Source organism: Anopheles cruzii, chromosome 2 (genome assembly GCF_943734635.1).
Source record: "Anopheles cruzii chromosome 2, idAnoCruzAS_RS32_06, whole genome shotgun sequence".
Classification (NCBI taxonomy): Eukaryota; Metazoa; Arthropoda; class Insecta; order Diptera; family Culicidae; genus Anopheles; species Anopheles cruzii.
Genome location: NC_069144.1, coordinates 55,743,724 through 55,815,707, shown reverse-complemented (window position 1 = coordinate 55,815,707; position 71,984 = coordinate 55,743,724). Strand labels below are relative to the sequence as shown.

The following is a 71,984-nucleotide window of genomic DNA, read 5'->3' as shown; positions in this document are numbered from 1 at the left end:
TAGCAGAAATTGATAAATGATTGGACTCAGCTCAATTCTTTTTCAGTTTGTGGCACTCACACGTTGCGTTGAACTTGTGGTCGTTTGTGAGATTTATGCGTGCTTATGTTCCCTTGTTACTTATACAATTTGCTGATTTTTGAGGAAATTCTCGATTTAGTCACAGCAAAAATCAGCAAAAAACAACCTTTCAATTACCAGCGGGCACTCCAACTCCGCGGTCCGTAGCTCGATGTCGATGACGCGAGGTTGACACCAATCGGGCAACATGCAACACGTCGCCTGTTACACGCGCCGCACCATGACGGGCAGGGTGCGATGCGTTTGGGTGCGGTTTGTGAGGCGTTCACCCGCACACGCTGCCGCTCATCAACACATTCGCGAATGAAGTTGGCGGCACCGAGGGCTACCGCAATTTAAAAACTGTCACTGCCCCGTCGGTTGACGGACACGAACTGTCAACCGTTTGTCACGCTGACCGACGGGCCCGTGTTCCGTGTCCCGTGACGGTTCCGTGGTTGGAAATCCGGTCCGATTGGTCTCCGCACGGGCAGCCAGGCAGGAAACCGATATGATGTATGTAAATTCAATTTAAACGCCCCCGGACCCATCTGTCGGCGGACGCGCTGACAACGGAGCGTTGCGATCGGGCATTTTTCAGCCAACCGGCAGGTCCTCGGGTGGCCCCTCGAGTGTCTCTGTGATTGTACGCTCCCGTTCGTCGGACGCCACAGCCAGAGGATGCGTTTTACTGTCACACTCAATGGACCCCGTGGCGTTCTGTCTTCCTACGGCGCGATTGGTATTCATATCGAATGGCTAGTTCCGGCTACCCTTCTGCGGATCGCGCGGTTTTTGTGAATCTCGGTCCGAGCGCGATACGACATTGTACCAGAGACACGGCGCTGGGTGACATTCGTAGAACTGGGGAGGTTTTTCTAGCTCAGCGTAGCACCGTTGCCTGTCAAAATTGGGCCCCAAACAAAGCGATCCTGGTGTGTGTGTGTGTGTGGTTACTGTTAAATATGCGTTTGATTGAGCGAGAGTCAAACACGTCCGGAGCGCCATCGACCGACCGTGCCGGAGACTTCATCAATGCTGCCACCCCTAGACACTCGGCCACTGTTGGCACTTTTTTCGTGCATTTTATTGGCACCAGTTGCTCGTGTGAGGCACGCCATTCACGGGGAAGGTATCGGCGATATTGAATTGGTCGGCAGCCGAATATTTTGTGGCCCCCCGCGGAAGGACGAAGAACAATGCAGTCGGCCCCGGGCGTGGCGGAATACAACCTCCGCACGCAATATGGCCACTCGGCAGGGCTCCACTCCTCACACTTGATTGCTATGATTATTGTGGGTTGAAGCTGTGAAGGAAAGGCCACCTCTGGGTCGGTTCGCCGCATTGCTGGCGCTGAGTGAGACTTCAGAGCACTTGAGCGACACCCCTGGCGTTTGGCACCTTCCAGCCGGGGTTTCGATTTCTATTGATGCGCTCGCCTCGTAAGGCGCCCTTCCCGAACGAAGTAACCATGACAATGAACTTGTTATTCCTCGCTACATGAATAAACCCCCATAGCAAACCATAACCTCATTACATTCTTAAACCCAACCGAATGGCATTAAAAGCTGCTTTGGAAAGCAACAAAACCTCTTATTGCTGGTGTGACTTCCGTTATAGTTCCCGGCGTGGTTTCTGTCGAAACCCGGCAAGGGGCAAAAAACCTGCCCAAACCCCACCCGGAACTCCCGACGGTCACCCAAGAACGAAGTGCATCTGAGACGACCGAGACCGAGTTGTTTTGCCAGTCTCTCGCCCGGCCGGGCCAGTTTGTGAGCATTGTTTTCACTTCTGGCCCTGTCCCGAAAGAAGCAGAACTCTTCATTTATGCAAAAGCATCCGACCATATCAACAGCTTAAAAACACAGCAGCACCGAATTCGGCGCGCTGTCAGCGTGCGTCCCGTGGAGGATATAGTCGTTGGCTTTCATAACGCCTGTCTGCCGGCATTTTTTTTGTTCCGAGAAACCGGTTCTTTGTTTTCGCATCCGAAACACGAATGTTTTCCCAATTGTTTTCTTGTCTGACGGCACACGGTTTTTCTTTAGTCCGTGGCACACTTTTTTTCTTCGTATCTTCTCGTAGGTTCTGTGCGTGGCTGTAGACACATGAGTGTGCATGTGCGAAGGGGCTTCGTTTGTTTCCTTTGGCGTAGCGAATTGAAGCACTTAATCTTGGGTTTTTGCAAGTGACACGGAAATCGGTAGTTTGAAGTATTTCTACCAGATGAAGTTAAGGTGGTTGCGAGCAGCAAAGCGTTGATAAAAGGAATAACGGTCTCAATGGCTGTGTTATGAATTGAGTTTATCATTCCGACTCGGATGATTACTGATAACTTTACGTTATGAGATGTTTGTCCTTTCTTATGTAAAAACAATTGATAAATTTAAACACTTTGCTATACACGCGCTTTGTGATTCGATCGAATGGCTTTGTCCTTTGCCACGAATCATATTCCGCGTTTGTCAACGACGTCAGTTTGAATTATGACAATGCTTAAAAAAAGTAAATTAAAAAATCCACCATAAAACGAAGCTCAACAACTGAAACACAACGGGCATACCGCGCTGCCCACCCAAGACACAAGCGAATCCGAGCGCTGCGAACCACGTCAGCTGATTTCCCGACCCTTTTCGTGTGTGGCCAGCCGCGGTTCGTGGGGAAAAATCCCGTTTTTAACGATCACACATTAGAACGACGTCCGACGATGGACAGAACCGCGTTCGCTTACCGTTAAGTGGCCGCTACCCATATTGCGACGGCTGCGTAGGATGACGGATGTGGCGGTCCGCGACAAGCGCGTCGCATCGCAGAGGTGTGTTTCTGGGAAAATTAAGATCTTGAAACGAAGACAGGAGACGAAACGAAACTGCCAGCATGAATCATCGCAGCGCAGGAAAACTGTTCTATTTCGGTAACGATATATTGAGTGTGGTCGTAGTAACAGTAACTAATGAGATCATAAGTTAGATTGTTCCCTGAAAGTGGTTTATGCTATTGCCGGCTACTAAATTAAATTGAGCTTATTGCCCTAAGGACAGCATTATGCTTATGGCACAAAAATTTATCCCACCACCATCCCGCCGAGAAAAATATGACAACCGCTTAAAAGTATTTTCCTGCTTCGTTTTTTAATCGTCCAAACCGAGTTGTACCTAAGTATTCAAAACAATTTGCCTTTATTCGACGTCCGACCAGAATATCGCATTAATTAACGCACACTTTATCGGCGGTCTTAGGAGACGATTCACTTATCGTGGTAATGCACGTAAGCGTCTAAGTGGGTCTGTGGCACTTACAAACCAGAATTTACATAAATTGTCGTTTCGCTTGTTACTTCCGGAGCCACCATTATTCGGACCGTTTCTTTCGTCAGTTCTTTTTCGCCCACAAGGCGGTCCCGCTTTTCTTTCGTGTCGGAACGTGTCGCCGCTTTGTTGGGCGACTTGTCAGCGTCTCCGTTTTGTACTTCATTATGCATAATGTGTGAATAAATGAATTAATTAATCAACACATTACTGCCACCGTCGTCACGCTAGCGAAACGAATCTTGTGTTTTGATGGGCTTCGCAAACGCGCAAAGCAACACGGGAAGACGAATGGTTCCGGAGCCACCCGCTGGGTGTGTTTGATGTTTATCGCTATTATGTTGCAAGATTGTTCTGTGTGTTCGCTAATTGATGGCAATTTTATTTTATTCAACATTTATTTTTAAGAAGCATACTTCTTTTGCTTCAATTTTCAGTGGCCAAAAATATGTTGCGCCGTAAAGTGTGCCGTTCACAAGCTTCAATCAATATGCGCCGTAACGCTAACTATCATCGGTGGGATCGGGGAAATCTTTCACACTTCGATAATTAACTCCCACAAAGCCGCCAAACGACTGGCTTTTCCACCGTCAAGGGGGAATTTTGTCACGGGATTAAGGAAGCGTTGAAATGATTGCGGATCCCGTTCCGCCGAATTTCCATTCCAAGTGCGCCGCCGATGCACCGAGCAGCACCAGGCAGCTCCACCGATGTTTGTTTATGCGCTCGCCAAATGAATTGGTGCGCCGCGATACGCCAGCGCGCCCGCGCTAAATTTGTTGAGCCGAAGCCGAATTAAACGGTTCATGAAATCGGCTGAAAACCCCGAGCTATGGAAGAAAAATAAAATCCAGTGTGAAGAAGAAGGAGTAAAACATAAACCATCAATCCCATGCTCGGTCGATGATTGCCGACTGAACGGTGCCGAACGGTGCGGTGCGATTACGAAACGCACAACCCCGGCCAGGAAATGAGGCCCACGCGCCCGGCTGCACAATCTGGTGGGGTAGCACGTGGGTAGCGCTGTCGGTGTGCCCTGCCGGAAGTGGGCCGATGTTGGTGCTGCTGCTGCTGCTGCCGGCGAGCAGCAAAGTGCTTCCAGCCGCCAGCCGGGCAGCTGGCGGCTGGGAATCAATCAAGTTAATTGAATCGAATTAATCCCAGTTAAAATGGAAATTAAAATCGCCACCGAGGGGTGCGAAAATGGTGCGGAAAGTGGCCATAAAAAAAACGGGAACAGTCTGGGGTGTTACGACAAAACAAAAAAAACCACGCAGAGTGTGGCCGACCAGGGGGCAAAAAAGCAAAATACCGATCGTTACGACGGGACGGGCCCAAAACATGGTAGCGATGAAATTATCCGAACGGATGCGGAAATCATTCGTCCTGTCGTGGTACGCGTGCTCTCGGCAACTCGCGCCGTGTGTGTCGTGGGATGGAAAATGGAACAGGACTGCCAACAGCGAGTGGGCAGCGAGTGGCAACAACTGGTCAACAACAACGGAGTCGCGAGTTGAAAGTATACTCGCCCAGCGCCCAGCACCTCACCGGACTGGGAATGAGTGCCGTGGAAAACAAATACCCCGTGCAATATGGTGTCGGGACAAACAAATTTATAGACGCTTATACCGGCGTCATCTGTAACAAGATTAATAACACACGAATCGCCTGCTAAATTGTCTGTTAAGTACTCTGTAACGGAGACTGATCACGATACCGAAATGGTGCGATGGAGTTTCTTCGTGTTGGAGTTTCTTTACTCAGCATTGATTTGATAATCAACATTTTGTTTGCGAGCTGACGGTTACAAACCATTATCGCTCAACCTCAACAGTCGGGCAGCTTTAACGGCACAGTTGTGGCCAGCCACAACATTAGTCGTCGCACGAATCGCCGCAATTCGCGGTAGAGCTTTAAACGTCATTAGAGATTAGGGGTTCGCTTCAATAATCCTTGCCATCCCGTTTGCGTGTCTCTGCTCTGATTGCTGTAATCTCTCACTGCAGGTGCGTGGACGGGTAGCAATCCATCGGGTATTAAACCGTCATCTGTTACCGTGCGAGAACAGCTGTCGGAATCTGTGATATTTCTCGCCGAAAGCAGCATTGTTACGGCTTCCGGCACATTCGCTCGTGCTGCTGCTGCTGCTCATTTGGACGGAATCAAAATTGAGCCCGTCGGATTACGGAGCAACCCGTACCCGGTAATGTAATACTTCACGGCGTACGACGGCGGCTCCAGTACCGCGAGTAATGAAGTACATTTGAGACGCATCGAGTGCCTCAAGTGTTGCATCAACCAGCCGTGGCCAGTGGCAGCTATCGCCCGCAGTTACACTGTTACACAGTGCCACCGTCACTCGTGGCCGACTGTTTTGACAGCCAGACACGACGGTACAGGCACCATTGTTATCATTTGCGATTGTTATTATCGTTGAAATCATTATTGTAAACATTATGATCAGACACACATTTGCCCGGGGTGTGTGGCCCGGGCTCCCGGCCCGGCAGCAATCCGCCAGCCAGTCAGCCTTTGCAGCAGGGAGGGTTGAGCATAAAATTTCAATGCCGGCCGGTTCATAAATTCAAATTTTCTTTATTCAAATTTATATTTATTAGGCACCGCGTGGCATGCCTTTCGGTAGGCGGGTGACAACGAAACCTTCACACGCATCGCATTACAATGGCGCGGAGCGATTTATGCTACGGAGCGAGTGTTCATGCGTGTCATTATGCATTACATACTAGTGATTGAATTCGCAACGAACGTGTGCCGTTGTGTAGACTGCAGGCTTTACAAAAAGTTCATAAACATGATTTGTAATGCCGGTTGAAATTTTGCCTTGTAAATAACTGATTCACGAACATTCCTCTACATTCAATGGAGGCGCTCGGTGCGTTTCAGTTTCCGATGGAGGCGCATGGTGTCTTTCGTTGCTAACATAATTTGCTTTTTAATATTTCTTCTAACTACAATTTCAGTATGGTCAGCAGTTTGCAGTAAATAAAAGATGATTTATAATATTACAAAACGATTCGCTAGAGCATATCGATCGCTTTCGATTCGCCAACGCAAAGGGCCCACGTTATTGACCGGCATCGACCGGAATTTGGATCGAGGCCAATGCAATGCTATGATAATTATCGAAATAAACAGGCTGATCCATGTATCTGGCTCATTGCCGTCGGCAATGCAGCATTCAGTTGGGGTTGCTAGCGACCGTCGTTGCCGGAACCTTTCAATGAGGACCTTTTCGCGAGCGAGTGTGGAACACTTTAGGTTTAGTGTTTCACAAATTGTTATATGTTGATAGAATCTTTATCGAACAGGAATAGATTTTTATTTAAAAACCGGTTGCCAGTGCTTAATTTGGCACTGTCACTATACAAGGGGTGTAACCATTTCCATTGGGGTGTTGGAGTCCATTAAATGTACACTGCATATTTATGGAAGGTTTCAGGAACGCGGTACGATCGGGTGAAGTGCAAGTAAGGCTTTCACCGTGTGCAATGCATTCTCACTTTCTGCACTCCACTCCGCACATTGCACGGTATCTGGTGTGAAAATCAACGCCACCAGCAGCTGTCAAGTCTGGCCGGGGTCTGGCCGGACGTCAGTCGACCGAAGAAAATAATCAAAGTGCATTCCCATTTTAATTTGCACCGTAGTTTTGTTCCATTTTTACAATTCATTCGGCTGCCTTCGGCTGTGGAATGCCACCAGGGGCAGGCCCGTACGATCTAGGCCCGATAGAGCATAAGCGTCACCGCACTGTGGACCTGGTGTCCGCACGGAATGAGCATTCCGTGGGCGTCTTCCCGACACGCCTTCCTTCACTTCCACCACGCGCGTTCGCACACTTTTGATTGTTCATTTCCGGCCATAGAAAATCGACCCGGGCTTTCGCTGTCCTGCTGTGACCACCACCGTCGTCCATTGCATCCGTTTTGCCCGCTCGAGAGGGACACTCAACTTTTCTAGATGCCCGCGCTGCAACAGTGCCCATTTCCCACTTCACGGCGTCCTTTCTACGGTGCCATGGAGAAAAATAATGGCACTGTGGTGCTTCGCCTGATCCGCATCAACCGGTTGCCGTGGTTTTCGGGCAGCAAAGGATGAAGGAGAAGAAAAAGTAGAAAGAGAACTCCATCCAAACAACTGGACAAATTAAAAGTGGAGCGAAGTGAATCTCGAACACGGCGAACAGTTTATCGGCATTTAAGAAGGGATAGGGCAAACCAGCACAGTAAAGGGAAGAATTGTCCTAGCTCTATCGGCGAGAGTATCCGTCGTCGCCCTGTCGAACAGCTTGCAGGATCACCTTGAACTAGGGCAGACGGCAGCCGCCATTGCGTCACGAGTGCCACGACGACGCCCACTGATGCAAGATCCCTGTTCAAAGTCGGGCGCATAGCGCTTAGGCAGGCTTAGGCCCGATCGCCAGGCAGGGACGGGGTGAACTTTGAAGTGCGCCCATGTCCTCACCGTGGGTCGGGTTGATAAGGAGGAAAAGAAATGAAAAGACAATCTATTAAATGGCTTCCCTTGCAACGCGCTCCCGGTGCTTGCAGATACGAAAGGGATTAGCGTGATTCTGCATCCTCGCCGGCTGATGGCTGACGGGGAACTTTTTCTGCCGGACTTCTGCCGGATGCGTCGCCGCACGGGCTGCTGCACAGTGTGTAACGCAAGGAACGCCACAGGAGCCACGTGGGAACATTGAAAGTAACAGAAGAACATACCGAGCTGGAATGGGCATGTAACAGCGATTGCATAATTTCGGGCGTTTTGCGGTCGTGTGCTTGGAATGACTCCCAAAGCATCGGCTTGCTGTCCACGACCATGTGATTGTACACCGTAATTAAAAGCTTTCCGCGATGAACTGGTTACGCACTGTGCCACGAGAAGCTGGCGACTGGAGCGAACCTCCAGAAGAGAGGAGCAGCAAAAAGCGTCTTCCCAGCGAAACGTCGCAACATTGTGTAACCACAGGGCGTCATGAATACTGAGCAGGGAGCTCGACATCGGCATCGGTCGAGCCACGTGGGCCACGGTACCGTTCTTCGCCATCGTACCGTGCCGTCCGTAGATCGTTATCCTGCTCATCCTCAGCCGCAGGTCGGGCGACTATTGATGCCATTGATCGCTGGTGTAGATGAGGATTTTTTTTCTGCCTGCCCTTTCGTGCGGCCATGGGCATCGCCTTCCGCAAAACCGACGACGGAGCGCAGGACGAAGCGATAATGTTCGAATCGACGCGCAACGACGACGGTGGGAGCCACACTAAAAAAATCAGCGAAATCAGTTCCTCGGAGTTGGAAGTAAAAAAAAAATCCGACGAATCCCGATAACTTTCCACACTCCGTCCCGGGGAATCATCGCAGCTTGTGCTTCAGCGGGCCTTTCGGCGAGCTCACCGGGTAATAAAACTCGGTGCTCTGCGGTAAATAAACTACACTTTCTTCAGGTCCTCGAGTGGCGACCAACCCGGAGGCGATTTTTGCCGGTGCCCATCCGACCAGCGATGGAGGAAGCCGCAAGATTTATGGCGCAAGGTGTACGTGGCGAAGGTGCGAAATTTATCTTCACCGTCACCGTGTGATCCACGGGAAAGAGCAAATCTTGCGAACGGACCTGGGCTCTTCGGGCTCAGCGCGGTCAACGCAAGGGCCGAGGAATTCAATTAAAAGAGGTGCAAATTTTATCCGCCCCAAACGAATTGAATGAATCGCTCCGGACTTAGGACTTCCCGTTGTGTGGGCCCTAAAAGGGCCGAAGAGCTTACCGCAGATTGTCTTCGCCGCCAGGCCGCGGCATCCTGTCGAAGTGACTGACATTAAGCCTCCTTCGGTTCGCGGCGAGTAATTTATCATTTCTTTCGAGAAACAAAATGCAAATCCTCTTACGAGCGATATGGCATTGTAATGCGATTGTTTTGCATGCGGCGCGGCGGAAACAAGTGTCTATTAGAGAGTGCTCGTCTTGTGGGGTTTCCGTTCTGAGGTTCTGTTAATGACGTGCCTGCACTCCGGGGCCTAGGGCCCATTATCGTTGTGTCTCTCGCGAAGTGATACTTCGTCTTGCGCAACAGTTCTCTCGCCGCTCTCGTGTGGTAATGGTGTCGGGTGCCGTTACAGGATGCGGCTCTATTGCATCCCTACGGGGGTGCATGTGTGCCGCATTACCCGGAACATTCCACCAAGTTGGGAGTGCACATCGTCCTTTTTTTGCTACATTAGTGCATCATCTTGTGCTTTGCATCAATGTCTCATTATGCTACACCCATTATCATTCGGTGGGCGTATAAGTGGGTTTTTCTCTCTCTCTGTCGCTTCTGTGTTCCGCTATCAATTATACGAAGGCGAGGCGAGTGAGAAGAAGAAACGATAGTTTCATCTTGCGCAGTCTGAAGTGTCGCCCACTCGAGGCAAGATGAGAGATAGCGTAATGAGGGGGAAATGCATAATACTTCATGTTTTGGTGACTTTAAAGGTACTTAGAGCGCCGCCGGCATGCATCGCGCGCTGCGCGACCGTAATTCGTCGCGAACGTGAAACATTATGTGTAATAACCCGCAACGGCCAGCTGGTGTGCGGTTCGATGTGGATGAATTTAATCTTGTCCAGCCCAACGGCAACCGTAGGCCGTGGCTCATTTATTAGGACCTTGGCGACAAATTATCACATCACACACGACGCACGGCTTCACCGCACGCCGAAGTGACTGGGTTACGGTTTGCTTACTAAGTGGGTTGCAGGCGGCAGGACCCCGGGTGAAAGGACACGTGGCGGCCGACCAAAATAGAATCTCTGCTCCTCGCACACCGGGTGGGGCGGAAAAAATCTCCCCCCGGTGCTTATTACCGCACACGATCAATTGGCGCGATGTGTCATAATGTTGGCTGAAATAAATGCACCGCGTTGATCGATTTAATTAGGACAAGCGATGCTTAATGCGAAACTCAATTATGACCCCCGCTTTCGGTAATGGCAAGCAAATATTTGAAAACACACACATTCATACGGGGTTGTGTTGTTTGAATATATTATCACTGCAGCCACCGGTCAAATGTTGGTCGGCCACCGGCACAGGGCGCCCGGTGAAAAGTATGTTATTTATGCTCTGCCTCCTTTCGAGAGTCGCCAACTGCATGCTTTAGTGCTGAAGATTCCGAATGGAACGAACATGTCGGCCGCCGGCCACCAAACAGCTGCTGCCTTTCGCGGTGCTAATCGCGGCGCGTACGATGTTCCTTCCTTCTTAATGATGCAATTTATAATGTGGCTATTTTGGTGCGCACGGCTGCCGGGGGGGCTGTCCCACATCCAACGGCCGACTTCCGACACTGACCTCGACGGCACCGTACGGTGTACGGCGTGAAGCCTGCCGGGTTGTCTCGTGGGCTTAAGATGCCGGCTGGCTTACCGGCAGGGCTTGACCGAAGCCGGGTGCGATGTATCAACCCTACGCCAACATACCGCATCGGCGTACGCTCGGCACCATAAATAAGCGGCCTGGGGTGGTGGTGTGGTGATTGCCCCGTGACACCGTGCCGCGGCCACGCATCGGAATGCGCTCGCCGGGCCGGAACCCCGACTCGACCATTGAGTGATATTGCAATTAATAAATCATAATTCCCGTGTGGCAGGATTTTATTAATAGGATTTTAAGCCCATTCACCAGGGTCCCTGCCACACGGCCATGATTCATTTTCGCGTGCCCTTTCTCCAGCCGGCCGGTTGTTAGTTTTTGTGTGGTCAACTTTTTCCCCAGCTCAGTCGTTCGGCAGTACGCAGACTTCTTGCACTTTGGTGTTGAGCTCACGCATTCACACGCGGGCATTGGTCGGCCCCGGACCAACTGGGACCCAGCCGGGAGGTCGCGCTCGGCCGGACAATTAATTACCACCACACACCGGCACGTAATCCATATCAATTTATCATGTTACGGGTGGAAGAAATCGGTAATCCGTGGGCGCGATATCCTTGCTGGCGGTTGGCGCCTTGGGGGAAGCTGGGGATAAAGAAACAAGAGCTACGAATCCGAGTCCCGAGCCCGCGAACAACTACATCCGGCCGGCAGGTCAGCCGAGAGATCGATCGCATGTAATTACAATGTTAAAATGTTGTTGCTGCCTGCGCCACGCGCCCGGCCATTCGGAGCGGTGATGGGGATCACATTTCTGTTATCCGCGTTGAGATTGGTGCTAAACAACACGCCCGAATGTGGCCGTGCTTGTTGGTGGTCAACTGCTCCCACCGGTGGCTGCATTTTAATGAGCTTTTCGTGGAGCTTTGAGGTTTCGGAAATTGAATTACAACAGGTTTGTGAAGCACCCGAAAAGCGTAATTTGTTCGTCAAATTTGAATCTGAAAGTTGATACTGTACATCATTGTAGTACTTCACAGAATTAATCATAGGGGAACATACGCACCAGAAGTTTGAAGAGCCCGGCGGTTCGCTCGTAATTTTTGGCGTATTGCTGTGCGAATGTTAAAAACGCCCGAAAGTATGCAATCGATGCAAATTTGTTATTTTCATTTTTACACCGCACGTTATCCATTATTTGAGTATAACAATTGTCTTCCTAGAAACAATGCAAAAACTGCTTGCTAACCAAACGGTGCAGTGTGCAGCAACATTTATTCACGTGCTCGAAGTGCAGTTGTAGCAGTCACCGGTGTTGCTGCCTCGTTAATCCGTGCACCAGATTTCCCGTTTGCTGTCAAACCCGGTACGGTTTCCGACATTTCCGACCCACTGCCGCCGCTCAAACAATTTCCCATTCCGGTTCGGAGCATAAAGAAAACATGGCCCCGCACACACTCAAACACACCTGCCTGGTGTGGAGTGGCGTCTTGAGCGTTCGAAATCGTCACCACCTCCGCCGCTCAGCTGTCAGCTGCCAGCGTGCCGAACATCGGGCCGTACAGGTGTCTCCGGTTAATTTCCAGCCAACTCCCGGAACTCCCTGCGTTGGCCGGTGGCGTGTGGAGCACGAAATGAGCCCGGCGATGGGGGTTTTGATTGTGATGCACTTCGCTGCCATCCTTTGAAACCGTTGCCTCGTGGATCAAGTCGCGCCTCTTACGGAAGGACGTGTGCCCGATGACTTTAACACGGAACACACACACGCTGGCCCGGCCCATAATGTGTTTGCCTTGCGATCCGTGCCGACGACGGGTCTGACGGGTAAATGAGAATTTACTACTCCGTGGGGATTTTATTAAATTTCTATAAAATTTATTTCTGTTTTAAATTAAATGGCGGTGGTTGCAGAAGATCTACTGCCGCCGCCGTCGCTGCCGGAATGCCAACCGGGAATCTGGGTGTGCCGGCGGAGATGGGTCATCCGGCAGCGTGAGTGACAGTGCGACGCCGACGATGAATAAATTTGCTGGCGGCTGGATTTCACGCCAAGGACATGGCTCTCGCCTCGCGCAAGACAATGCCAAAGTGGCACGCCCGGACGGGGACGCGCGAAGACGAATCTCGGACGGTTGCCCGTGGGCAACATTTTGTCGGACCGGAGCCGGCGATCCGATCCGGGCAGCTCCGGAAGCTGTCACTTCGCATCGATGGCGGAAATTTACAATCCATTCTGACACTGACGGCCGGATGCTGCTCTGTGGCTGCTGCAACATTGCAGTGGCCGGTCGGCTGGCGATGCTCTTCGGAGAGTTAAGTGATTTTGGATGGCGGCGTCGATTGGAGTTGGCAAGTGAGCAATCGATACTAATCCGTGACAGCGAATCATGTTTCCGGAACGTATCAGAATCGCTTTGGGCATTACACAGCACCCGATGGATGACTTTTTGTTGACTTCTGCCGGATATTATCGTTACTCTACTGGAAAAAAGCCTTGATTCAAGCTTCTCATTTCTTCTATCACGGCTCCACAACTTTCGGTAGACGCCACAAATCGCGACCTGCTTGAGGCCACAATGATCCTTAACTACGCCATCTTCTGACTTCAATCGGTTTACATTCGGGCCGAGTGGTCTTTGCGTGTGCGCTCCGAAAAATCTCAGGATCGTGATGGACGGTCGTAGCGCGAGAGCTCGAGCTGTAATGCGCCTCTACAAACCCGGACGGTGTGTGGTGTTGTCAGAAGGTAAACCGTACCGTTTGGTGTTCGCGAACCGGAATGGAAAGCCTTCACTGCGGCATAAGACGGCGGCCGGCGCTTGTGAGCAGACCAGTGTGTGCGGTTTGTCGCCGCCGCACTCGGGTGCCAAAAGTGGCAGAAAATTAAAATGCATCCGACCGCAGAAGTGGCCCACGGTGAAATGCAATGGGCCGGGCCCGGCATTGGTACAGCGAAAGCGTTTCAATTAGATTAGACGCGCCGCAAGCAGAGCGCACACGAGTCGAGTGTGGCCCTTCCGAGTGGCCGTACGTACTCCAGCCCGTCGCCCGAGGCCAAACATCGCTTGCCACTTCTCCATCAGCCGTAAATCAATGCAATTAAAATCGTTCAAAACGCTGCACTTTTTAGTGCATCCGGCACACGTGGGCCATCGCGAGAAAAAGCAAGGAACCGTTTTGAATGTTTTGTTTGTGTACAAAACTTAGATTCTATTTTTGTGTTCATCGAGCTCAATAGCCACCTTTTGCTTTGCCGACAATCAATGCTTTCATAAAACGACCCCAGATGCCGATACAACCTAGAAGTTGGTTCCAAACCCCGACGAACGGAAAGAAATTGTAACCAACGATGTGCCATCCAACAAACGGCGCTACGGGGGAAGCTACGGTACCGGTACATTGTGGTCGTAAACGTCGACGAGGCCCTCGATAAATGGAAATTTATCATCACTTGCACCACCCGGACCTGACCTGTCCGGCCCCCTGCAGGGGGCCCTGGAATCGCCGGCTCGAGGCATCGAGCTTCGATAGATGATTTACTCGCAGAGGGCGAACGTAAACATGACGGGCTACCGGCACACACGGGAGCACTACGCGGCAGCGGCAGGTCCATGTCCTCGTGCGCACTCCCTTTTTGCGGCCGGAACGACGGACCGGTCGCGCCCTATCCCGGTGGCGGCCCCGGGATGTTGCCGTCCGATGCACCGAACCAATCAATTAATGGAGAGTGGAAAATGTAATTGAAATAAACAATCACACCACACACACACACACACACACACACACACATACACACACACACACTCCGAAGGCGGGCTATGGTCCGATGGAGGCAAAGGAACACGCAAAACCACAACCACCAACACGCGTTCGGGTTGGTCAGGTTGTCGGTGAGGAAAAACTTACGGCCGCCCACAGAGGCCAGTCTGTTCTTTTCCGGTGCGACGTACGCAAAACCACAACCGTGGGCAGCGGTCCTTGATTCCAGGTTGACTCCGTACGGGCGAATCCGATCGGCCCACCACGTCGCACAACAAGATCCAAAATCTGGGAGTAAATATTTGACGCACAAATTATCCTAATACTCCCCGAAGTGGGCTGAAGTGTGTCTGGCCGGTTCGGGTGGTTTATGCAAATCTATTGTTTTGTTTGCAACTTATTTGGTGCGTTTTTCCTGTTTGTGAGTAATATCGCCACACTTTCGTTCCTGGCGGGAAAACAGGCGCGTCATTATCCGGGCCCCAGAAAACCCGGACTTCAGAAATGAGACGCCTAACGAGAAGCGAAGTTCGCCTCTGATCCGGAGTCGAAGAGCCGGGTGCGGATTAACACTTCGCTCCAATTTGCATCCCGGCAATCCCGCTTTAGGACATACTGTCTGCTTTACTTAATTAAACATGAATAGCTTCTGTTTGGCTCACTTCTGAGTTTCCACACCCGATCTCGGCGTGTTTGGCGGCAACTGGCACGGGAACTGGAACTTCAACCACAAATCAATTTAATCCTTCCCTTCGGTCGTGGAGGAAATCAAATCTCAACTCGCCGCAGCGCTTCCCGGTCGGATGCTGGGTGCTCCTCCACGTCACAATCGGCAGGAGCCGTGCCCCGGGCAAGAATGGCAGCTCCGGTTATTAGTGGCAAAGATGCCCTTCGGAATGGCTGTCCGCTCGGATCGGTGGCGTCGCTTGTTTTCCGACACAGGACGGAAGAGACCCGAATCCTCCATCTGCCTCGGAGAACGCCTCCCGTAGGCGTCCGGGACGAACGACGGAGGGCCACCAGACGGAGAATTATGCGAAGAATGTTCATCCTAAAATTAATAAAATTCCATCCTGATAACTCCCCACCCGAAAGCGGCCCCACAGCGGACGAGTAAACGAGGAATGTAATGCGGCGAGAAAAATGCGGTGGCGACCACAAAAAACGCACTCCAGGCAAGGCATCCCGATTCGGGATCTTCCACCGCCGGTTCCTCGAGGGCCGGCGGACTCACCATTAGCACTTCGCACTTCGCGAGTGACGAGGGGTTGATTTAAACGGGAAAGGGAACGCGGGAAGCAAAGTTTCCGGTTAACCCCAGAAAGCCCCCGTTCGTTGATGAGCGGAACTGTTGTTGGTCAACGGGAGAGGTGGCGGCGGCGGAGTACACAAGACGCGGGCGCCGTTGCGGTGCGTATTAATTTCAGCAATTTCACGCGTAATATCTTCAAGTGGTTTTAAATTTGATTTGTGCGCGGTTGGCGGGGGGCGCTGGGGGCGCCGTTGTCCGCGGGCATTGTGATTGGCCCGAAGTAACGGGTTCCTGTATCGCCCCGGCCACGGCTGCGGTGCGAGTGACACGCGTTGATGAAGGTAGCCATCGGGGGCCCTCCGCGAAAAAGGGTTAATGGTTGATTTAATTTTGGCCATGCTTCGTCGCGGAGAGCGGGGGGTTTGGAGAAACCGGTGCGGTTGATGAGTTGCCAAAGTGGCGGCTGGTGATAACCCGGAAAAAGAAAATGGCCTAATGAAGGGACCCTTCCGGATGACGCGAGCCGCGACGACGAACACCTTTTTTTTGCTGCCGCGCGACGATTGTTTGGATTTTCCGTATCTTTGGTAGCAATTTTGAAGGACTTCCCGGGGGCAAACTTTTTGATGAACCAATGAGCTCCGATCCCTGCGAGCTGACACAATGACCGAAGAATGCGCCAACGTAAGCGATTAAACGATTTTGTAATTGCTTTTTGATGAAGGTGCCCTCCGAAGAGGTTAGTTTTTGCAACGTTCGGTTAATCCAAGCGCAGCATTTTTTTGTTATATAAATATACGCAAACAGCCCATCGGATCGTTAATGGCTCGAAAAAGGGCCAATAATGCTTTTAGCTGTTTTAATTACATGTACCCATTTTTGTCATTTATTAATCATTCACAACGGCGTGTTAAGCGATATGAATCATACGACGATATCTTGGTTCAAACATTAAAAAACCCAAACTATTACTGCATTTACCAGGTCTAGAACTCGAAAATCGCGACACAAAAGACCTACCCAAACAATGTGCACGAATATTGATAAAATTGATCGAAACATGGTTTCTCAGAATTTCTTATTTCTATCGAACCTTTAACACTTCTAATGGTCTACATTTTCCAGCCCGTTTCAAAATTAATTGAAGCTACGGAAAAATCCATCAATTTACTATCAATCGAAGCACTTTACAAGGCAAACCCAACCTCAAATGCATCTCCGGATGCAACAAAGTGTTAAAACGGTCGGCAATTTAGTTTCACCTTCACGTGTTACTTCGGCGTCCGCTGAAAGTTGATACCTCTCCACGGTTGTGTTGCACCCGTCTTAAAGCTGACGACGCAAAAGAGAACCACCAGACAAACTGGACGTACCCGGGGATCCGTTTCCGTCTTACCATCGCTACCGACCGACTGTCGACCGACGTCGAGAGCATCCCGAGTCGGGATGATGAGAATTTTTCGCCCATCTTCGCCACCAGCAGACAGAGCCGGCTAGTCCACCATCATCAAGATCGCGTGGTCGCGTGAAGATGAAGATGGCACGCTCTGGATAGCTTGACAGACAGCGTTGACTGATGATGAGGTGTACGATGGCTGTGGCCGTGTCGAGCCGGAGAGTGGCGCAAAAAAAAGGATGATTGTGACAACAACTCCCGCACCTTTCAATGCCGCGATGAAGGTGAATCATAATTTATGTACTCCTATAAAAATTCCACACCTTTCAGCATTTTTGCGCAACCGAGTGGCGGTTTCGCTCGCTTCTTCGCTGCTCTCGTTAAAGTGTCATTTTTCCGGCACTGGGCCAATCTACCGCCGCAAATCGGTTGGGTGGTATTTTTCGGCCCGAGGTCGAGGAAAATTGGAACTCACCGTTGGAGCTAAATTTGCACGCAGGAAGCTAATTTTAGACCCAAACGATCGACGCGGAGGTGCGAGAACGTAGGACGCCCGGACACGGCCAACACAATGACGGAGGAAAATCCTCACGGGGTGCCGGGCTTGGCAAAATGTCCTCCACCCGCTCATGGCCGCACCCTCGTCGCTTCATTGGAATTGCGCTGAAAGATCGTGGCATCTTTCGACATCAAATGCAGCGGCGAAAATATCACTGGATGGTGCAGAGATAAAGGTGAAAAGAGGTGGCCCGTGTGTCGGGGAGGGGCCGGTGGAAAATTCTGCTTCGGGAAAAAGTGGCCATAATTCATTTGGTGGTTTGTAAACAGTGCCACGGCGCGCCGCAGCATGATGCAAACCGGCAGCCCGTGGACCGTTTCTGGTTTCTGCCAAAATTTATATAAATGCCACCGCGCGCACTCACGCCCTGATGGATGGCTGTTGGTGGTGGTGTTGTTGTTGTGTTGTGTACCCTCGTACACTCCGGGGATCATTCACGCCACGCCGGTCGCGCCCCCTAGCAAGCCTCAACCTGCTCTAGATGGAGCTATTTAAGCAAGACGAAGAATTTGGCTCCCAACGCGCGCCTGGCCGTGAAAAAAGGGTGGGCCGGAACCAATTTGCCATTTCCATATCTATCGCTCCTTTTCTCTCTGTCTCTCTCTGTCTTTCTCTCCTCGGTCGATGGCACTCGTTGTTTGTTTGGACATGGTTTAGTGGACGGCCTCCGCGTGGGGCGAGATGTTTGAGAATGTTTACTATCAAAAATGTTTTCGAAAACGTATCAAAGCAGCAGCAATGCCAGAGTGCCAGAGGGTCTTTCGAAACTCAGCGCCACCACAGGCAATCCGTCAGTCGTAGGCAGGATATGGCAAGCGATGGCTCAAGAAATTAAATATGACGCCGGTCGACGGAGGACTCCCGTCGGTCGGTCCCGGTGCGCAACCCACGTTGGTTTGCTTTTTCCGGTTCGAGACGTTTATTGATGTCCAAGTGCGGCTTGTGAAGTGTTGAAGAACGAAACAGACGAGTTTTTTAAGCCACAACCAGGGACCAAAGGCAATTCTTGGAAAACACAGATGAGCGATACAGAGTTTCGTTTTCATAACCTCGTTTCCTGAAGGACTCAAACATAAGTAGAGTTATGAAAACAATTCTTGAACACGATTGTGTTGGCAGTGTGCGGTCGACGCTGTTCCGTGAAGAATTCACTAGAATCGCCACCGCCAGACAGGTTTGGTTCCAATAATCTACCGTGTTACAATATATGTTGGCTCCAAGTTTTCGTTCGCTTGCCCGTTTTCCCAAAGGCATTAAGAATCTTGGACCCTTTTTATGCTTATGTCCGAGCCGAATGTTTACTTTCGTAATCTTCTGCTAGTCCGGACCTACTAAGCGAACTCGCCAGAACTTATAACCACACTTCGTCTGTTCTGAACTTCAACATGTCCTATTGTTACGATTCTTCTGTTTAGTATTCACCGTCGATTGGATGCCATCATATTTTTACGATTTACTTTAATTAATCCTAACGGTTTACATGAATATCCTTCACACTTGCTCACTTGGCGGCGATCAGCCTTTAATCTTTAACAATTACTTTAAACGTATTATTACAAACAAGTTTTATTAAAAAAAACTACCTTCCAATGGAGAGTAAAATTATTTTCCCACTGAGCCGGAAACAAGAAACGCTTTAAAGTGAAATCCAAAAAAAGAAAGGGCCAGAATTAGCCCACCATTGCGGTACGGAAAAGTTTGCCCAAATCTTTGCTTGTGGTCGGATGGCCCTAACCCTGCCCGCCAGGGATGCCTAGACTGCCGTTTATTCGATCGTAAATCGAGTAGAACAAGCGCGAGCGGTGGAAAAAACAACCTGCTACTATTCCCACGTGGTTATAAACCATTCGTCACGTCGCTCGTCGTCGCCGTCGTCTTCGTTGGTCGGAGTCGGCGTCTTCTTCAAGGAAGTTTCTTCCCGCTTTTTGCTCCTTCCCGGTTATGTGAAAATGTTACCGAAAGGGAGGCTGAAAAGAAAGTTCAACCAGAAAACGGTGCTCACTATAAAACGGAACGGTCGGGAAGGCGAAAGGCATAACCCTTCCGTTCCGTTCGCTGCCAGAAAGGTAGGGGAGTTCACACGGGACGCTTCGGGTGCCTGTCGAATCGTGTGCAGGACCGTCCGGAAGACTATTGACTGAAACCTGCCGCCTTTAACGCCTGCCACAGGACTCCACGGTGCGAGCTCACGGCTCAAGCGTGGCCGCGTTGTTCCGTTTCTCGGAAGGAGCGCATTTCGTTTTTCCGAAAATCCCCGTCGACGGGCAACGTCTCTTTCTGACGGGGCGGTGAAGGAATCCTCCTTTCCGTGGCCAAGATGTGGCTGCCTTTTGATTCGGTCTGCCGGCCGGGTGCCGTTCTGTCACGGTGTGTTGTGTGCTGGGAAAACAAAGTTTGATCATGCATGAACATTTCACGAAACATGAGCCAAGATAGCTTTGACGCTCCCCATTGTTGGCCGGGAAAGTTATTGGCAACACGGCCCCGCCGACGCGAGTTCCCGGGAAACGAGTTGAGGTGTTGAAATTTATATGCATGTTGCTTTTCCCGCTGCACTTTACATACATGTTTATCTATTGGCGGATCATAGAAGTTTCGGTTCGGTTCGGTTTCGGTCTGTCGACCGTTTCCGTATCTCAACTCTTTGTGGTGCGCAATGGCAACTACCGAGTCCGGGTCCGGCGAATGCCAGAGCTGTCTGATGCAATCTTCGTGAAATCGACCCCCGCCCGAGTTGTGGGTTGCAAAATTTATTAAGATGGCAACACTGGAACCAAGATGAAAGTATGTATGCATTTTCTATCTTGTTCTGCAGCTTGTTAAATATTCAAATTCCCTGGGAATAGTATTTACACTCACAGTGGGAAAGTGTTGTGGTGCCCCAACAAAGACACCCACATATTGTCATCAGTTTGAGTAAATTCGTGAGCCAAAACGCGTATCAATTTTACTGAAGCTCAACAAACCAATTAGATGCTGTCGGCCCAGCGTAATGCTAACGAATGGGTGCAACAGGCCACGGCCTCTGAAATGATTGAAACATGTTCCCGAGCTCGTGCCAACACCACAATCGGTTCTCGGCACATTTCACACACACACACACACACAGTCAAATGCCAGCCGAATTGAAATATTAAAACTATTAAAACCATCTCCAACCGCTCGGCGTCACGAGCGCTGGCGAGAAGCAACAAATATAAATTACTTCTTACTTTAATTCCTCGACATCAACTCCCCGCCAAACTTGTCCGCAGACCGCTTCGTGGAGTCTGGGGCCCGTTGGCCGTCCTTAACAATGAAGACGGTACCGATGACGACGACGACGCCGTCTGGGCCGTGAGCATCGCAGAAAAGGACCGCTCGGTCGTGCAGAAGTTATCGTTTGCATTTTAACGTTCTTGCCGGCCCGGTCCTCGCCGGGTCTGGGTGCAAGTCCACCGCATTCCAGCCAGCCGGTGAGATGTCCGAAGCACAACGGGCTGTGGGGTGCTGCATTCCGAGACCGAGCTTGGTTCGTTCACTTCCAATCAAGCAATTGGAGAAATGACTTTTTTATTTCGTACCGAGGCACTCCTCCTGAATTCGCTTCCCATACATTCTTTCAGGCTCCCGGGGCCGGCGGATGAAGGGGCCCAAGCACGGATACCTACATTTAACGGCCAAAGTACTTGCCGTACCGTAATCCGTTGCACTCCTGGTAGCCGAGCGGTATTTAATGTCGGGAATAATTCGTCTTTTCGGTTTTCGATGATGAAGTTCTGGGGTTAGTTCTCGAAGGGCGACCTAGCGATCCGTGCGTTGGGCAGCAGAGTGCACCGTGGTCCGTTTTGTAACGTCACTCACGACTAACTTTCACTTCCGTTCTGCTTTTTCTCCGTTTTTTTCCAGCCGAGCTACGCGACAGACACGTCAAGATGAAGATGTCAAAACTCTCCAATCAGACCAACTCGCAGGACCCGCAGGCGGTCAACTCGAGAGTTTTCGTCGGCAATCTGAATACATTTCAGTGCTCGAAAACGGACGTGGAGCGGATGTTCCAGCGCTACGGACGGCTGGCAGGTACGTGTTTGGAAGAGGAGCCCATTCTCACTGTACGTGGTGGGGAAAACTTTATTGGATCACCCAACCCGTGTTAGGCCAATCAATGGGGGCGCACGAAAATCGATTGGCGGATTGGTGAAAGAAAGTCACAAAAGCTTAAAGGACCGGGCGATCGGCCATTTATCGGCCATCAATAATTCGTGCGTTTGATGTCACAGAATCCACTTTGGCGACTCGTCGCGGAGGTTTTCCTAGGTTGATCGATCAAGTGGCAAATCCCGTTTGCTCTGCGCGGACAACTCGGTTGACTTTATTCGCCCCGTTTCGAGGCCACGGAGTTGGCAGGCTGGCGTTGGCAGTAGCGGACAAACTACAAATGGGGTAATTGAATTTGCAGCGGTCTATTAGAGAAAGTTTTCTGTGCGCTCTCTGCGATCCCGAGTGACTGCAGTTGGTGCGGAAGGTTTCGCGTCCTTCCGTTGTTTCTGATACCCGGCGGTCAGATTTTTTATCCCTCTGTAGAAGACAGAGAATGTAGCCACGAGACACGAGGAAAATGGGGAACAAATCGATGTTGCTAGACGGTCGGACCAACTAGTCGTCGAGTGCCAATTCCACGTCAGGGCCACCGACCAGGCGGGACCGAGTGGATAAGGAAGTGGAAAATCGTCTTAAGAAACTTAATTGTAAGCTCTTTCCCAGTGGCCCTCGATGTTTCGTGTCAAACTTGGCCCGGTGTCGAATGGGTAGTTCACTTTCGTCCGTCGAGTCCGGACTTCGACGCAACTCGACCTTTTGATCAACCCGCGCACCGGGCAGTAACGGTTAAAGGCGGAAAATTGGACGCCATCCAGGAACGGGGACGGCGTAAAAAATGCAAGCGGAACAACTCCCAAGAAATCAAACAACTATTAAAGTTCGATCGAACTCTCTAATGTTGAAGCGGTGAAGAGGTTCTTTTTTCAATCACGTGTCTTTTAAACCCGGCCAACGAAGTAATTTGATTCAAAGCGATCGGTAAAGGGCTGAAGATGCTGTATTATTATGCTAGCTTTAGTTATTACACATAAAGTGTAGAGCATTGGGAAAGTACTCAAAGTACATTTTTTACATTAATTTTGGATTCTTAAAAACATTTTATTTTGGGTTTTTTAAATTTACAAATCCCAAAAGGGTGTCGAAAGCTGTTCAAACGTCAATCTGACGTATGCTGAAGTAAATCATGATAAAATAGCACAACAAATGGTTACATCTATCTAGTTAACAATATCATTTGCTTGTATTGCACGGCAAAACTGTTGCGATTGTTTGGAAGTTGTTCAGCAGGGCAATGGCATTTGAACAATAGAACTGCTCAGTTTAAGCAAAGTTATTCAGTGACATGTTCGACGCCACCGTACAGTTACTTTCTGTAGCGGAATAATTACAATGCCGCACCGTGCCAGCATTAGCATCAGCATAAACCATCAGTGGCCGCGGCTATGAATTGTGCATTTGCTGCTACCGAATAGCTGCAGTTCGCATAATGGGCGGTGCCTCCTGGTGGTGGTAGGTGATTTCACACCTTGTCAAACTGTCATGCACAACGCAACGGAAATGGCAATGCAGTTTGCACCCCGCACCTTTCGCCCGATCCCGGCACGCACCCCCACCGGCGTGGTAAATAAAAGTTTATTGCATGCTTTTAATTAGAAACTTTCTTAATAGTTTCTTCGCACAGCCACAGGCCGCGTGTTTCGATTGCCGTTCCATTTGTAGCCCTTTGGCACGGTGAGGTTACTCTGCGTGCCCTCGTCCCTCTCTCTCTCTACACACGTGTTTTCCCTCGTCGTAAATTGGGCCACGGGCACCCCAGCAACCGATTGGGCTTCGGGTTGTGTAAATGAAGAACGAACCGTACGTCCGCGGACCGTGGTTTTGGTCCCCCAAAAGGCAGTAAAAAAAATCTGAAGAAAAATGGGAACTTGCGAAGGAAAACTTTACTCCCGGAACTCACGATCATTAGTCGCTGTGTGCCGGTGATGACGGTTCCGCGCCTGCCGCTGCTGCTGCCCTCCCCTTGTGGGTTGGCAACAAAGTTTTCGACTAATTTCATGTTTACGTACCCAGGCCACCCAGGCTGCCGCCGCCAGCCACACAAAACAGTTTCGCAAGTTTTATCAATTTTTAATATCACTCAACGGGCTGCCGCGCCCCGAGTCCAGCACCGACCAACCCTGGCAGTGTTGTCGTCGTGGCACGGATTTTTGTGCACCGCGCGCGCTTTTGATTGCTATTTTGCGCCTGCAATGCGACGGCCAATTGCAGCACGGGATAGTGGGGGAACTCCCGAGCACCCCAAATGGTTCCTCGTTAGCTGGCTGGCTTGGTCGGATAAAGCCTCAAGTCGGACGGCGGCTTTGCGTTGCCCTTTGGCAACGCAGTGCGCTGGGTTGCGCATATCCGCCTGCCGTCCGCCGTTGATTGCGTCATTATGATGTCCAGCCCGCAACGGTGGCTTAACATAACGAAAGGTGCACAAAACAAGACGCAACGCTGTAGCCCCCCCGGGAGTCCTAATTCCCCACCGTGCTGTGCGCAGTATTTTTGGTGCAAGAATGAAAGGAAAAAAGTGCAATAACAACCTTCTGCACCCGTCTGCCAGGAGACAGATTACATTTTTCGAACACACCATTAGGGCGGGCGGACCGGTCGGTAGGGATCAGCTGGACTCTGGCTCGAGACCTGGCTCGAAACAATTCCCTCTTAACGAACTCGAGAGCCAGCCAGAGAGCCGAGCGTCCGATAATTCCATCCCGTGAACCAGTGAAATGCATCTCCGCCGCCGGCAGCATAGTAGCATTGCCCGGTCGATGCCCAAAGCCATCGATCGCCAATTCGATGCTTTTTGTCTGTCCCACGAACGAGCATGTGTGTGTGTAATTCAATCCGCTTGCGTTGCGAATGGAAATTTTGATATCTATGCTCCGTGGTGCAGCATAGAAATCGGGCGCGGCAGGTGAACAAAAAACATCGAACCGGAGCTCGCAAAAGAATGTAACTAATCCCACGTGAACCGAACATGGATTTAATGTCCGGGCGTGGCAGCATGGCAGATGTAGAAATATCAATTTTCCAGTGATTACCCAGGATAGCCATACGTGGCGTGTTGATTGTTTTTTCCAAAGGAAAAGTCATGCTCGGTTTATTTTTTATCAATTCCCGTTTCACTTTATTGTCCATTTCCCGTTGCCCTCAAAACGGGCTCCAAATAAAGTGTCTCACGAACGGGCCGATGGAATCACACATTAATTATGCACCACCGAATCCAATATTCGGACCACACTGCACACGATTCGGCGGACCAGCGGGTAATTATGACCGTGCGCGATGCACCTGCACGGCGCTGCACTTTTCGGGTATCGTTCGTTCCGTAATCCACTAAACCTCGGGCATGTAAGGCAAACGTTAGCCGTACCGAGGGTTCCACAGGTACCAAGAGCCTCGGTTCTCTTTTTTCTCTCTCCATCCCAACCCAACTGGCAAACGGCGGATAACTAAAGCGAACAGTCCAATTCTTTGGCCGCGCCAACCGAAAAACGCCAACCGGGTACAAATGCGGCGCGATGCGTGTGGCGCGATCCCGGGTCCGATTTTCAAGTCCACAGTAATCCTTTCTCTACGCCGGGCCCATAGAAGCGTGAATTATTCACTCGATGAAATTGGACTTTTTTTCGCTGCTGAATCTATCGACGATCGCTCGCGGCGTATCTCTGATTCCCGCGTATCATCATTGTCTCGCCCATTTTTTGTCGAGTAGTCGGTTCTTGGTCTCTGCTACACTTGTTAAAAATGGATATCGCCCGCCGGTGGCCGGTGAAGAATTCGCCACATTCGCCCACTTTTCACACCGACCACGCGTGGTGCCCGCGGGGGAAAAATTCACCAAAAGGATACGCGTGACCATCACCGCAACCGGCCGCTTCCAGCAGGACGCTTTACGCCGCAAGCGAAACGTTCGGCATTCGGGTCGGCTACATGGCCGATCCCTGAACGGTCTGTAGTTCAGTTTTTTTCAGGATCGACATCCGTCAACAGTTCGCCCAGCGTTGCTGCCCAATTGCTACCGGCGAAATGTGCACAAAATGGTGCGTTAGTTTGTGTTTTTATGCTCTTGTGGCCCCCCCACCGCTCTGGTGTTCGTTACAGTGTTTTGCGTGGAAATGGAGTGAAAACTTTTGCGGAGCTTCCACGGTCAGTTGTGAATATTGATCTTAAATATGCTTAAAGGCTCACATTGACGACCATTACACGGAGTGCTGGGCGGACACGGACAGGCTTACCGATGTGGAATTTAATGATTCATTTCCATCTCTCTCTTTGAAAGGAATCTCCATGCACAAGGGATACGCGTTCGTGCAGTTTACGAATCCTTTCGACGCGCGGAACGCCTGCCACGGCGAGGATGGTCGAACGGTGCTCAGTCAAACGTTGGGTAAGTAGCACGAGACTTGCAGGACATGCTTACAGCATAATGAATTACTGGAAACTAAACAAAAGACCTGCGGCTACGGTTTATCAAAAGCGCAATCAAACGCGTCACGCCCGTTAACTGATGCCAATGCAACGGATAGGCGCCCAAGTGCATTATAAATTACGACACACACACCCTGTTCAAGGATTGCAGTTTCCGTGCGGATTAAATGGTACTTTAAATGGCCACTCTTCAACCGTTTCGCTGGCAGGAAACGCGGATTGACGAGCGGAACTCGCTAGTCATTTCCATAACACACCCTGTGCGTAAAACAGGGCCGCTACGTTACGACAACTAAAAATGGATACATCATGTCATGATTGTTCACGGCGAGCGACGGGCCACCCGGCCATCATCAATCATGGGTGGGCAAATGATAACAAAAAAGCGTCGGAAAACTTTGACCGGCAGCAGTGTCATACATAAATTATTTGATTCTCCATCAACTCAACCCCAAAACCCGTGCGAAGGCTCGTCCAGCGTGGAAAGCCAGCTGTAGAGGTACAAAGTGCGTGCGTGCGTGGTGCTGTGTCACTTCCCGAAAGGCTTCTGCCCGGCCGGCCGATCATAGTTTAGTTGAACAAAGTCGGTTACCCTTCCGGTTGGGGGGCTAGGCCACACACCGATGCACGCACGCACTCTAGTCACGAACAAGTGAGCACCGTGGCCACTTAACCTGTTTCACTCCCTGATGCCAAGGGTTTCCGCGTTCGAATACGTGGAAAATGGAAACGAATTTATTCGCAGATAATTCTGAGAGCATTGCACGCGAAATGTTATAAATTGATGTTCTTTAAATAACTTGGTCTATAAGCCTCTCACTTGTTTAGGGAGCTATCCTAATAATATTTGTTTGTTGCCACCCCATTAAGACTACATTCAACAAACAGCGGAATGTTTTATTAATGCTCATGATGGTTGATACATGTTCTCGCGGGGTTCTAGTTAATGCTGAGAGAAAAATGAGCACACCTTAAATAAACAAGAAGATGCTAAACGCAGAATACTGGTCACAATAAAATGGTCCGGTCATAAATCTTTCAAACACAGATCCGCTCGCAACCGCTCGTGGTCGGCTCAGCAGCTGTTCTTGTTGGCCGAGGTCACTTTTCACTTTTCATCCGCATTCTCCGCGGGCCACGACCCTCCGCCGCGAAGAAAGTGCCCCGTGTGCTGCGCATGTGGAGTGTTTGATTCGTAGTTGGTGGCCACCACCGGTCTGTCCATCCCAAAGACCGGGGGTGATCTGAATCCGAACCGCTCCCTGCGGCCGGAATATCGATCAAACTTAATGATATGTCACGCGCGTGTCAGACCATTCGCCGGATAATTGCAATTGCACACGTCACAAAATTGCAACTTTTGCAACTTTGGCCGGGCTGCGGACACGATGGCCTGGAGGAACGCTCGGACAGTTTGCCCAGATGTGCAGATCCTGTGCCGGCCGCCGGGTGGTGTTCGGGCTGCAACTGCAATGAAATTATTAAGCAATTAAATTTGTGCCACCTTCCCGATGTTCGGGAGCTCCATGCAGAGCAGGGACCCTTCGTGGTGGAAGTGTTCTAATTTTAAAGCGACACCAGATGCCAGACATGTTCCCTTTTTGGGTGGTTCGGCCTTGCACATGAAGGTGGCACCCTGAGCCGCAATCAATACGCAATGCACTTATGCAACTGGGCCACGGTGTTGGCCAGTAATAGATCGCCACAGGGACTAGGGTACCAGGGGTATCGAGAGCAGGAAGCGACTGATTGACAGGTGGAGCATGTTCCGCGTCTCGTAAGCAACTTCTTCGCTGTTATTAATACCTCCCGAGGTTCGATTGATTTGATTGGAGCACATAAATGAGACCCAGAAATCCAAATAATTAACCGATTACTGTGCCACACACACAAATCAACTGCCCGTTGCGTATCCTGACAGGCCGGACGCCTAATTGGCTCGTTAAGATCCGTTCTCTTCCTGCTTAACTCGAACTCGAAAAAAAACGACATCAAACCTCCCCAAATAGTTACACCTGAGCAGTAGTTTAGCTTATTTAAATTGCATTCCTTGTGGACCATTAACATTTATTGTCAATTAGTTTTATAGACTAGTTCTCGGCGCGGCTAGGCCACGCATCTTCCCCTTGCAACCTGTATCGCCCACAGTCCACGTGACCAGCGCCGGTCGAGCGCACACTTTGATCAGCTGAAGGGGGTCTCAAAATAGAACCGGCCACTTTAAATTTACCCCGAATCCTAAATTGCGGAATCCCACAAACCGGTTGCCATAGGTAGCTTCCCTGTCGCTTTCGTTCGGCCCGGGCCTCTCGCTCTCGCTTCCGTCACGTTTATCGTCAGATAATGGCAACCGTCTGGGGAAAGGTCGTCCCGATGGCACGTGGTTGCGATGCGCGCGTAATCAACTCGACCGACCCATCGTGCGGCCCCGGCGTATGCTATTTGTTAGCTTTGTTTGTGATATTTTGACGTGCCGCCATCTGTTCTGTCTGTCGTCGGGTGAGTAATCCACCCAACAACGCATCCAGCTTCGGCATCCAAAAGGACAACCAACAACATAAAAGGGATTGCTCCCCGATTTGAGGCGGCGTCTCTGAATCTGATTAAGCGCGCGCCGTGAGTGTCGGGCAGTTTTGGGACGAGCATTGATGACATTAATAAACCGCGTCGACCACAGCGGTGACCACGGAGCGTTTGGCACCGCGGCCAAGCCGTGTGGCCAGGGTCGATAAAAATAGTTGTTACGATGATCGTAGGAAAATTTATTTTTCATGTATCGTAACATGTTGGACGCCTTCGCCTGGCGTGCGAGCATTAGACTCTTAGAGCTCACCGTTGCGGTGCTTAGGTTTTCGGGGCCGCCGGGAGCTGATTCGCAGAACTCGGAGTGTTGCCTTCCGGCGGACCAAAGATGGCGTCACGATGACCGTTTTGTTTGCCAAATGACGTGGGAATGACAATTGAACTAATTTTAATTAGCGACAAAACAAAAGCGCCACGTTAGCTCTGGCGTTAGTGCAGGAGCCTAGGTCGGGCGGCATTTGGCTAACTTGTGGCGGTGCTCATAAGTTTACCAAACGGCCGACTAGTGGCCAGACACTAAAATTAACCTTCCCCAAAAATGTCGCACGGTTAGCTCGCATTCGCATCGTAGTGAATCTCATTAACATTCCTCGGGTCCGTCGGCCGGCCGCTTACTGACCCTTTGCGAACTATATTTACACTTTCTCTTTCTCGCTCCCTCCTCCCTCTTTACAGACGTGAATATGGTTGCGGAACCGAAACCCCACCAGACCGGAAGAAAGCGACAAAACAAATCCAAAACGGGAAATGACTGGTAAGTTGTAGTTGTAAATGAATTCGTTGCAATAAATTCGAAAACTTCGTTCGTGTGCAGAGAATAAACGGGAAAAAGGGGCTTTAGTTTAGCTAATGTAACAATCAGGACATACTAAAAATTTTCAAATTTTTCAAAAATAGGAAGAATTGATGTAAGACTGGCTTATCCATTGGACAGCATTCGCAATTAATTGACTTGCAGCCTTCACTGTTATCCTAATATGAATGAGTTCTAAGCATGTGACCAGATAATGGAGCAACTTTTGTCTCTTCATCTACATGAACCAAGTTTTCAAATGTCTTGTTGAGTTTATCCAAACCATCAAGTTGATCGTTGAGCACTATAATAATCTACTCTTTTTTCCTCTACCTCTTCTTGCAGGGACTACTACTACGATAGGTAAGTGTCCTCACACGCATTCCGGGTGCTAACAGCCTCAACCAGCTGCTAAGTCGGCATCACTCATTCGCGCAGTAATCACTTTCACTCGCACTTGCCGCACGTTGTCGTCGTCGTCGCGTTTATGTTACACATGATTTAACTAATTGGCCGCCTTTATGGAGCGCTCCGACTGGTGCCCATTTCCAGCAGCTGCCGTATGCCGGCCAAAGCAGCGGCAGCGTTGCCAGGCTTCGCGAACCATCCGTTATCTTAACTGCGAAAGATGAGCGTCGCCCTGAGCCCAGCGCGCGTGCGACAGAACGCGACAGCACACTTAATCGCCCCACGACGACGACGACGACCGGAAACACTAAAAGCAGCCGGAAAATCATTAACGCTCGCCACCCAATAACATTTCGCTGCCTGGCGCTGGTTAGGCGATGAGTTATCCACCACCAGCACCACCGTTAGGAGCAAGGAGCAGCACCTAACGGGTGCATGGGAGTGTAAAGCTGGAAAATGATGCCGTTAAAAGTTCAAAATTCTGGCCGCTGCCGGGAGGGGAGAAAAAGTTTTCCGCGCATTCCACACTTCATCTTTTGCCGCTCGCTTTATCCACGCGACCTTAAATGGGGGAAAAAAAGGATGGCAATAAATGTTGAACACAGAAAAAAAACAGACCGGAAAGATGGCGCAGTGCAAGATGCCGCCAGAGAACGCGTTAGGACGCGGGCCGCGTAATGGATAAAAATATGTAAAGTCAAAAATGGTCTCGCAACGGTTGGGGTGGGGGCTCCGAAAGGATAACTACCTTAAAAATGGCGAAAGACCGCTTAACGCGGACACGGAAATCTGAGCCAATTCCGAGCTCCGAACGCGGGGAAGCACGAGCAGAATGTTTCGCCGGCGTAAATGAGTCCGTACTTCATACCGGGCCAAAGGGATGGTCGAAACGTTGTGGCGACTCCTTCCAAAAAAAAACCGTGCTCGGCTCGTTAGTTGGGGTCTCCCGAGGTCCTTTCGGTGGAGTTTGTAGCCGCCGCAGGATGGGGTTGAAATGAAAGTTTAATCTTTTTATTGCACGCCGCTCGTTCATATTCATCGTTGTCTGGCTGAAGCCCATCTCGGGAGAGGTCACATGTGGTGTGGTTGTCGAGTGGCGCACGGATCCACCCGACTGCCGGACCGCCCGCCCGCCCTTGAGGATGGTGAGCAAAATTATGCTGCTGCCCCACGTCAAGCCACGTCCCGACCCGAGGGCCACTTTATGCAGGTCAACCACATTGTTTACCATTTCGGAAAATCGGGCACGGGGAGTAGCGTGGCAACCTTCACCGTCGGACGGCGGCGGCGATGACGCTGTTTTTCTGACTCCACCCGCGGGGTGGGTGCTCCTTGTGTGGTCTCACAAATCCTCCTAACCAAAGTTAATCTTTGTGGTTATTAAAGCTTAAGCAAGTTTTTATTCACTTTCGTTGTCCGTCGCGGCCGACGTGAGATGAGATCCTGTCAGACCACCGGGGGGGTCGAGAGACCGGCGGCTCGAGTCCGAACGGACGTGCAGACATTGTTTATGGCGCTCGCTTCTCGGTTCGGTGGATGCGAAACGTGACCGTGGCCGTCCACATGCAATTTCACAAGTTTTGATGAACTTCGCAATTACATTAAGCAAATTATCTAACCGGTTCCCGCGGGTGATCCGGATCCACAGAACAATGGCGTGGCTAGTGTGTAGTTGGATACGAACGAAGCAGAGCATCGAAAGAAGTGAAGGGTTTTTGTACAATTAATAATTGTCCGTTCATAAATGGACCTGCGGGCGAATGTTACACAGTTAACCAAGCATTCTGTTTTCATTTCATTAAAGACCAATTAAAGTTCGTCTCTAAAAAGGCGCGTATTGTTCTGTCGCTTGTCGTGCGTCGAGAGCATACAATCATTTGCCAAGCCATTAGGGAGCACCGTCGCCGTGACCGTCGAAGGGTGATGAAATGGAGGACCTCTCCATTTATTTTCCTTCAGTCCAGTCGACCGGAAGTCCGGGTTCCTCCTTGGAAAACTTGATCAAAACGACGGCGTACGGAAAAGTTGAAGGTTAAGTAAGCCTACAAACAAATTACACGCCCACTGGGGCCGCTCCTTCGGCACGCACGGACCCGGTTTCCGGTTGCGGCTACCAATCGCACCGCTGAATCGAATCAAAAATCGAAAAGATAAACAATCAATTATTTATGAAACAAAAGCGAAATACTTGCGCACCATAGAAACGGTGCGGTTTTCCGGGGCCGGTGGGGAATCGATCGGTTTCGACTGGCGGCCCGTTTCCGGCACGAGCAAGAACTCGGGCCCAACATTTCCGGATGAAACGATGACGGCTGGGGGCAGGGCGATGAAAACTGGATGTCTGGCAGCAACAAGCGTTTTTTGCCGAAGAAAGGAACCCCGTGAACCTCGGGTTCGGGTTTGACGAGCAACCGGATGCTGAGCCGCGGTGGGCCATAGAAAGGCCTCCCCGACCACCGAAACCGACGATAAGCCTCGTTTGTCCATAAATAAGTGAAATAACCCAATAAATCTTCTAATGTAATCTTTTAATAATGTTGATTTTAAAATTTATGAGATTTCCCGGCAGCAGGCCGCATCCCGGTGTCAACAGTGTGTGTGGGGATGGTGGAGGCCCCGTTGTTCGGTGAAAGTGGCATAATTTTTCCCGCCCAACCACGCCGCGCTGAGACTGCCGCTCTGCCACGTGATTGGCGATGAATTTTTCATTAAGCCCCGGCCGCGGTGAAATTACAGCGCGAATAAAAGAGGCAGAGGCTATTCGGGGCGGCGAAACCGACGGTTCCGGGTACGGCAGAAGAGCATAATCCGAATCCATTATGAGTCGGAAACCGATCGGATCGGAAAGCCAGATTTCGCAAGATATTGAGCCTCATGGCTTATTTATCGGATCCACGTAATCGGAAATCGGTATCGGACCGGATTGCCGTTGCCGCGTTCTTTACAAACACACACACATCAATCTTTTAGCGACGATTAGGTCGTATCGCATTATGTGGATTTATTCGTGCCGTTACCATCGAATGTCATTCGGAAGGCAGATTGGTGGTCCGGAATTCCTATCATAACGATTGGCTTAAAACGCTTTGACAACGCCCAACAAAAGGCAAGTGAACTGCATACTTTTAGGCGTTTTTTCCTCGTAGTGAAAAGGGTGGTTATTTTCAGTTTTAGATATTTTTGATAAGGATTTTCTATAACCAAGCGTCTTATCGTAGAGATGCTCCACGTTGTGACCCGTTATTGGTCGGTGGATTTTCAATATTCAAAATATTAGTCATTCTTTGATGGCCATTAAAAAGTAGCCCCCAAAGAAAGGCCGTTTAGGGCGCCATTTAATCACCCGATGACGTTGCCATTTGGAAACACCCGGAACCCGGTAAACTTCATCAGGCTGTATTTTCTTATGAATAAAGATTTCGATCGCCGTCGATCTGCTGGCAAAGCGAAGATAGTCCCTTCTTGCCGAGGCAAAATCAATAAGGACACATCGGTCGGGGCCGCGGCACATGATGTTTCACTTTTATCGCTCTTTCAAGACGTCACGCATGAATACCGTTCCGGAGGTAATTTCCGTACGCCGGTCGGTAAGAAAATGGGCTTTTCTTCCGTGCTGCCGTCTCTTTCCGGTCGCCTTTCTTCGCCTATTTTTTTTCTATCTCCCTAATCCACTTTCGTGCCCAGTCACCGTTCCGAATGTTGTCGTCATAGCTATCTAGTCGCACGCCCCGTTTGAGGCCACGACGGCCAAAGTTTCGACCGAAAAGATGTGCCGTCCGTGGGGTGGTTCCGTGACAAGGAGTCGTTCCAGCCATTTTTCAATCTATTAACCACGTCCACCTTTGGCTGCGAGCCGTCTCCGGAGCGCCCTAAATTCCTGCGAACTCGGGGGAAGAATGGAAATTTTTCCCGACACCCGAGCCCCGCCACCCGTAGCTGGCGGGTGGATTATCGAGCCATCATAATCAATTAATATCCAGTTTGTCTTGGTGCGCCGGAGTTCATATCGACTCGACCCAAATCCGATCGCCCTTAGCGAGCGCAGCAAATAGACGGCCCCGAGCGTGAAATTATGGTCCGCCCCATATGGTGGTATTGATTCCCGTGGCGCGGCGCCGGTGGAAGAGCCCGCTGGAATGGAATTAACCTATTGCCTATCCGACCTTTTGGCGCCCAACGGGCCCATATCACGCCATGAGCTGGCACATTTGCGTCACTGCTGCATTAACTTTTCGGTTCACTTGATCGACTCCCGGCCAAGAAGCCACCACCAAGCCCGGGGGGGCAAGAAAAGGACGAACGGTTGACGGCCGCGCTGCTAGATTGGATCGTGTTCCGACACCATTCCCGAGCTCCCTGCTGTGAAGATGAAAAATAACCTTCATTCGGAGCGGGCGCACCGCATGGAACTTCCTTCGCGACGGCTCCCTGGAAGAGAGAGAGAGTGATGGTTCGAACAGAGTCCAACAGCTTCTGCTAATTGTTAATGTTAAATTATTTGATCAATAGGATATCAATTTGCGATACGAGAACGGTTCAGCGCAAAGAAGGACCCCGGCCCCGGGCGAATGATTGATGACTACTTCCCGGGCCTCGGTGGGGTACTGCGGGTGTTGCTCCTTGCGAAACCCAACACCGGGAGAACGGGGGAACTGGGGGCTCGTGCCAAAGACAGGCATTTAGGCCCCGACGCTCGAAAAGGATCATCACAGCGGTTGGTGTATAATGCCGTCATAAAGCTATTCTTGGCCTGGTCCATAAAAGCGCGCCAGACAGTCAGGACGACCATTTTCTTTCGCTCTTTGTGTCGATGTCCGAGACAAAGAAACTCGCGCCCATTTTTTAACGATCGGCCATGTTGCAGAAATAGCCATCAGCCAATTCACCAGCTCGACAGTAATGTCTTTTAATGGAAACAAAACAAAACATTTAATCAATTATGTTCATACCTTGAAATGTTGCCATTTTTCGGGATAAAAGATTCGACAAACTATTGTACTACTATTGTCTCCGGTGCCGATGCTCTATGCTCTCCGAGTGCCCTGCTTCCCTGAGGCTAAAACAAACCCATAGACCGGATCTCGGTCAGAAAAGCGCAACACAGCAGCACTCCATCGTGCGTCCCTCCATTTTCCCGACATTCATTTGTTTGTGTTTCAATATTTTTTACGGGCCGCTTATTGTTTGCGTAGCCCACAGTATCATTGTACATTTAGCCGCCAGTCTGCGCGCGGCCAACAGCAACAGACGTACCTGGGTTTCGTGCCAGACACCGGTGGGAAAAAGTGAAAACGAACAAATTATGCTCGGTAATCTGGCTGATGCCGTGATGGGCAGCCAGCGCAAAAACAACACAGTGCGAAAAAAAAGAAAACATTCAGGCGTCGACTTTAGGACACAGTGTCCTCCGTGACCAGAGTCCCTTCATCATCATCATCATCATCGTCGTCGTCGCATCATTTTCCAGCGCCCCCGGGGGTGGGCACAAAAACTTGTCGCCTATTTTGTATCCATTTCCTGGGGCCTTGTCAACGCGAACCGCACGGCGTTTGTTTGTTTCATCTTTTTGTTTCCTTTTCGTTCGCCTCTTTTTGTTACTCTCTCCGCAGTCAACACGTCCAGCTGTCTTGTTTTGTTTTAAATTTTCATTTTTATGGCTGTGCGGTTCCACTTACTACGTTCGCCCGGCTTTTCCGGGCGGCCCACACAAAATGTCTGGTTTATGTTGGCGGCGGTGTGCACCCCGCACGCGTGCGGCCTTTCATCTTTTCCTCCGGCATTTCCTCGGGTTCCACCGGATCCGGAAGCTGCGCGAGATGAGCTGATTGTATAATTTTGAATTTTAATGATGCGCATGATTGTCGTCCGGTCGCGTTGGGTGAACGTTTTCCTTTTTTTTCTTTATCTTTTGTGCCATCACCAATTTTCGTGTCGATTTTCTTTCCTGTTTTCCAATAAACACCCGGGCGCAACGTGGCGTACCGGTAAGGTTTTCCTTACGGCTGCTTCGGGAGCTCGCGATCGGGAGTCGCCATCGTAGCCAATTATCCTACGGGCGGGCCAATCTGTGTCTGATCCTTCGGCAAACAGGAAGCTAATTGAAATTCATATCCCCGCCGCCAGCGGTGATGGTGCGCACCGTAGATTAGATTAGTGTCAAGTCGTTAATTTTTGCGCACCCCGCGATGTCCGGCGAGCCTTATTTTTTTCATCGCCCATTTGCCTCATCAAACTTTGACACATTATCATAAAGTTTTTATATCAGTTCGGGACCGGTTTCAAGAAAGGCCAGCCCAGGACCCAATATTATTGTCAAGAAGCGACACTAATCGAAGCACTGACAGACTCGCAGCGGGATCCGCACAATGAGGACCACAAGGACGTACGCAAACACGCCGTTTCAATAGCAACAATCTTTTATGCAAATAGAACCGCTCCCTAAAACAACTCCACTTCGCTGCAAAATGGTGGACGATTTAAATCATTTCCCCAAACAACTCTCCGCTGTGGCTGTTTCCTTTGTTGACTCAATCACGACGCGCGCGGCGAATGGTGAATGAATGTGTTGCTTTCGTCGTTGTCGAGTGTTGGCGTCGTCGTCGTCGTCGAAATGCTGCTCGAATGGCGCCACTCACCGCGCGATACAATGGCCGCCACCGCCCTCGAGGTCCTTTCTCACTTCTTGAGCGGGGCGCAAGTGGCCTCTTATGCCCTTCGTCGCGCACCATGATGCTCCACGCCGCCGAAGCGACAAAAACGATAAGCAACTTGTCATCCGAATGACAATGAACACACATTTTCCGCCGGTTTTTCCGTACGCGCCCCGGTATCGGCTTCATTGTCCACTTCCTTGCGCTTCACTCACTCACGAAGGTTCCACTTCACTCCGTACAGTGGAACCTTTGCGTGAGTGAAAAGATCCAGAAAGTTAGAAAACATTAAAATAATAAAAAAATACATGGAGGTTGAGTATGAATTCCTTTGGCAATTTTTCCTGAGTGAAGAAGTTATGAAACTTCTTTCGGAAGAATTAAGAAAACCCCATTCATTACGCCAGCTTATCGCAATTTACTCCTCATTCACTTGCGAGTTGAAGGAGTTCAATTTCTGGGAAATTGCAAACCGCATCGGACGGAGCCACAAGTTTCTACTGTGCAGTTTGCCCACTGGCATTGGCCCCCGATCGACAAGTTCGCGAAAGTTCATCGGTTTTCCGTCAAGTTTTTCGCTTCACTTCTCCCCGCGGGCAGCACTCGACATGGCGAGCCTGCGGGCACACGCGGAAGAGCTGAGCAAACAATCATTATATTGTAATTTAATCGAACGGACAGGCGGAAGTTGAGAACAGATTTCTCTGTCGGATGATAATCTACGACGAGGACGGCGACGACGGGCCTCAAGGATGCACCCCACATCCGGTGGCGATGAGAAAAATTTCCCGCAAACGCAAACAGAAAAACTTCCCAAGACCAACCATCGACAATTAGGCGTCGTTAGGGGCACTTTTGTGTGACGTCGGAGGTGTCTGCTGGTGGCGCGAAGACCCTCAGGAGGGGGACTAATTGTTTGTTTATGCTGTCGTTTCATTTTATTTGATTGATCCAACATTTGGCACCTCGCCATAATGGCTCATCAGTGTCAGAGGCACTCGCGGGGGCTCGGCTCGAGAAGGACAAGTTTCTGGTTTTTGCTCTCACCCACCGGTAATGATATAATTTTCGTTCTTCCATCTGTTCCTTTTCCTCTTCCGCAGTTACTACGCTTCGACACTGTTCGGGCCACTGCAGCAGCAGCCCAACTCGCAGCCGCGGCCACTGAAGCGCCAGCGGCTGATGGCGCCGAGCCGCATGGGCATGCAGAACAAGCTAAACGGAGCCGGGCCGGGAATCCTCAGCCACGGCCACAGCCAGCAGCAGCAACAGCAGCAACAGCAAGTGCAACAGCAGCAGCAAGTACTGTCGCAGCAAGTGCAACAGCAACAGCTACAGCTCGCCGCGCACACGCAGCAACTGCAGCAGCAGCTAGTGTCCGCTGCCGGCAGCCCCGTATCGGCTGCTTCCTGCAACGGGCTCTACTACGGCGGTGCCGGAAGTGGTGTGGCGAACGGGATCGGGTCAAGCAACGGGGTCACCCTGACACCGAACGGGTGCATCGGCACCAATGGCTACATCAACAACAACTGCATCATGAACGGGGCCGAGATGGCCGGCGTAACGACGGCCGCCGCCGCGTGTAGCAGTATGTCGAACTACACCAACGGCCAGCACGTCGTTGGACCGTTCAAAACCTACAGTAAGTGGCTAAACTTGTGGCCATCCCCTTTAACTTAGGCGCCTCGGGCTTAACCCACTGACGGTTCAAATATTGATTGCGACCGAAACAGAAACGACCAACCGACGACCGACCATCAAAGCAGTAAAAACGTGGCCAAGGCTACGAAAGAGCCCCATCACGGTCCCCCTCGGCACAGTGTCTTGAGCGGGGGGGGAGGAGTCCAAACTCCTTCCGGCACGCGTGTCGGAGGCACCGTTCAAGCGTAAACCCGAAGGAGACTCCCGGCACTATCTGTCGGGCCGTCGGTCTCATTTACAATTCATTGAATTTACATTCATAATTATGGCTCCCTCTACCGTCTACTCTGGCCGCCGAAGGAGTGGCCGCCCCCGGGGGTGGCCACCTCTCTACAGCGCATCCTTGAAGTCGGCACACTGTGTGCCCGTTTTTGTATGCCCCGGGCCCTTGCGCTGAGAGTTCTGCGTACTTTGTGGCAAACTTTCCGGCCCGGCTAGGGGTTTCTTTTGATTTTAACGATTCTCCGTGTAATGAACTGGATGTCCTGGTGGCTACCGAGCGCAACAAGCCACCGGCTACCTCCGGGGCCAGAAGAAGTTGCACTCTCGTTCGCTCCACACGGAAGCTAATGACTGGACTGGCGGAGGATCTCGGTCCCCGTCGGTGCAAAAGGATCTGGCCAAAGTTTTCATTACACCGGGACGCACACTTGTCGCCCCCTGGGGTCGCCCCAAGAAAGTGGTGGCTCCGTACTCCGCTTCGCTTGGACGAGGTGTTGAAGTTTGCTTTATCGCTGTTAATATTTTATGCGAAGTAGTCCCACGGTCGGTGGTCATCCTATTGTGGTGGACAGGCGATGAGACAACAAAACAAGCATAAATCATGTGGTGTAATTATGGACGGTGTCGGTGTGATTAAGATTTGTTGTGGAAGAAAGGTACAAGACATGACGCCAAAGATTCGGCTCTTCCTGAAGCCAGTCTGTTGTGACTTTTGCGTGGCCAGCAAACGAATTTAAACAAATCAACATAAAATGAAAATTACATACTTGGAATTATGATTAGTGTCTTCGTGGAGATCCGTCCGCCACGGAATGTAATAACACCCGGAGTCTGTGGTCAAAACCTTCCGTCCATCAGAAAACAAATTTGAAGAATTCTTCGCAAAGAATCCTGTACCGTTCCCACAGACGAATCTCAGCGCCCTACATCAAAATGCTTAATTTTAAGGCTGTTTACGGCCCAACACCTCGTAGGTCAGATCTGTCAGACGGAGCTCGGCTTGTGGCTCCGCCGGGCACCCGCAAAACAGGACTCGTCCTGACCGGTTGTAACATTTTCACACCTTTGCCGGTTGGCTTTCTTTTTCATCACGGACTGTGGTGTTCGCCCACCCAAAACACGCCATCCGGGCGCCTGGCGAGTGGCGAGCCTCCGAAGAAGCCACACCGCAGACACTGGGCGGCACGGCGGCGGCGGCACGTTGTGCACACTTGCCTGTAGTGTTCTGCTCTCTTTTGATCCAACCACCCCACGACCACCAGTCGTGTTACTATCCTCTTTATCCGGCCATCGTTTTTTTTTTGCCCTGCGTCCTCCTTCTCGGGGTGTCTGTTTACTTTCCAACCAGCTGTCAGCGACGGTCGAATAATAATACCCTTCTCCAAGACCGCCCCGAGATCCTCGGTAGTTGATGAAGCTCACACAAAAGCGAGACGGCGACGATGCCTAGACACCCGGCGGAACACGGCCGCCCTGCTCGTTCCATTTTCACGTTGCCAACCGACACAGAGCCAGTCGGAAGGGGGTCAATAAAGTGAGGCTTCTCCATCGTCACCACCTCGGGCCCGAGCATAGTCGAAACTTTAACCAGTTGCCCGACCATCGACCACGGTCGGAACAGGAACTCCAGGAAGTAACGGAATGATAAAGGCGTGAACGGTTCGCCGGCGAACCGAGCACAGTATTTGTAACAAATAAATGAATGGGGACGCCAGGCTAGGGTGCTAAAATATTCATATTTTAATTAAAGCACGGAAATATAACTCGTTGATGGTTCGTAGTAAACTTGGGCCCACTCTGTGTGTGTGTGTTGGGTTTTTTGCCCCGTTCGAGGTTTGCTGTGCTGTCAGTTACTGTCAGGCTGTTCCACTCCGGGCTTCCGGCGAGGTCACGCTACGGCTCCGTCACCCGAAGGCGGCCGCTCCGATGATCTATGACGTACATGACGCATCGCAGTGTACCTGGTGATACCTCGGTGTCCCGGTAAATGGCGCAACTACACCGCGGAATCGTTGGGGGAAGTCGTAAATTTCAATCTCTGCTTCGCACCGTGCGCTCCATGAATACGGGACGACAGATAGCATCCGAGCCCAACGCGAGGGTTCCGCTATTGGCTGTGGGCTCGATTTCGGAACCGGGGACGAGAAAATTGGATAATAACAACTTCCGCACTGATCTCTCGTGGTTTTGGGTGGGCCTCCAGTATTGTAACACGTCTGCACATTGCGTACCCACAGGTAATCCGGACACACTGATCTGCGGCAACTGCCGGGAGCTGTTCACCGACCTGACCGAGCTGCTGGACCACAAGCGCAGCTACTGCAAGCTAAGATTCACCTGCAAGTGTCTCACCTCCTCGCCGGTGCAGAAAGTTTGTAAGTTTCCGATGGCGTCACCTTTGGCATTCTGGGACTCCACACGTACTCTCTCTCACCCCGCAGATCCTGTGCCGTCGGCGAAGTTGCTCTGTGTCGCGTGCAAGGACTCGTTCTCCAATCCATGGGATCTGATGGTCCACGCCCAGGCTGCCCACATGGTCAACATCTACGAGCTGGGCGAAGGGTCCGGCGAGGACAAGGCGGCACCCACGGACCGGACCGCCAACAGCACCCCGACACCGATGCCTTCGTCGCCCCCGGTACTGGAGGTGAGCAAAGCCGTTAGCCAGGTCGGAGTGACCGCCCTGGGTAACGGTGTGGCGCACGACCTGGAGCACGAGCACGGAGAGGTGAGTAGCTGTGTTTGAGAAGACCAACTTTTGGGCCAAATTTAGGAGCCGCTCGCTTAAAGACAGGAATTTAAATGTTGCTGAGGGTCCTCGATACTCGAAGGTAGCATCGTTTTGTAGTAATGGAGTCTATAAGCTCATAACTCGTTTCCTCAAGAGTTTGGACCTCTATATGTTACCTAATCCTAAACCAGTCTTACTTAAGACACTTAACCTTTAGATTAGTTCACCCATTCGAGGACTTCATTAAGCTCTATTCCTACTCAACTTATAGTTTCTCTCTTTACAAAAGTGTCCCACTTTTAAGATCTCTCTTCTCCAATTTGTGCCTCACTTCCCGTGCCACCAGCGCCTTGGGCAAAAGATTAAGCACGATCATTACCTGGCCGGCAGCTTTTCATTGGGGAAACAAAACCCATCAGCGGACGAGTTTGTACATCGTTTATCAATTGCACCAATCGGATGCTTTCTAATCCGGTCACGTCCATAAAGCAGTGACACGACATTCCTTTCATTTCGGGTCGGCAATCTCGGTCCCGGACGTGACCGTGTCGTGTCACTCCGCTCCACTCCCTCGGCAGGCCACCCGGCCGGATGGTGTAACTGATTTTAATCAAGAATCAATTACTTTCAACACCGCCGCTTGCTAATTTTCGCCCACCATCCTCCACCCGGAGCCACCGGACGTGACGGAATTTGCCATCTTCACGCGGTGCTTTCCACCGGATTACTGGATTTCGCATTACCGGCTGCAGTGTCTGCTGTCGGATTTCGGTTGAGCGGTTCGGCCAGACGCTACTCCAAACAGACGGGGCTGCGATAACTCAACGCACACCCCACGCCACCATTCGGAACTCCAGATCGGACCGAAGCCACGTAGTGTGCCGAACGTAGTGGAAATGAGTTTCGACAAGAATTCAATCGAACGTCATTTTTAATCTTCTCCGCTCATCTCGATCCGATTCCGAGGTGGGACGCGACCGGAGAGTCTCGAGGGTCGAGGGAAAGCCTCGTGCTGACTGATGGTGGCTTCATTGCGAGCATAAAAATTTATTCGAAACCATAAAAATCACTACCGAACGTCGGGGCGGGAACGAATTTCCCTTCGCCGCACGACTGGCGGACGTAATTCGGCGGCACCCTTCGGACACGTCGGGGTTCGAGTCGAAGATTTCCCTTCGAGAGTTTCCCTCCGCTCCGGAACAGATAATCTATTTCCCAGCGAGCCGATCGATCGGCACGACGGCAACGGGGCTCCGGTCCGGTCGGGAGAAGGTTGTTGTTCCGGATTATGCATTTACGGTCCGCTTTCGAGTACCCGTGGGCTGTCGGCAGCTTAAGTCGCAGAAAAACGGGACGGACGACGGAGGTGTTAACGCCAAAGATGATAGCATCAATATGTTGTGCTTCATGTTTGGCCACCCTCTGTTTCGCTCACCACTCTGCCAAGGACACGCTCACAGCCACTTTCCTTCCGTTCCGTTCCGTTCGTTTGCTTTGGGTCTAATCTTTTTGGGGCGGAAAGGCAGACAAGCTCTTGGCAAATCCTTTTTCCGGGTTCTCTGCGGAGGACGTGACGGTGGAAGACAATTTGGGTCAGGTCAGTCGGTGGTCAAACTCTTCCGGAAAACGGTCGACCTGGATGCTGGAGAGCAACCTTGAGATGAAGCTGGACTTTAATTTTAATGTTTAGTTTGTTAACTATTTCTAAGAAACCTTTCATTATCTAATCGAATCTTTTGCATAGTTAAGCTTGTTTTATTAAACTGCAAAAAGAGCAAACTTCTGCATCGCAAATATAGAAAGCACAAAATAATGGTGATAAAAGAAACATAGATCCTGGGCTGTCCATAAAAAATTATGCATAATGCAGCAGCGTTCGGAACAATGCCAAATGCAGTGGCGAGAATGCATATCCAATGCTAACGCCTTCACGCCGTCTCACAACTAATATAGTTCTCCAATCAATCCATTAGGACGTGTGGAGTTTAGCTTATCAATATTTCACACTCGGCAACCTCAACCATCAGCATCGGTGACGGTTTTGGCCAATGGTTGGCCCCATCCCTCCGCCCTACGATGGAAGTGACCATCTCTTGACCACCGTTCCGACCCAATCAGAATCAGAGCTTCCTCCCCGAACGTGAACGTCATGTGGCGAAATTTGCTCTCGGAAAATGACGGCAAAGCAAATTGAAAACGAAGATCGCAGATTAGTGCCCGTCTCGAAACCCGCTCCATCCAACGTGAGACATCCGTTGCGGAACCTTTGCTTTGCTGAGGTGATAAAAGTGGTTACTTTCTTCCCGTACATCGCCCGGAACGGCTCGTGCGGAGCCCCCGCCCGAATGTGGAGGGAAATTGGATGGCTTGTAGAAGTTAACTTGCCACTCACTCGACGGATTGCACTTGCAGCAATACCCCGTAGCTCCGGATGCGGCTGGCCTCGAGATTTTGGGCGAACCCCGCACCGCCCTCAAGAAGGCACTATTTTTGGACTGCATTCAAAATTCAACAGATTTATCTCGCTGCTTGTCGTCGAAGTACCGAGACATTCGTTGCCCGCCGTGAGCCACCGAAGAAGCAGGGAACAGCTGGCCTACGCTTGCCGGTGTGGATGTCGGAGTCGGAGACCTAGACCACCACACCACAAACCGGGTCCCCGGGTCCAGAAACAAACACCTCCGCGGGACGGGACGACATGAGGCACTTTAGTGTCCTTGTTAGCTGCCTGTTGAAGTGGAACCGTTGTTTTCGCCCCACGTCGCTTCCCATTGCCAGTGCGGTCCACTTCGAGCGATCAGGTTTCAGGGCGTTCGGTTGTCGAAATTCGGGCCCGAAAAACCGTCAGCCATGGTGTGGCGTCAGTTTATCAAGAAAGTTTGATCTCCAGCGCCCAGCGGGCCAGAGCAGATGTTCGGTTTTCCGTTCCGTCCGAAATCTGTGTCCCCGGTCCCTGTGGGTGTGGGAAACCCAGACTTCGGATTCGGTTGATTTCTTTCCACCGCTTTCGCAGTCCAACCCGAACGAAAAAAACGAAAAAAACGGTGCAAAAGTTTTGTTGGAAAATAAATCAAGATATTCTTGTCGGGACTTGTTTATGTGTTTGTTTTCTGTTCTTGTTTTTTCTTGTGCGCGTTTTTGTTTCTGTTTTTACAAACGACTCGCTTGAAGTTTTGAAGACACTTAATCGTGGTGGTCAACCCGGAGAGCACTCCACTAAACGGGGAAGCTTTATCTCCGCAGATGTCATGTCGGATAAGACTAACCGATGCGAGCCATCCACCATATTGAATTGGACGGGTTTGGTGAACTGAGTGTGTACGCTATTCGTAACTTTAATCATATTCAAAGCTGATAAGGCTCATTCAAAAAATAAAAATTGGACAACACGTGTTGATCAAGCTTAAGTTTTTCCTTTTAAGTTTCGCGCATAGAAAGGCCCTTGATATCCTTATATTTGCTCCTCAGAAACCCCCTACAAAGTCGCACATGCTTTCGGCCATTACACTTTTGATGCTTCGTGTGTTTGCTAAATTTATCGGACCTTGCAGGACCTACAGTAACCTAACCGTTTGCTGTATAAACGCCACATAAAGAAACCGATCCGATACGGAGAATACCCTGCTCATCCCGCTCGATGCGGCAAATCGGTCAAGAGCACCCTGGCCCGTTATTTCAAGTTTGCATTTTGATGGAAATTATGCTCTGGTCCCGGCGGACGCTCTAGTCCGGCGTGACTCGGCACGTCCTTGGACCGGCTTCGCCTCCATTGGCTCTGGGGGGCCACGCCACGTCAATGCCGGAATGTTGATGCCGGAAGTTGAGCTAGCTGGTAAACATAACTTACCACGGAACGGCTTGTGGGCTATGCACCGCTCATTCAAGGCACCATTCAACGGACCGACACACCTCCCCGATAGCGAGGGCCAGGCCACGGCCAGGTGAACGATATGCACGCCGCCGCCCTACATGCCAGTTAGACAGTAACGAGTTGAAGAAAAAGTTCCAACCAGTTGTTCCCCACGACTGGTGGTCTGGCTGGACTGGACGTGGGGCCAGATAAGTCCAGTGATAAAAATATATTATTCATTCGAAATAATTTTCCTAAAAGGTTCCCGCTCCCGTATCCCACCCCGGGCTGGGCGACTAGTTCACGGGTTTTTCTTGCCCGTGCCCGTGCAGGACACTAGGCACGTCTAATCTACGGACCGGACGGCCCGTCTGTCCCGTTCGGTGGAATCAGTCACGAACATCCGGTCCGGCAGAAGATAGTGAGAAGGCGCGAACGTACATCGAACGGGCGCGTTCCGTGGTGAATGCAAAAATCCAACCCGGCCGCGGATGGGTCGACACTGACCGGACCGTGGACTGGACGTGAACTGCAGGACAAAGCAGAGCAATAATTGGTCTACGAGTAGACTTTCGAAAGCGGAAAAAAGGAACTACTTCCAAAATTACAGTCGAACCTCGGACGTAGAAATAGGAGTTGATGAAGGTTCTAAGGACTGAAATTTGGACAAGACATACCAACATGTCAACAATAGCCTGGGGGTAGTCGCATCCTTTTTCACGAAAAATCTGTTAGTCAAATGCGGAAGACCTGAATTCGCACCGCACAAGGTTACAGTGTAATTCTAAGCGGCAGCCCGCAAGTCGTTGCAGATTGCGCCGTGATCCTTGCGCGCCGTGACGTGATTGTTGGCTGGAACAGTGCCTCCACTTTTACCACTCAAGTCGGCCACATCGCTTCGGTGTGCGATAAAATGAAATCCATTATCTAATTTGTCGATCTAATAAATTGTGTCCACCGTAAGGACCACGGTGAGACTGTTGCGTGGTGCCACCACCCTGTAGCGATTACCGTGCTGTTTCCTACAACCCTCCAACCAACCGGTGGTCGGCCGGGAAGATTGGCGTGTTTTGAGGAGTGGCCACAGTTTCGCCCAAATCGCCACAGCCAGTTAAAATGTGGGCGCAGTCAGTAATCTACGGCCCTGTATATGCTTTAATCACGCCGCTCTCGACGCCGCGTAATCCGCGTTTCATTTTTACCTTTACGCTCGGTTCTTCGTTGCAGGACACTCGGTCGCAGCCGACGGCTAGCTCGCCGGAACTGCAGGTAGCTGGCTCGCACGAGGATATCTGCTTGCTGAACGAGGTCAGCAAGCCGGAAGCGGCTGGTCCCGGCGCGCTAGGCAATGGGTTCGGTGTGGCTACGGTCGGCGACGTGAAGGACACCACGCCGCCACCACCACCACCACCAGCAGCACCCCAACGGGCATGCATAATGACGGCCGTCAGTATAGTAAGTAGAGTTCCGTGTGCACTCGTCCCCGGGGCTGACGCGGGATTCCTTCCTTTTTCGCTTGCAGGACACGAAGGCGCAGGGTCCCGGTGCCGCGGTGGCACTGAAAATGGTGTCATCTTCGATGGGCTTGGCGCTCGCTGGCGGTGCTGCCGTGGCGACCGTCACGCAGTAAGCCACGCGTCGACGTAGTTTGCTTTCAGTTACCCCAGTTAGTTTCGTAAGCGTTGTTTTGTGATTTTACTTTTAACCTGTTTTACACTATCGCCCTTCAACCGCTGCTTCACTGTCTCTCGTTATCCTGCTCGGTTCACACTTCGGTGTTTTACTCTTGGTTTGTGACGCCTCAAGAAACGAGTATTACGCGAGCGGTGGCGACCCGCGAAACCCGATTACGATTGCTTCCAGGTTTGTGTTTCGTTTCAACAAACAAACAAACAAACAAACAAACAAACAACAACACATCAACCGTTCTTCTGATACCGAGAGAAACGAAAAGTATTCTTATTCTACCAGTAGATAGTAAGAGTAAAACACATTTAACTAAACACACTCACAGACAGGTTCGCGCACAGTTTTGAAGAAATCATGGCATAAAAAAGCATAAAATGGCCGCTTCAAAACGCCAGCGCTCTAGGATGGCAGCAACACCGGCGCACGTTGAATGAATACAAAACAATGAGAGCTTATGGTTATGATTTATGTTTGAGCTGCTGTTGCTGCTGCTGAACTACGCCACTAGAGCGGCGGTGGTGGCGTCGTAAAGGCGTCGCGCCAAAATCAAGCGCTAAATAAATCGCACCCTTTAGTTACTAAACCCTTATATGTTGTTGATAAGATAATGCGGCGCGATGCTGGCTTCTGGCTGAATGGCTGAACAATACATTCTACACCGGAATCGTGCAGAACGGAAGCACCGAACTGGCAGGGAGAGAGAAGTAGCTAGGATTTGACTAAAGGATCAGCCATTCAAACGAGAGTACGAAACGATATGCTTACGCTTCTCGGGAGGTGACGGGGCGCCTTTTTCCGGATGAAATTAACACAAAAATATCTACGGAAACGCCCCGCGGTGCTTCAGGCGGCAATTGTACATATCACGTGCGTCCCCGGAGCATAATGTTTAGCGGAAAAGAATGTTACGTGTGCGCATAACCGCGGCCAGCATGAATGCCGCGGCAGCAGACGGTTGTACGAATAATCAAAAGGGATCGAACGTCGGGAGCCACATATTGATGTTAAAAGCATAGTGTAAAAAGAAGTGAACACAAAAAAAGGAAAGTTTACCTATAACTCTATCAAGTACTGCGTTTTGGGGGGCTTTATCCCTACCCCGCCCGATTCACAATGTTCCACGTCGCCGCCAATGTTCGTTGTTTTGGATTTTGCAAATGCGGCACATATTTTCGCACGCACCGTTGTTCGTTCGTTCACCCTGCATTTCCGTGTGTTCCGTATTGTTTTAGTCCGAGTTACTGTATTAAGCGCTGCAACATAGCCTCGATTTATTGGCCTTCACCGTCACGTCACTTGTTGCACCGTATCGCAATCGGTTTCAGCATTATCAGCAACAGTCCGCACGACAGACACACACGCACACCTTATGCTGCGAAATAGCTTCCCAACGCAGATGCGCACCGTATTGAACGAATTTATTATGCTACTCTGACTCCCTATCCGACTAGTTTCTTTTTACGACGGACCGGGCTTATTGCAACGTTTCACTAATCTCGTAATTGCGTTCGTGTTCCACTGTTCATGCTCGGTTATCGCTCGGCTACTCGGCTACTCTAGTTTAGGTGCCCCTAGGTTTAGCGGAGCGGATTTTGGTTTGGGCAGCGGGCAAACGGTGCCCTCTTATCGGCGGCCGAGCCCTGCGTACGAAGTACCTAAAATATAAAAGTATATAAATTAATTCAAACACCATCAACGGTATCGGTATCGGTGCAGTTAGCAATGGAGCACGGCGTGGCATCTGATCGCGGCTTCTGATGGCCGGACCGGGCATGATTTACTAATTGCACTGATCCCTCGGTAACACGCAGAGCACAGAGGGAACGTACCATTATTCAAATCTCTAAACGAGTATTTATGCAGTTAAAACTCCCAAAGGGGCGGACATTCGATGGACACACACGCACCGCGTAACGTAACGTTCGGTCCGCTGTATCACGGATCAGTGATCAGGTTTTTATCGACAAAATAAACCGAAACCATTTTAAAGCCATACCGGGCGGGATTGCGTCACGTCGCGCCAGAGGTCCTTAGGCGATGGCGGCGAATGCTTAGCGCGCTTTGTGTTGATTCGCGTGCCGCTCGTTAGGGAGCCAGATTGACCGTTGAGGCTTCCAACTGCTGCTGCAGGAAGTAAATAATCAACAGGGACAGGAACGAAAAGATGAAATAAATATTAAAATGTAAGAAAATAAAACATTATATTGTATCATAAGATGTAGAGAGTGAGGTAAAGGATAATAAATACAATGATAAGACAACAAACTACGCGGAGTTCGGAGTTGATACATTTCTGCTTTAATTCTACGCCAGTGAATATCACAACGGGGAGTCTTTCCGAAAAACGGGCTCAATGTGGACCGGACTGCCAAGGAGCAGTCAGTTGAGAGCCCGATGGAACCGGCAACATGAAACACCCAATTTACCACCAGAAGCCCACTTTTCTTGTTGATCGACTTCCGAAAAGAAAAGTTCAACCATCAGCCGGCAGATCGGAACCGACTTTGCCACACAACGTTGCCACTCCCGGCAAGCCAGGCCCGGGGAGAAAGATTATCCTGTTGCTGAAAAAGCGTTCGGGAGGGCGGCCCAATCTTCATAATGTATCGCCGTCCGTTTCCGGTTTTCGGCTCGTCACCTTCTTGAAAGCATTCCAACCGACGGCGAACAGGGCGTGAGGGAGTTTTATCGATAGCACATGCGAAGGGCGCCGGAAGTTGATATGATGGTGGCATCCAACGTCTACAGGCGGAGCCACACACACGGTTCGGTAGCATAATAGTGAAAAGCACTTATCATCGCCATCATCAGCTAGTTTTCGTTGCTTTTCTCCTTTTGCGCACTGCTTAAAAATCGATAGGGCGTATAAACTCTGTTCGGAGTTCATGCTCAGATGGTCACGGTTCGCTTCACGGTCGGTTGCTACTTTCTGGCCCCTCATAGTTGCCTCGGTTTGTGACAACTGTTCTGTTCGACTTCATATGAAATATTTTGAAACAATAGAATTTTGTACGGTTAAAATGCTTTCGTTTAGTGTGTGTGTATTTCGATTCAGTATCATCACGATTCCCAAAATACGCCAAAAATTATGCAACACATGTTGATCAATCAATAGTTTGTACATGGAAAACTTTTTCTACTGTTGAATACAATTATTGAACATGCCCCGAAGCGAACAGCGGTGCCGAACATCATTAACATTAAACCATGGTTTTGGTCACCACTCATCGTCATCATCATCATCCCGTAGCAGCAGCAGCAGCTGTCACTCAGGCACAATTAAGCGGTGCCACAGGTTTTTCCCAGTCCCTCGATGGGGTTGACAAAATTAAAACAAAAACCCCGCGCGCTGGGATGAAACTGAAAATGGCCGCCAGTAGTCGCCTCGCATGCCAACTTTTGCCGGCGTGTCCCGTAATCATGACGGATCTGCACGAGGGGTGCGAACAGAATGCCTGCCACAGTCGAAGGCGTTCACGAGTTGTGAACTTTCGCACCGGCACACCAAACAACGGACGCCAGCGGCAAACAGTGCAACAGTGCATCAGCTCAAATTATGTCGACGATAATGATGTGTGCGCGTAATTAATTGTTTAAACTTTATTAAAAATTATCATAAATTTTATTTAATTGGATTGAACTTTCACCGAACCACCGTGGCCACCGTCGTGTTGGTGACATCGCTCTAGTTCTGTTCCCGTGGCCACCGTGAGGACAATGAGACATCGCAATGAGCGCATCAGACGGCGGTCACCTCGACGCAAATTGCTCCGCGTATGTTTCCTGCAGCACAATAGCAAAACTGCGATGTTTGAACATAACATTTTTGGGGTCCCATAAAGGCATCCAGTGTATATATGGGTTGAAAATACGTTTGGTTATTTTGCAGCTCAGCTAAAATTAACGACCGGAGAGAAAACACCGCTGTACCAGGTGCTCCACAGGTGGAGCGCCATTTATGTTTCCCAATTCGAGACTCATTGATCTTGCCCGTTACTATCAGTACTTTGACTGCAACCGAAGCCAGCATTGGTTCGTCCGCCACATCTCCATGGTGACCAATCAAAGGATCCCACGAAAAACGTCGTACTCCAATGCCGGTGTTGGCGACTCGAAATCCAAAGCCACCCCGAATCCTTGGGGCTCTGTGTTTCAGCGAAAGCCAAAGATAGTATCCGTGCGCACCTTTTGCCGCTGACGGTGGCCCGGCGTCGTCTGTTGATGAAGCGCCAGGATAACAGTCGGCAAAGTCGGATGATCAAAGAAATAATGATAAGAAAATATTTTCGTTGACAGAACAAAGCTGGCCGCGAGTCCTGCGAACCGAAGCATCCGGCTAGAAACGCCTGCATAAATAGGAAATGGGAAAAAAGTGGGAAGACAGTCAACGAATCTGCCGCGAGTCAGTGGACCTACCGAACGCACCCCGCTCGGGGGCGAAAGAACCAGAAATTGGTCGAACGGAAAAGGTGACTCCAACCGAAAACGGGACAGTGCGTGCATGAACGTGACATGTTCGTAATTGGCTCGGTGGAAGACAGGCCAAGGCAAGGCCAAGGATCACGGGCAGGTTAATGCGGGGATCGTTAACTGTCCCCGGGACGGGGTGTTGCCTAGAAAACAACGCTGACTAACGATCATGGCCAGAAATTATGAAAAATCCATCATCTCGCAACGGGTTCGCACAAATTGGTCCGCCGAGCAGCACCGAGCAACGAGCAACAAATGGTCATCCATTAGTCTCTTCGATGGCGTTTTAGAACGGATGAGGGAATTAATGGATTTCATAAATTCTAAGCGTGGCAAAGCGGGGGTTCTCTCGCGGCCCGCAGGGATGAAACTCATTTCGCCTCGTTACACCCTCCAGAGTGGGTCGCATTAAGGGTCAGGGATGATTTCGTGTTTTTATTTGTTGACAGGAACAGCGTTAATGATTTCAATTCAAACAGTGACGTGACGTGCCAACACGTTTGAATGTTAATTTCTAGCTCAAATATTCTTTAGGTCCTACCATTAATATCTGTTTCTTCCAAAGGACTTCTGCCAAACGTTTATATGCATTTTATTCTTATTGCTTACAGTTGTGTAATTCACAATTGTTACCCAAATCATGCTCCTCAAGTTTATATATTCAATTTTCGATGGACGATTTGAAGTACAACAGAAGAAGATTACTAATTCCATTACTTAAACAATTCATAGCAATCGGATGCATTTATTATCGCCAATAACGATGATAACACTTGCTTCGATCTCAATCATCCCGAAAGTGCAGCCATTCGAATCGATTTGTTAAATTGTGTGATATTTTTGCCGTTCAACCGACTCAGATTCCCAGCTGACGACCATTTCCCGACCGTGTTTGTAGCATATGCTGTGCGCTGTATGCTGTGTCAATGATGCCATAGAGTGGGCGTCATTGACCGTTCACACTCGTGGTCGAGGTTGTCCACCCGGATTAGAGCATACACACACACACGCACGCACTTCAGCCCACTCGGCCCACTCGGTCCGCGTGAAAATGCTGCACGTGGATAAGTGGAAGCCAGCAAGCCCCGGGCTTCGACAACAGCCCAAGCCCAACACCCGAGGCCGGGTCGCTGGCTAATGGTTAATGAGTCAGAAAATCACCTAAACAGAGGTTTCCTTCTCATTAGCACCGGGTTTTCCCCTTGTTGGACTCCGCTCCGCTTGCAAGGCTCCACCGACCGGGACGGTGGTCCCCGTTCAGAGCCATCGTTCGTGCCCGAGTGGGCCCCCTTCTCGCCTGTGTGCCTGGAACCGCAAACGCGTACAAAGTCGCCACGCTGTAAGTGCGGTGATTAGTGGGTTTTAATTGGTGATTATTAATATTTTCCGCCCTCTCAAACGATACAAACATCCGTTCGGCGACACGACGGGCTTTGCGGTGGATTGATGGATGAAAGCAAGTAAGCAGGTTGCCTGGCTGCTCGAGTGCTCGAAGTGCTTCGCCGGGGACATTCCCCATTTTCGGCCCCGTTTTTTTTCTGTTGCCGTGTCCCAAAAACAATTTGCAAATAATTCGAATGCTTGCAATTTAATCCTTCATTTAAATGTCCTTCCTTTGTCGGTGGTGGCGGTGGCGGGCCACCCCGTTCCTAACACGGCCTCCGTCTCGGTTTCGGGCTCGCCCGCCCGAACGAAATGATTTAATTGCTGCCTTTTAAATAATAAATGACCATTTGCTGCTGGCGCGCCCGGAAGCCTGATTTCGTTATCGTGTTACCGGACGTCCCGGACGGGCCGCAATCGGATGCTAATGGAACTCGGTGCCTGATGGGGATTGGTAACGGTTTGCAGGCACACGGTAACGGTCGGTTGCTCCGGCGTTTGTACCGAGCGATGACGTGCGCTGTGCGCACGAACGCTATTGCTAAGGCGATCAGCGATCCTTAGTCTTTTGTCTTTATCTTTATATTTCACAAGAACGAAGAACTTTCGATGGTATCTAAACACCTTAAAGTCAGATAATCCAGCAGATATTTTGTTTAATCGTTTCTTCGTAATTAATAAAGCATTTGTGGTAAGGCATCGGCGGGATTGTAGCTGCGATCGTAAGGAATGGTATCAAAGACCCACGGCGTCTCAGTGCGCCGTCGTCTCAGCAACGTCAGCACGTCGTCGAGCACGATTGGCTGGAATCAACCGGTGCTCGCCTCCGCAGGATATCATCATGTAGCGATCCGACATGTTCAACCAGAAGCTGGATCCGGAAGAGGAGATCATCTTTACGGGCCTCTGCGTATGTATTTATTTCCAATAAATTTTCCGTCCTTTTACTCTTAAAACCGTAAAAACCGTCGTTAGAATTTTATTTATTTCCGCTGGAATTGGAAAGAAATTTGCTACCGAAAGAAATGGGTTTTTACTCCTGCTCCTAGTTTAAAATAAAATATGCTTCCATCGCCAGGCTCAATCGTTATTGACACTGTAACTGTCGCATAATGACTGCAGGCCGCTCCGTTTGATCCACTTCGAGTCCGCCAACGTCTTTCACAATAATTGGTTGACTTTCGTTCGCAGGAACAATTATCACGCTCCGTTGCGCGCCACTTTACTCGAGTGGCTTAATTTGATTGCTTCACCACCGAGCGGCGGAAAATGTCTTCTGATCAAACGCAATACCGGGTGACCTTTTTTAACGATCATCACGACCGGTTGCCGGTAAGTGGCCCGCCCCCCGATGGGATCGTAGAATCATCGCCCACGCCCACACCAGCACACGGAAACCATCAAACGGTTGCATAAAACGCCAATAATCATCATTTCATCTCAACCATCCACTCAACACACGCCCTCTGAGGGGGGGGACACATCCTCCGGAGAAGGAAAACCCCACGTACCGTTGCGCCGGTCGGGAAAAACAGATAACAAACACATCTCCCACAGGTTGGCTCCACATTTCATCTTTTTACGATCGCAGGTTGACAGTTTATGACTTTATTACTCGACGGGCCTCGACCGGCGGTGTGTGCGGCTGTCGTCATCGATGAAAAATTACTCGATTTTTTATGATCGTTGCCCCATTTCGGCTGCCCGGATCCGGATCGGGCCCAGAATCTAATGTGTTTCCAACGTCAACTTTTTCGCCAGGCGTAGTGTTCGTCCGAAAGTGACCGAGCACGATATGTGGCGCGCAACCGAATGGTGCTCGTGGGGATTCGGAAAAACGGAATAAGGAAACGGACCGGTTTTACCGAAAGGTAGATTATGCTTCTGTGGGTTTTCCCGTATTTTTCGTTTTCGTTTTTTTCTAATAAGCTTTCGCCGCTTTTTTATTTATTGATCGATTCCCACGCGGAAGCCGAACCGGAAGCCGGCGTCCCAAGGGTTATATAACGGAAAAGTTTTTCTTTCCTTCCCGGCTGCCCGATATTAATTGACTCCCAAAAAGAGGAAGCTAGAGGAGAAAGTGGCCTCGTTCGGCGTCGAAAACATCGAAACGTTTTACTTAGTCCCGTGCCCGAACAACTTTCGGTCAACTTTGGTGCCCGGCCGAATACCGGAAAATGGATGGCCATTATGCGCCTCCGGTTATGGCGGGCAAAAGGACACAACACACCAAAACTGAGCATCTTCTACTCTAACGCTCTCGCTCTCTCTCTCTCTCTCTCAGCTACAAAACGTCTTCGACAAAACATCCAAATGACCCGACCAGGCCACTAAAAACCACTGATTATTATGCTACAAATGTGCGCAACAGCGCACGGTCCTTAACTCATTAGCGTTCTGGCCGTCGGAACGAATTATTCATCCGACTAAACGAGGGAAATTGTCATACTTTTCCCGAAACTATAGTTCGTTTGCTGGACCGTTATTCAGGTCGCGTCGCACCCAAGACGTCGCAGGCCATTCGCCTCGGACGGCGAAGAATTGTTGGTTTTCTTCGGTTAATGATCTTTCTTTAAAAGAATACACAAATTACGGCGAAAGCAACAAAACACTGTTCCTGTTATGAATAAATATTTAAAGAGTCTCTGTGTGAAATGTAACGACAAAAGCTTGGAATAATAAAGAAAAAACAGCACATTAATTCACCATTACAAAACGAAAACCCACGAAAAGCCAATTGCGAAACAAAGACACAAAGAACGGAAGTTTATTTTCGCCAAATTACAATGTAACTTTCAGCAAATGAAGCTCAACCTGCCGGTCGATGGGCCGATGGTAATCGTTACGGTTCCGGCGAACTCACTTGCGCGAAGATGATATTCTTTCCACCGAGGGTCAGCGAAAGTCATGCATCAAGCAACAAAAAAAACGGAGCATAAAAACGAGAAGGCAAATCGGAAAGCAAAGAGAATCGAGTCGCCGGCCATGGCAGCAGCACTCAGCGGCTGCGAACTTTAATGTAATTGTTTTCCTTTTCCGAACTCAATCAAAATTTCCCACTTCTCGCCCGATGATGAAGAGGCGCCCTCGAAGGAGCGTGCCAGAGTGCTTCCGATAAGAAGTCACCCTGCGATCCCGCCCCAACACCGCTGCCCACTTCGAGCAGCACGCGAGAAGATGTTAAAACATTCATTTTTCCTCGCAACGCCCTTCGACATCGAACGTAAATGAGTAACAAAAAAAGCCCGCGAAATAGGTTTAAAGTTTGCGAACGGCACAAAAACCGACAACCACCACACACACACACACAATCCCGGAACAATCTGGGGAAGATGAACGAAAACTAGCGTGGCCGAAAAAAAAAACCACGGACTCACACCGAAACTTTCACTTCCTTTCGCGTTAACGCAACCACGAGACGGCCGCGTGTGTTGTCTTTGCCGGCGTTCCACAAGGCGCGTTGAGCAGCAAAGCAAAGTTTACCCGCGACCTTCGGCGAACCAGAAGGAGCCCCACGCGACCGGGCGGAGGATAGGAAAAATGTGTTCCACAAACTTTTGAATTTTCATTTTCAATTCCACTGCAAATGATGGAAAGGCGCGACAACAGGGGGTACGCGGTGGACGAAGCGGAAAAACAATGCTCGAGAAAATACTCTCTGCCAGGGCTGCCGATGGAAAACCTTTTCCGGTTTTTCCTTCGCGCGAGCAAGGGAAGTTCTATTTTTTAACAAGTTTTTTTTTCCCTCGCATTCAGCTCGCTTACAACACATTTTGGAGCATTCGCTTTTTCGCACCTTTCAACGGCCGGGCCGGATCGAGCAAATAGAGTAGTTAGATGGGGTCAAACTTTTCGTATTATGTGTTAAATTGGGGCACTTTATTGCATGAGCTATGCTAATGATGAAATGATTTCAATTTCGTTCTTTCTGCCAGTTTTTTCTCCGTTTCGGTTTGTTCTCTAACGCCGAACCAACGATGGGAGGAGGTTCGTGCAATAGAAAAAGGAAACTCCGAAACGAGAATGGATAATGATTTGAAAAGATAGAAAATACAGTGAAGCGTCTGGGGTGCTGCTACTGTATCGGTGAGCTTACATTACTTTCTGATGGAGCATATCGGTGAGCGGAAACATAACTACATTAGAAAGATGATAATAATGGCTGAGGGAAGGATTCAACTGAAATACTCTGTAAAATATGGAAAATGAAACACGTAAGCTTCAGTTGGACAACTTTTGATGTTTCAAAAACTGCCGTCGCTGAAACTATTCGAAACGCTTTTTCGAAATTGAAAACTATCACCGAAAATATTTTGGAAATTGACAATTATAACCAAAAATGTGTTTGAAGCTGACATGGTACTGTTTGAACCGATCTCCTGTTAATAAATCGTACCTCTACGACGCTGAATTTTATACTGCATTTCATCTCGCCGTTATCTTTTTTGTTATATTTTCCAACGACTTGTATAAAAACTCATTTACGAACATTCATTTTTTAAGTGAACGTGTTGTCTTAAAAACTAGCTCTTGTTTTTCAAGTTTCAAGTTTTGCTCATATAAGTGTTCATTATTTAGCGCCAAGTTTTGGTGTGAAACTTTTCCGATAGTTTCCGATACCAACCACCTGGCGTCTCCATTAGATAATTTAAACGCGCCGCGCCAGCACCTTTGCGCTTGATTGATTTAATCGAAAACAATGGCCCAAGTCCCGATACCCGATGGTTACTCACTTCAAAGCTGGCCCCACCTGAGGGCAGCAACCGAAACGTATCAAAAGCTAGTTTATCATTCGTACCAGACTTCTGGCTTCCATCCCGAATCCGTTTTTCTCGTTCAGTTCACCGCTCCCCATGCTTCATCGCCCGGCACGGAGCACTCTTCGTTCAAAAACCGTGACGAAACCATCCCAACTGGCTCCGTGCGAATTAGGTTTCGTGCTTGACAGACATTGAAAACGGCTCCGCCCGGCACACACACACACATCCGACCATGTCCTGGAACTTCATCTTCTCGCGACAGCACTCGCGCCGGGGTGATGACTTCATCCGGTTCGTACGGTTCCGTTCCGCTCTTCCGGTGCTCACATGCGATGCGCTCCGTCCGTTGGCTGGCCAAGCACGCGTGAAGCACATTTGACTAATAAGATGAAACTATTGCGATGGGGTGCCCAGGAGCCAGGCGAGCTCACCCGGTTGTGACGAAGTACCTCAATATGGTGATATGTTGCCAGCATAACGATCGTCCCTCTCGGTTGGCTCGGTGTGCGAAAAAGACGCTAGATGTAAGCGACGAAAAAAGGTCCCTCCGCTGGTCACACATGGAAGCTATGGAGAGAGAGAGAGAAAAATCATCACTCCACGTCCCGTCGTGCGCTGCAGATAATTTCTTAATGTAGCTGCGAAATGAAGCTAATGTGTTTGCCCTCTCGGCGTGTAATGGACGTCATGTATTGGAGGGAAGTTTTTTCGCTGCAAAACCCACCCGTTTTGCGGCACCCTCCGAGGTCAATGTAAAGGCCACAGAGGGTACGACCACCGTCTGACGTACTTTATGGGGATTTTCGGAATCACTTTTTATCTGCACGATGGGCTGACAGCCGTTGTCCTTACGAAAAAAAAACCGACGGACGGATGGACCAGACCGTATCAGACCACATCAGGCACATTGCGAAGGAGCACGCAACCAGCCACATTAACACCTACCATAAAGCATGCGCCCTAATGTGGCCAGCTGCTCTGGCCGTTCGCAAGCAAAGTGCATAAACCACGGCCTGATGCACTGGACCTCTTACAATGATGGGCTCGTCCAGCCCAGTGTGTGCTTTAACCCCACCCGGGCGTCAAAGCCGGCTGGCCGGCCGTCCGAACAGTCGCCGGCCCTTTAACGGTCCTGATCCTGTTTACGCAAAACACCGCCACCGCCTAATCATGGCCATTTTATTTATCACCGCAATTTAGCGTGGCCACATAACCGATCGCACGGATCGCAGTCAGACGGTCCGATAGCCGGATTCACGGTCCATATGGCGGCTGCACGTGCAACTGACGCCTAGGCCGGCCACACGAAACGCGCCCACGATGTCAACAACCCCGACTCGGAAACGGGGCCCGCGGTCGGTTTAGCGGCTCGTCTACGCTTGCATTATGCTACTGCTGATGCTGGTGCTGCTGCCGGCAAGAGATCTATGCTACGTCTGGTGGGGCAATTTAAATTTAAAGGGCCTTATGCTGGGCTCGTTCGGGGCAAAGCGCTCGCTCCGGCTACGGTATCCGGTCCCAAAACCCCAAGCATCCAGACGGTACGAGTGTACGATTCCATTATGACGCATATTTTGCACCCCATTTGGCATTATGCTCCGGGCCGAGCCGATGATGGTGGCCACAAATATGTTGTGGCAAATAAATATCGCACGCTCGGATGAGCCATGGGCTACGGGAATGTCGATTGGCTCGGCAATCGGCGTCTAGCGTGTCTCGGCTATTGGTTTCCACTTATTCTAATAGATTTCGAACATCTTTTACCGCAGCAATTGAGCTGTCGCTAGGGTTATTGATTAGAAATTGGAACCCGGTTAGGGTTTGCTGTGCACAAATTCAGGTCGAATTGTTTGCTGGCACCGAAATTGAAGCAAAAAAGGATGTCCAGTGTTCACTGTTTTTAAATTTAAGCTTTGAACGTCAAAACTTCACATGAACAAATAAAAGCGAACAAAAAGCTCTACTTTGAATAAATTTGAATTTAAATAATTCATTCACTCAATCATTACAATTACTCAGCTGGTTGATAGGTGTTGATTTATTTACGACTAACACCGTCCAAAAGGTTGTCAAACGAATCAAATGGTTAAACGTGGCAGAAGATTCAATCAAAGCCTCGATTTGATAGCGCTGAAAATGTCACTTTTCGCTCGAATTATTCCATCCGGTCAGGTTTGATGGTTCAATTGCCCGTTGATAGCCTGCAATGAACATGCTTCACGCGGCCATTTAAAGCGAAGTAAATATAAATCCCTGCGCTCACAGTGGGGCACCGATTGAAAGGCTATCATAAAGCTGCAGGTGAAATAACTACCGTGTCGAAAGATCAACAACAAGCGCCACAATGAAACGCCCAGCCCCAGCACCGGCCCTCGAACACGTTCAACGCGCCGCCACTTTACACCGTCCACGGTTTCCGCGTTCGTTTTGCGGCCAAAATGGCCCCTCAAAACGGAGTGCCGCGTGAATGGCAAAATGAAAATCGTGAAAAACCAAACAAAACCTTGATGAAAACCATCAGCAACACGGTGAAGCGGCACGGGTTTTAACTGTTCATTTGTCCAAAAAGAAACCCGGGACGGTTTGGGGCCCCGTTTTTAAATCCACACCATCCAACCGTCCAACAGTAACAGCAGTAATAACGGTAATCGAAATCGCACGCACAAGCCGGGTTTTATCGGTTCCGGTTGTTTGTGCGACAACGACAGACAAACAAAATGCCTGCAAACTGCGAACATTTTCCACGCGTAATAAAACGACAACATTAGCCCTTAAAGGCTGCCCTTGGAATGTGTGCAAATGACAAAAATGATAAAATTAAATCCATAACCGGAGCAGGGAATGATATGCCCGAATGCTCGAATGATGGACCGCTGTTTGTTTTTAATTCCTGCAACTCTGGTTCTTATGTTATCGTACGAACACCAGAAGATCCCTGGCGAATGCGCTAGCGAAACGGGTTAATTGCCACGGCTGAAAACCACCTTCAACCAAACCGAAGATAAGTCGCGGAGCGTAATTATAGTAGATAGTTTAATTATACAGTCATGCATTAAACAGCAACATTTGCCGGTACCCGGTTCGAATGCCCTGCACCCTGAGTTTTAAACCAATAAAATTGAATCAATGCATAGAAAACGGAACCCATTTTGGTGGACACAAGTGATTGGTGATTGACAATCAAAGGATAAAACTATAATTAATATTTTATTGCCATTGGGGCGGGCGGGCGACCCAAAATCCGGTCCGGGCGCTAATTGACTGCAATGGTTCATCCTCCCGTGGGCTCCCGTGACCGATGGCCGTCCGTCCGTCAATCAACGTTCCGATTTTTGCGAAAAATTAAATTATGCCACCTGATGTGGACGGTGGTCACGCACCGAGCTGGCCAGCCAGCCACTCAATGCCGGTGATAATTCAATTTTTGTCAATCGTAATATAGGGAAAACGGGTGGAAATCATATTTATTGCGTGCTAGCGGCTTACGACTTGCCTTCGGGTGAATAAGAGTAACTCAGAACGGAGCTCTTCTGCTCAATGTTAGTAATAACAAAATGTATTATTAATCTTCATGGAAACAATTCAGAAACTTTATGCCATCATTTGTTATGAAATTTTAAACTAAAGAACACTCCGTTCGGAACCCTTTCAAGACCCTCACGGGGCAGGCAGGATCGATCTTCAGCGGGCAAATGGCACGCTCTATAAACACTAGAACCCACCGAAAACCACAATAGCGCTTCGGGGCGCATGCAACATAAGAACTAAAAAATAATCTCGTACGAAATAATATTAAATTAACCTGGCCACGGTCTGGTGCCGCGGTTGCCACCGGAATGCAGAACTTTAAAGTAAAGAGCGGGGAGAGGAAAAAAACGCAACCACTTCAGCAGGGGGCAGCAGTCGGAATGGTCCGAGATCCGGGCACTCCGAGTCACCACCGCCGAGCCCGGGACACACAGAACTTGTGGCAAGTTGCCGAGAAAAATCCCAACTTTATTTAACCACACCGTGGCCCGGGCCACTCGCACAGGACACAGGGCCGTAGCATATGATATGTTAACACAAACACACAAAACCGCGTATCAGATGCAGTCCGGGTCGCTACACGGTTCACGGTGCGCAGTACTTACGGGTGTAGTTTATTATTAAAAACATTTGTACTCATAATGCGGCCACTGCCGTCTGAGCCGCACAAGTGTACCACAAACTTGCTACACACACACCCGGAGCGTGGCGGTTGAATGCCGAAATCATAAAGAAATACCCCGCGGCCACCCGGGGGCAGCAGCATAAGAAACATAAATCGGTTCCGTGTACATCAGACGCAGCGCATTCAAAAGCAAACGGTGGAACGAAGCGCAATCCGCCGGAATCCACCGTCGGAGTGTGTGTTGCACCGTCGCCCAGTTAAGTGGCCGACACACAGCCAGCTGCCAGCTGGTTGTGTGGAAAAATCAAGCCCCTCTCCCCGGTTCCGGGGAGGGGGTAGTTTAATCCGTCGGTGGGCCATGGGGCCGTTTTCCGGAAACTTTTTCGCCGCCTCTAAAAAGCCATGCTTTGCTCGAGACTGTTTGCTGCACACCAACACCGGGCGGCCACGGCATAACCGTGTGTCACCGTATTATGACTTTTTGGCCCCCCCCGTGCCCCTGCGACCTACATTTTTCGTACACATTTAGAGTTTGCCAAAGGAAATGGTCAATGTTTCCTCTGTTGCCGTGATTTGAATTGCTCTCAAGAAACGTTGCAGCTTTTCGTCAACTTTAGCCTCATTTTGCGCTTGGGTTCCGCTCGTGGCTTCTTGTGTGAGTATGTGTCTGGACGTGGCTGTAAAATCGATAAGCGGCAGAGCAAAGACTGGCTCCTGCTTCACAATGCTTGGTTGTGGCAGGTCATCGCACGGTGCAGCGATATGTTGGGTGGACCGATTGTGCAGTGGAGACCAACCGGTGGCCAACGCTGAAATGGTTTTCATTTTCGTCATACAAGAACTTCTCCAAATTGTTAAAAAGCAACAATCAAATAAGCACCCCAAAAAGGCCTATAACAAAACGAGTGACTTTTAGCCTTCTCACTGTGGCTCACCGGTGGATGGGTCAGAAAATTGACACACGCACACTAATGGTGCTCCACCACCACAAAGCCCTTAAGAGGGCTCGTTGAACTTGACTTGATCCTTGAGCCGAAAGTAGCTCGTTCAGTGCGCACTCAGCGGCCCTCGCCCGAACCGATTAACCATCAATTTTCATCCGGGACCATCTTGGCAGCCGATCGCACTTCAGGCCGCAAGCCAGTGGTCGTGGCCAATCCCTGTCGAGGATAAATTCCTTCCGCAAACATTTGCCGGTACTTTATTTATCTTTCTTCCTTCCGCCCGGGCCCGGAAGAGGGGCCGAGAGATGGAGTTGACCTCCAAAGTAGACCGATTACGAGCAGATGATGATGATGATGATGGTGATGGCATGGAGCCAGTACTTCTGACTCTCGCATTTCCGGTGCGCCCCCAGACCGGTCGGTCTACTGCCACTTGGCAGTAACTAAAGCAGAGCGACCGGAAGTGGTTCGTGCATGAAAGAAACGGTGGCGCGGGTTGGGTTGCCGGCACCCGAGCAGCACTCGTAGCCTTCCCTGGCCGGGTGACACTTCCGGCGGGGATTCCGGTCCTTTTTTTCTTTTCCGCTCGCGGCCGTTGAGGGCTAGCTCATTGCCCGTCGCCCGTGCTGATGAAAGGAAACTTATGCGAAAGCATTTCTTTCTTTTTCCGGGCTCTCCCCCGAACGCCGCAACAATGATGGGTCCCGAGTGAGCATAATTTTGTGAGAAGGAAAAAAATGGCCGCACAAAGCAAGTGTTTGTAAATTGCGCCGAGCGCCAAGAGTCGCCTTCGCAGCGACCTGTTGATGAGATGAAACTACTGTTTGGCGAGTTCGAGTTTCTGTACTTTCGATACTTGCTAAAGAAAACTTCGGTGCCAAATTTATTCATCTTTATATGTTTGGATCTTTAACTGTTAAGAACCCATCATTTTCATGCTCCGTTCATTTGGATTAGAATAGGTTGATTATCCTTATAGAGTAAGTGAAACCCGAACCTACAAGGATTTGTGGAATCCGCTTCCCAATAAAGCAAATCGTCTTACTCCAATTTGTATGAAATGTTCTTTAAATTATTAATGCAACCTTTTCATCCAAAGCCACCATAATGTGTTATAATTCTTCCAAGACAGCACCAGAAACAACGTGGAGCTCCCGACGTGGAACTCTTTAAAAGGCATGCGAATGGCCATAATATATCACTGCAATCCATTCCAGCTGTCCGTCGTGGCCTGGAACTGTCAACAGCAGAGAAATCCGCAAATTAGTTTCTCACATTGTCAACACAGTTTTTGAAACAGCAAACTTTTGCCCGTCAGACCGACGGCGGAACGAGCGACATAGTTCCACGGGTTCGGGGTTGAAACCGAGGGTTGGCCGGGAATTTTTGCCACTCTTCATATTTTTTCCGTCAACATACCGTCGGCGGCTCCGGGCTATGCTCTATGCTCCACGCCGGTCGACCAACTTCGCTGTTGCTGCCGCTGCTGCGACTGCGGTCCTTTTGCGGCACACACACAGCTGTCTTCGGCATTATTAGTAGCCAGCACAGGGCTGGACTGTTCGATTCCGGTTCTCGGCCAAACTTGATGCGGGCGGTGCAATCGGAGGCTACAACCTAGCTCACATTGGCTCCGGCTCTGCCCTCGAGGTACTGGTGCCTCCACTGCCACACTTTTAATCTTCCTCATCATTTCCCAGCACCTCGACGCCTTTCTAACCCAGCCCCAAACAACGGGGCCTTGCTCATTTTTCAAGTGGATGAAATTTGCCAAACCTTAAACGTCCGCTGGCCACTAGACCCAGGGGCTCTTGTTTTTTGCCAGCACCTCCCAAGCTCTGCCCTTGCATTCGGTGACTGCCCTGAAGTCTCTCATATCAACGCTGGACGGTGATTTTCGCCCTTGATGCCGTCGCTCGCCTTCGAAGCGCCTTCACGAGAAGAATTTATGCTACACGGTCGTATTAAATATGGTTTTGCGGTTTTCCTCCGGCTTACTCCGACCGGACTGGAGACCTCCGAGCAGTTTGACCAGAAAGCCACAACGGAAATGGAAATTGAAACCATTCTGTGGCCCGGTGTGATTAAAGACTATCGTTTTGTCGTGCTGGGTTTTGGGAAAATTTATTTGAAGCATAAAAGCCATCAATGGCTGCGTAATGAATCACATGCAATGGCGACTAGATCGCGAACAAATTCAGAGTTATGCTTTCTGAATTATGCATTGACGTTTACAAAATATTTTGCTTATTTTTAAACTGTAGTTCTCAAACAAAACTGTCAATTCTCATACAACAATTTCCATTGTTCACTTCCGTTTACAGTTGAAATTGAACAAAAAATAAACATTCAATCTTTTATTTTAAAAAATAAAACCCAAATTGTATTTCATTTGGTCGTCCGAAAGTGCCGTAGGAGCATGTAACGGATAAAACAAAGTATCAACAACGTATCATAATCCTCAAATAAAACACGCCCGAGCGTAATAAAGCACAATGCACCGCGAGACGATTCGTGCATATTTTTAAACTCCAGCTCATAATCAAATGAATATTTATGAACTCACCAAACGCCGATGTCGATGCGGATGGAACATAGTTAAAGGAAAAAGTAAAACCAGAACAGCCATCGAAAGAGATTATCGTTTTCGATGATCCATGCGCCAGAGCTATCGCAGGATTAAAAAGAATCCAACGCACGTTGGCAGCAGTAGTAGATAAAGCATAAATATCACCTTTTATTGCTACCGGAAGCGGGTGACTCGGCGCACTCATCCTCGCGTTTTTTTTATTTGGGTGAATCGACAACTTGCTCGCCATCTCACTTTTTAACGCACGATGTGCCTTTTAATGTACCGGCCGGTCACCAGCATCATCATCCGGCGGGGTTTATTTTTATGCTCGTGGTCTTTTGCGGCAACAGTTACTCGAGGACAGGCCCGACGGAACGGAAGCCAATTTACGCGTCAACCGAAGCCGAACTGTCGAAGTCTCCCACTCGTTCGGAAGGATGTATCGGGGGTGGGATTTTCCTCCCAGCCGGATTGGCGCACAACGAACGGGACGGGGTGAGATAGATATATTTTCTCTCGGGGTTTTCTCCAAGGCAGCGTCACGCAACGCCCGCATAGGACGAAGACCCAGGAGACCGAACAGGAGAAATTCGTTACATTCTCCTTGCTCCCTGGAATGTGTTGCGCTTTAAGACTTCTTGGCAGCTACCATTGACTCTGACTCGCTCACACTCGCTCCGATAATGTCTATTGATGCGACGGAGATTGGTTGTTCAGTAAGCGGATAAGCTCCTGGGTGCTGTTCGAACATGCTCCCGGGGAATAGTTGAAAATATGTTCTCCAAAAAGAGTTCAATGCCCGCAAAATGCAAACGTCATTATGCAAAATGTAAACCATTTGTACATTCAACTCAACTTCATACTAAACTTCGGCGGAAATAATTTGCGTATAGCTTCCGATTTTTAAAATGCTCAATGCAAACCAGGATTGCACGTGAACCGCAGACCAATCAATGGAACGTTTAATGAATCATTTACTGTAACAAAAAGGACTCATAACGTAATAATGTACCTTTTCATAGCCTCGGCACGTGCGCGTACGGTTTTGATTAATAGAATAATGAATCGAATTCTGTACGTTAATTTAAAAATCCATTCAAACTTTGTTAGTGCCACAATTCAGTGCCCACAATCATTGCATCCGCGCCACCCCGAACGGGGCCACGAATGGAAGGAAAATCGGGAAAAACCAACAAAGCCGGATGGGACCGATTTTACCTACCAGCAACGACCACGTTTACCACAATGATCGTTCAACCCCCGCGTGGAGTTTCGTCGTGGGGTGTAAAATGTCACACATCATCACGACGAGCTTATAACGGTGTATGAAAAAAGGACAGTGTTGATGAAGAGCCACTATTCACTGGAAGTGGAGCAAAAAGGGGCCATAAGTTATCACTTCGTAAAAAAACGGGAATGTTTTTGCCGAACACGGATTATGACGGCCGTTTTTACAGGCCCGGTGTAGGTTAATTAAAATAAAGTGAAAACACGTCACATTGAAAATAAATGCACTCTTCTTTCGGTAACTCTTTGTTTAGCTACACTTTGATTATTCATATCTTTTACTTACCCTCCTTGCGTGTACGTGATTTTCTGTACCCGTGCCTCCCTCACGATCACGTTTGGAGCCATTTACTTGCTTGTGTTAATGTGAGTACACTATCCTCGCCATTCGGTTGATGTCGCACAATTACAGAAATGTCTTCGGTTGTTCCGCACGTCCCAACCATTAAGCTGAGAAGCTGCTGGCTACCCGCAGGACGCCATTTCGTAGTGGTTCTTTTTTTCTCGTTTAATTATCACGCACGCAAGCCCCGTGTCCTGTCATGTGCCATCCTTGACGTCCTTAAGTTGGCTACCGGTACCACCGGACAGGACCTAACAACGACATGCCACGGTGATAAAACTTGCCTCTCCGCCCGCCCCCGGAATTGCTGGTCGCCGGAAATGGAGTCACTTGTCGGTCGGGAAGGGAAACAACGATCTGTTCGAGCCGGACCCAGAATTGGCTCCCGAGTTGACTGAATAATTCAGGTGCGTGCCTGGTCAGTGTCGCTCCGAAAAGCCCGTACGCCGTTTGTCTCGGGAAGACGCAATTCATAATGAATTACATCGATGGAAGAAAGTGGCACTGGCTCGGCAGGCAGGCAGGTAGGCTCGAGTGCTTACATCCTCTAATTGTAGGGGCCGAACGGGAAAAAACTTTACGAGCTCTTTACGTTGTGAACCGGCTACGTTCGGCTAATGAAGGCGTAGCATGAACGCAAACATAGTTTTTAGGGCCGCATCGTGCCCGGCTCATGTTTCCCTGGTTCGTAGTTTGTTTTTCTCGACAGAGGCAGAGACATTTTCATATAACGTGGTCTGTATAACCCATTTGTGAGAGAATGCTCTCGAAACGCTGGTCGATATTGGTCGCGATTAAACGATCCATTAGAGAAGTTCAGCTATGCATATTGATAGGGTATGGACGGAATGATGTATGATTATGATTATTGATTTAATGATTAACTAGACACAATTACCTTCTCTTTTCAATTTACCTAGTTCTTAGATAATGATACGTTTGAAGATTTACTGCTTTAAATGGCCAGTTTAACGTCAAAATCAAACAGAATCCCCGGCCTTCGCATCGTTCATCCTCATTTTACAGCTCAATCCAATCGCACCGGCCGTACCATAAAGCGCACGCTGCACCCATGCTGTTTGTTGCAAATTCGTCCCTGGGCAATAATCACCGGGGTCAACCTGGTGCGAAAAACCTCGCTCCAGACAACCGGACGAGTGAAAAAAGAAACTATGTGGCCACGGGAGTGCAATTTTCCACAAATTTCCTATGCATGCTCACCGGTGGTCGCCGTTCGGCCATCGTCAGTCCAGCAGTCCGAGCCGCCCGAGTCGGTCTCCGGTTGCCATTTCCGTCCAATTTCGTTTCCAAATAACTTTTTAATTAAACACCAAATGTCAGTCCGCAGACCGTCACGACGGTCGGACGGTCACAGGTCACAGTTCGCAATCTCGGTTCCATTTCCACCACTCGGTTATGCTGTCATCGTCATCGTTTTTCTTTTTTCTTTATCTGGCAACCCTTTGCATACGGCAACATGTAGGAAATGGAAAACAAAAAAGTCCCACATCTTTCAGATTCGTTCGTTTGCTTCTTTCCATTTCCTGGGGTTGACCGACAAAAACCCTGGTATGGAAAATTAAAAGGAAATGGGCCGGCAAAGTGCCATCGGGTGGGACCGAGCGCTCATGCGACCCGGCTTTCGCTTTCCTCGGGATAGTTTTAAAACATAAAACGGACCTCAAGAAAGACGGGGCCCCCGACACGTACACAAATGGCGAATCGATTGATGCGGTACTCGAGTCGTCGTAGTGTGAACACTCTGGGGCCCATCATGGTCCCCGGTCGGAACCGGTACGGTTCCAACACGCTCCCATAATTTGATGATTACTCTCTGGAGATTTACAAATGCAACCGGCACCTGTACCTGGTTAACGCCGTCGTCGGTCAGTTCATCATCCGCAAGATAAACGGTGCGGTCCCTAGCGTGTCCACACACCCACGGAAGAACACCCAACGCCGGGGCGTAACGCAACAGGAATCTAATTTGTACATTTCCGTACCGAAAGTCGGCCCTCCGGCAGAGTTAAAGTCAATGTTCCGGAATGATAAAACGGCACCGGCACGGCACATCAACGTGTGCTATCGCTCCGGCCGGAGAAGTCAACTCAGAGCCTTCCTTCGAGCCTACCGAGAATGCACGGGTCCACCAGGACCGCGTGGACCATGCACCCGGAAGGATGCACGTTGATAGCTGACATCCTTCTTCGGGCCGGCCCCACCGGGAAGCGCACACAAACTTACCATTTAATTAAACTGCTCATCATCGTGCTCCTGTGAGTCTCCTGTGAGCCCCCGTGTGCTCTGGCTTCGGGCAAACGGTCACACTGTATCGCACACTCTTAACCACCCAGTTTATCAACACCTTCGCCACCGGCTGCGTTTGGTAAAGTACTTAAAACCCACACACACACGCAAGCACACACGGACAGCCCATTTCCGGTCCGGCCGGTGTGGCAGCTGGACCAGCTTCGAGTGAAATCAATCGTGATCGATCGATGGCAGCTCGGGCAGTGAGTTGACGAGCGATGGTTGGTACCTTCCACTGGAGCCTATGCAGCCTTGTAGCATGGAATGCGAACGTCGCATAAAGACATTTCATTAATGTGCACCCGGAACGCAATTTAACCACATTCGCCGATGTGGCTCCTGGCCTGGCGCAGGCCAGCTCGCCTTCTGATAGCTCCACGGCACACACCTTAACAGCGGTTGACAGACGGCTCTAGGTAACGGGAGCTTCACTTCCGAGCTTTCCCGAGTTCGATAATGTAAAGTATTAGTTGGCAATCATTCCTAACCACAGGGCAATCAAACGCGTCCGCTCCGCATCCGGTCGGCACGGTGGGTAGCGTTGTGGTGGCCAAAATCAAGATTACTTGTCAACGATGTAGCAGCTATGAAAAATGATCATATTTATTAAAGTCCCAAAGTATTCTTGATCAAAACAATCTCTCAGACTCGCGGGAAATGTTTTAAACCGAAACCGGTTGGCAACTTATTACCTCGATCAAAAACAGATTATTCGTGAACGTTACGAACCATGGCAACCCATTCCAAGAGGTTGCAAAAACAATGTCATAAATTTTCATTTTTATGGCACCGAACTTTGCACTACTTCCACAGTTGTTGATAACACCGACAGTGCCATCTATCGTTACGCCATGCATATGGATCGGTAATAAATTTGAGCATCCCGGTTTGCCGAACAAATCCTCTCGGGTAAAATTCGTACAAAATAAGCTTCTTTAATCCCGAACCCCGTGACTTCAGCAGTTCCACCCACATCTGTGGCCCCGCCGCCCTTCCTCGAAATGGATTGCAAATCTACGAAATGCTTCCGAACCAACCGGCGCACCTTAAGACCTTCAATTGTGGAACTAGCATTTACATTATGCGCAAAGTTTTAGCTGCACTTTGGGCGTAGTAAGCGCGCAGTTCGTAGATGCATTCTTTCAACACTGAGACCGTACACCTTTGGGCCGCAGACTCGGAAGCTCCACCACAGCTCGTTGTTGTCCGATTGCCACTCCAAGCTCCAGGCTCTGCCACATCGTAACGTTTAAAATGCTTTCTGTGTACCGATCGGGTCTACAAATCTCGAGAACACGCCAAACAATTCACAGTCTTGTATCCACCGTAGAAGAGAGTACGAGAAAGGAACCTGGCTGCGATGGCGTGGCTGAGGTCAGGAGGATGCCCACAAGCTATCGGAAAACGCTTCGACACGCTGGCTCTAACCTTCGGGGAGCTGTGGATTTACCGTGCATCGTTCACTTCCGATATGGGGGTGATGGGTGCAAGCAAACCTTCCCTCCGAGTGCTCACACAGATTGCAAACCTTGGCACCGGGGCAGGTACACGGTTCCCCGAGGGCTTCACAAGACGGGATTATAGTAATCAGAAACAACACGAGCGGAACACGGCGCTGCTGCAAGATATTAAAAATAAGAAAACTAATGCCAGTCTTCCATCAGGACTCAGCACCGAAGACCCTTCTTTCTTGTGTCCAGCTTGATGTTGGTCCAAGTATGCCTGGTGGAAGCTAATTCGATTACCAGCGTTTATCTCGGTGACGCGTCGCTTCGTAGCTCCTCAATTCTCGATGACCAAAAAGGGACGTAGCCACCCCGAAGCGGGACCAACTTTCCTGCTGCATCCGTCTTCATTACCAGTTGCTGTAACTTTAATCTTACTTTCAGGGCTAATTTCCGCGTCGTTCCGCGAAACTTGTGATGCTCGTACTCGAGGCATAGCTTCCTTTAAAGGACCGGTAGTCGGTAGGTTTTGTCGTGTTAATGCATAATCTTGAGAGGGCTTTAAGGTTTGTGTCCATATTTAAATTCCATCCACTACTGGGGTGAATAGAACCAACCAACAGAATCAAAGAATATGCCCGAAGTACGGTTAAACGTCACAACTTCCGAAATTGGGTTATTCGAATCTGTTATTCTTGAACAAATATGTGGAATGGAAAGAATGGGGGAAAAACGCGAACAGACTCCCCGATAGCAAGCAGTCTCGTCGGGCAGCGTAGAATAAGTTTTTCTTCACAACCGCCAATCGGATCTCGAGTGAAAGATGCTGGTCACGTACCGATGGTTTCACAAACAATTTTATTCACTCGTTTGACTTCTGTTTGCCACTTTTGAGTTGCGGAAACCTCGTACGGGATGTTGAAAACACATGTTGCTCTCGGGGCCCCGCACGAAGCGCTTAGTGTGTGGAGTTTGAGAGTACTTTTTTACTGCGAGTGGCTTATGAATTCGTATCGTTATTGTGAAGTTTGTCCATCCGTATTACTTGTTTTTAATACCGGGAGCTCATGGTTTACATAACACGGGTGTATTTTTAGTATCCGCAGATAATTAATACGCAGTCGTCGAATGATCGCAGTCGCAGACTCTGTTAATTCTTAGTAAGGGTTTCAGTTAGCCAAATAAAGTGTTAATTTTCAGAAGCGAGCATTTTCTAACTTACTTTAGCACCGAACCCAAATTGTTATATAATTGAAAGCCCTTTTGGTTGGGATGCTGGCAAATTTTTTCTCGCTTCAATTGCATCTGCAGCTTCATCTGGGGACTCAAAATTGAATGCTCTGGCATACCGTGATGGTCTACCCACTCTCCCATGGGCCATGCATCTTCCAATAACACCGTACGACAATTATAGCCGGGGAACGCGTAAGCA

The 71,984-nt window shown here is 49.8% G+C and overlaps 1 protein-coding gene across 1 annotated transcript; it reads left to right on the top strand.

Annotated features, from left to right (window-relative positions):
* The first annotated feature begins 21,616 nt into the window (after positions 1 to 21,616).
* On the top strand, positions 21,617 to 46,826 carry LOC128267029 (uncharacterized). The gene is made up of 9 exons (XM_053003820.1): positions 21,617 to 21,761; positions 26,110 to 26,217; positions 29,517 to 29,595; positions 29,980 to 29,997; positions 37,796 to 38,334; positions 40,853 to 40,990; positions 41,057 to 41,343; positions 46,424 to 46,651; positions 46,719 to 46,826. Exons 1-9 carry the CDS (start codon positions 21,617 to 21,619, stop codon positions 46,824 to 46,826), a joined length of 1,650 nt encoding a protein of 549 aa, XP_052859780.1.
* Positions 46,827 to 71,984: the final 25,158 nt, after the last annotated feature.

What these genes read in the sequence shown, in the direction of transcription:
- LOC128267029 (XM_053003820.1), top strand. Translation starts at nt 21,617, where the DNA reads ATGAAGATGTCAAAACTCTCCAATCAGACCAACTCGCAGGACCCGCAG. An exon ending in GCGCTACGGACGGCTGGCAG is followed by an intron (nt 21,762 to 26,109) that starts GTACGTGTTTGG and finishes TCTCTTTGAAAG; the next exon opens with GAATCTCCATGCACAAGGGA. An exon ending in GGTGCTCAGTCAAACGTTGG is followed by an intron (nt 26,218 to 29,516) that starts GTAAGTAGCACG and finishes CCCTCTTTACAG; the next exon opens with ACGTGAATATGGTTGCGGAA.